At 67.8% G+C, this 65014-nt stretch overlaps 5 protein-coding genes and 1 non-coding gene across 12 annotated transcripts in view; 3 read left to right on the forward strand and 3 right to left on the reverse strand.

The window, feature by feature from the left end:
* Positions 1-2967: 2967 nt before the first annotated feature.
* TRNAR-ACG lies at positions 2968-3040 on the reverse strand. Its single transcript has one exon. It is a non-coding gene; the product is annotated as a tRNA-Arg (tRNA).
* A 443-nt stretch (positions 3041-3483) lies between these two features.
* LOC123348510 (protein arginine N-methyltransferase 5-like) lies at positions 3484-12170 on the forward strand. The gene is made up of 17 exons (XM_044986006.1): positions 3484-3624; positions 4404-4522; positions 4815-4900; positions 5098-5232; positions 5304-5416; positions 5622-5671; positions 5767-5930; positions 6260-6421; positions 7186-7263; positions 7492-7550; positions 7755-7877; positions 10289-10464; positions 10597-10706; positions 10818-10911; positions 11110-11226; positions 11542-11606; positions 11883-12170. The coding sequence occupies exons 1-17, from the start codon at positions 3497-3499 to the stop codon at positions 12033-12035; spliced, it is 1932 nt and encodes a 643-aa protein (XP_044841941.1). The 5' UTR covers positions 3484-3496; the 3' UTR covers positions 12036-12170.
* Positions 12171-12600: 430 nt separating this feature from the next.
* Positions 12601-20679, forward strand: RBM23 (RNA binding motif protein 23). 6 transcript variants are annotated; one of them, XM_044985992.1, is made up of 16 exons: positions 12601-12756; positions 13511-13616; positions 13709-13789; positions 13936-13983; positions 14062-14111; positions 15489-15530; positions 15797-15952; positions 16658-16711; positions 16945-17062; positions 17426-17578; positions 18464-18601; positions 18696-18761; positions 19500-19692; positions 19863-19961; positions 20214-20298; positions 20411-20679. In XM_044985992.1, the coding sequence occupies exons 2-16, from the start codon at positions 13581-13583 to the stop codon at positions 20412-20414; spliced, it is 1323 nt and encodes a 440-aa protein (XP_044841927.1). In that variant the 5' UTR covers positions 12601-12756; positions 13511-13580; the 3' UTR covers positions 20415-20679. The 6 variants fall into 6 exon arrangements, with proteins under 6 accessions (XP_044841927.1, XP_044841925.1, XP_044841922.1 ...); XM_044985990.1 differs by having other exon boundaries at positions 15486-15530; positions 20411-20678; XM_044985987.1 differs by having other exon boundaries at positions 13936-14111; positions 15486-15530.
* Positions 20680-23541: 2862 nt separating this feature from the next.
* LOC123347574 (GTP-binding protein REM 2-like) lies at positions 23542-32387 on the reverse strand. The gene is made up of 5 exons (XM_044984908.1): positions 32375-32387; positions 25302-25511; positions 25074-25147; positions 24347-24554; positions 23542-23905 (listed from the first exon to the last, which is right to left on the reverse strand). The coding sequence occupies exons 1-5, from the start codon at positions 32385-32387 to the stop codon at positions 23643-23645; spliced, it is 768 nt and encodes a 255-aa protein (XP_044840843.1). The 3' UTR covers positions 23542-23642.
* LRP10 (LDL receptor related protein 10) lies at positions 31028-44412 on the reverse strand. Of its 2 annotated transcripts, none has more exons than XM_044985984.1 (7): positions 44011-44412; positions 40286-40315; positions 39635-39779; positions 38826-39010; positions 34368-35205; positions 33662-33791; positions 31028-33442 (listed from the first exon to the last, which is right to left on the reverse strand). In XM_044985984.1, exons 1-7 carry the CDS (start codon positions 44057-44059, stop codon positions 32960-32962), a joined length of 1860 nt encoding a protein of 619 aa, XP_044841919.1. In that variant the 5' UTR covers positions 44060-44412; the 3' UTR covers positions 31028-32959. The 2 variants fall into 2 exon arrangements, with proteins under 2 accessions (XP_044841919.1, XP_044841918.1); XM_044985983.1 differs by having other exon boundaries at positions 34368-35208.
* Positions 44413-51095: 6683 nt separating this feature from the next.
* The window catches only part of MMP14 (matrix metallopeptidase 14), a 19060-nt gene continuing 5141 nt past the window's right edge, over positions 51096-65014 (forward strand). Inside the window, exons 1-5 of the mRNA XM_044985985.1 lie at positions 51096-51231; positions 58257-58405; positions 59668-59790; positions 60504-60811; positions 64928-65014. The exon at positions 64928-65014 is cut by the window's right edge and continues 75 nt beyond it. Of these exons, the coding sequence (XP_044841920.1) occupies positions 51130-51231; positions 58257-58405; positions 59668-59790; positions 60504-60811; positions 64928-65014 (769 nt within the window). The 5' untranslated portion in view covers positions 51096-51129. The remainder of the gene's footprint in view (positions 51232-58256; positions 58406-59667; positions 59791-60503; positions 60812-64927) is intronic.

Raw genomic sequence — 65014 nt, forward strand, 5'->3', positions numbered from 1 at the left:
GCCACACGCACTCCCATGAGGGGATCAGCCCCACGGCCAGGCCCAATGACAGCTTAGCTCTGACCCAGCTACACCCTCAGAGCCAGTTCCTATGAACTCGCCGGTAACGTGGGACACAGGAACGCGAGGGAGGTTGGTCACAAATCAGCCTCCAGCCAGACGTGAATTCGGTTCCTGGCTCAGACACAGCAGAGAGGAGCTGGTAGCTGCCAAAAGTCCTTCAGGAACAGTCCAGAGGTTCTAGTCCCATGTCCATCTTCAGGTGGCTCCAGTCAGCGACGGGAGCTCGATCCCTGGGGCTCAGGGTTCCCCTCTTGAAACCCAAAGCGGATCTGAGCTGAAGCAGAATCGTGTCCGGGGTTTTCATACGTTTCCAGCCGCCTTTGGGCCTGAGAAAACAATGGGCTGAACTCTCCTGCCCCCAGCCAGCCCGGCCATTAGCCCAGGCTCAATCGTCCATGAAACGCGCCAATGACGCTGCTTCCCTCCCGTGTCCCCAGGAATGGCAGGATTCCTGCTCTGATCTTTGAAGCAAAGCTCTAGCGATGGCCAAGCCTTGTTTGCTGCCATCCCAAGCCCTGAGCAGACGCCCACCCTAGGATCCCTCACGCGCCGGCTCGGCTCGGCTCAGCCCGGATCGCTGCATTTCCAGCTCTTCCTAACCAGCCCTCACAGTCCCCCGGGGCAGGGCAGGCTGGGAGGTAATTAACTCTTTCTGCCCCGTCACCTTTCAAGGAGATATTAGATCAGACTCATAACGTCACAACTCCCCCCGCCCCGAGCGCTGGGCACAGAACCCAGGAGTCCGGGCTCCCTGCCCCAACCCCCTCGCCAACCTCTGAGGTGGGCACAGAACCCAGGAGTCCGGGCTCCCTGCCCCCGCTCTGAGGCGGGCACTGAACTGGGTTTCCCACTGCTGCTCCAAGGTGGGCACAGAACCCAGGAGTCCTGGCTCCCCACCCCCTGCTCTGAGGCGGGCACCGAACCCAGGAGTCCGGGCTCCCCACCCCCGTGCTCTGAGGCGGACACTGAACCGGGCTCCCCTCCCCCGCTCTGAGGTGGGCACAGAACCCAGGCGTCCGGGCTCACCTCCCCCGCTCTGAGGTGGGCACAGAACCCAGGCGTCCGGGCTCCCCTCCCCCGCTCTGAGGTGGGCACAGAACCCAGGCGTCCGGGCTCCCCTCTCCCGCTCTGAGGTGGGCACAGAACCCAGGCGTCCGGGCTCCCCTCCCATGCTCTGAGGTGGGCACAGAACCCAGGCGTCCGGGCTCCCCTCCCCCACTCTGAGGTGGGCACAGAACCCAGGCGTCCGGGCTCCCCTCCCCCACTCTGAGGTGGGCACAGAACCCAGGCGTCCGGGCTCCCCTCCCCCGCTCTGAGGTGGGCACAGAACCCAGGCGTCCGGGCTCCCCTCCCCCGCTCTGAGGTGGGCACAGAACCCAGGCGTCCGGGCTCCCCTCCCCTGCTCTGAGGTGGGCACAGAACCCAGGCGTCCGGGCTCCCCTCCCCAGAGGCGGCAGGTTTGTATAATTTTTGGCGGTGCCTAGAACGGGTCCAAGTCCCGCCCCGCCCCCCGCCTTGTAAGCCGCTCTGTATTTTTTAAAAGAATGTAAAACTGAGCTGGAAACAATCAGCTTTGCCAGCTTCCCTCTCGTGCGAATATCACTATTGTGAGACTATCACCGTTCGCACGAGGCTTGTGAGTACGGACACAGCCCAGCACTCGGCTCCAGAACGTTCCAGCAGTCAGACCGGCGCAGCCCCGTCGCTTGCCATGTTCTTCGGGGGCAGCCGCCCCTCGTCGCTCGGTGGGGCAGCCTGGGGCCGGAGCGGTGACTGCGGGGGGCAGGGTGTCGCGACTCACCCAGGCCCCCGCTGCTCAGGTGCGGAAGCCCCCCCATCTCCCGTCCGGCAGGGCCGGCTCCAGGCACCAGCGCAGCGAGCAGGTGTCCGGCGTTCGGCGCCACTGGGCGGAGGCTCCCGCGGAATTGCCGCAGTTCGCGATCGCGGCTTCCGGGTGGGTTTTTTGGGCTGTTTGGGGCGGCCAAGCCCCTGGCGCCGGCCCTGCCATCACGTGAGCCCCTCCCTGGAGCCTGGCTGGGGCTGGGGGACGGGGCTGCCCCTTGCCAAGCGTGGGGCAGGAATGGTGACTGCGGGGGGGGGGGCGCAGGGTGTCATGAGTCCCACACTCAGCCAAGCCCCCGCTGCTCAGGTCCAGACTCCGGGAAGCCCCCCCGAGTCGGAGCTGTCCCCGGTGGGGGGAGGGGGGCCCCTCCTCCCTCGGCAGCCGCACCGCGCAGCCTGCCACGGGCACCGGGCCGGAGGCGGCGGCCAGGCTGCGCGCGGGGCCGGGCCAGGGGGAGAGACCTGAGCCCGAACACTGGTGCAGGGGGGGCCCTGGGCCCTGACTATGGCAGGAGCCAGGGCCGGCGCCAGGGGTTCGGCCGCCCCAAGCGGCCACAAAACGAACAAAAAGCCGCGATCACGAACTGCAGCAATTCAGGGCCCATGTAACTCACTGCCCCGCCTCTCCCCTGCTCTCAGCCCCTCGGCCCGCCCCGAGGCGGGCCCTGAACCCAGGAGTCCGGGCCCCCCGCCCCGAGCGGGACACCGAACCCAGGAGTCCGGCCCCCCCCGCCCCGAGGGGGACACCGAACCCAGGAGTCCGGCCCCCCCCGCCCCGAGGGGGACACCGAACCCAGGAGTCCGGCCCCCCCCGCCCCGAGGGGGACACCGAACCCAGGAGTCCGGGTCCCCCGCCCCCAGGTGGGCGCTGCACCGAACCCAGGAGTCCGGGCCCCCTGCCCCGAGGCGGGCCCCGAACCCAGGAGTCCGGGCTCCCCGCCCTGCTCTGGGGCGGGCGCGGAACCCAGGAGTCCGGGCTCCCCCCTCTGTCTTGGTTGTCAGTGAAAAGCGAGGCGCCAGGGGGCGGGGCCGGCGGCCGCTGACGCGGAGCCAAAACTGAGCCGAGCCAGCCAGGAGTCGAACCTAGAATCTTCTGATCCGTAGTCAGACGCGTTATCCATTGCGCCACTGGCCCCACGCGCAGAGCCGCGCGCAGCCGCGCCTATAGCCCAGCCGGGGCGGGGCCGGGCACACCCGGTGCATGCTGGGAGGTCGCGCTGCCTCCATGGGCCGCGGGGCATGGTGGGAAATGTAGTCCATAAGCAATGGGCGGGCGCTAGGGGGACCCTGGTGGGCAATGAATCCTGCCAGCCCATAGACCGCAGGGGCGCAATGCATGGTGGGTAATGTGGTCCTGGCAGGGAAGCTGGGCCTGGCGCTGGGCATGCAGGGAAATGTAGTCCTTGCCCCGCGAACCGCATGACGGGAAATGGGACCTTCCTGGTGCCGCGAGCACGATTGGTTCTCGCCTATTGGGCCCGACCCTCTGCTCTGCGATTGGCCGTCTGGACCGGAAGCGCGCTGCGGTTGGCCGGCGGGGCCCGGCGCGGCGCTGTGATTGGCCGGCCGGGCGGGGGCGCGTCTTGCAGTGATGGCGGCAGCAGCGGCGGCGGTGGCTCCGGGGCCGTGCGGGGCGGGGGGCCCCCGCGTGTCTAGCGGCCGGGACCTGAGCTGCGTCCCGGAGGTGGCGGAAACGCTGGGGGCCGTGGCCCGGCAGGGGTGAGACCACGTGACCCGCCCCACGTGGCCATGGCCCCGCCCCCTCCGAGCCCCGCTCATGTGCCGGGGAATTGCCCGCCCCCCCCCCGCGGCCTGGGCCCCCCCCCGCCAGGGGCCGGTCCCCCCTCCCCCCCCGCGGCCTGGGCCCCCCCCCCGCCAGGGGCCGGGCCCCCTCCGCGCCCTGGGGACCCCCCCGCCAGGGGCCGTCCCCCCCCACCCCCCCCCGCGGCCTGGGGACTCCCCCCCCCCAGGGGCCGGGCCCCCCTCCCCCCCCGCGGCCTGGGGACTCCCCCCCCCGCGGCCTGGGGACTCCCCCCCAGGGGCCGGGCCCCCCTCCCCCCCCGCGGCCTGGGGACTCCCCCCCAGGGGCCGGGCCCCCCTCCCCCCCCGCGGCCTGGGGACTCCCCCCCAGGGGCCGGGCCCCCCTCCCCCCCCGCGGCCTGGGGACCCCCCCGGCAGGGGCCGTCCCCCCCCGTCCCCCCCCGCGGCCTGGGGACCCCCCCGGCAGGGGCCGTCCCCCCCGTCCCCCCCCACGGCCTGGGGACCCCCCCGGCAGGGGCCGGCCCGCCCCCTCCCCCCCCGCGGCCTGGGGACCCCCCCCGCCAGGGGCCGTCCCCCCCCGCGGCCTGGGGAACCCCCCGCCACTGCGGCCCCTCTCCCCTCCCGGGTCAGCGTGGGGCTTGGCGGGATCGCACCCAGGGGGGGTCTGGGCTCTGCTGGCCTGGGGAACCCCCCGCCACTGGACCTTGCCCTCCACCCCAAGCCCCGTCTCTCCGCAGGTTCGATTTCCTGTGCATGCCGGTCTTCCACCCGCGCTACCGCCGGGAATTCAGCCACCAGCCGGCCCGCGGCCGCCCCGGCCCCCACACCCGCTCCGACCTGCTGCTCTCGGGGAGAGGTGAGCCCCCAGCGCCGTCTGCTCCCCCCTAACCGCCGGCTGTGCCTCCCTCTGCCCCCGGGACAGCGCCCCCTGCTGGGATCCCCCTGTGGTCCTGGCCTTGGAGCCCCCCCCCGCCTTCTCCGTGTCTCCTGCTCAGCTGCCAAGCACCATCTGGGCCCCCCAACCCAGGGAGAGTGCCCCCCCCCGCCACTAGGCTGCCTGGCGCCATGTCCGTCTCCCCCACCCTGCCAGGCCCCTGTGCACTCTGTGCCCCCTGCACTGTGGATCTCACCCGCTCTCACCCCCCCAGACTGGAACACGCTGATCGTGGGGAAGCTCTCCCCCTGGATCCGCCCTGACGCCAAGGTGGAGGCGGTCCGCAGGAACTCGGAGGCGGTGAGCCTGGGGTGGGGGGCAGCCCCGGTGGGGTGGGTGTAACAGCCCGGGGGGGGGGGGGGTTGGTGGAGGGGTGGGGAGCAGATGACATGGTGGGGGGAGGGTGACATCTGGTGGTGAGTTGGGGGGGTGGGATAGACCATGTGGGGTTACTCGGGGGTACTGGGCGGGGGGTACACAGTCTCCTGTCTCCCCAGGCAATGCTGCAGGAGCTGAACTTTGGGGCGTACCTGGGGCTCCCTGCATTCCTGTTGCCCCTGACACAGGGCGAGAACCCCAACTTGGCCCGGGTGCTGAGCACCCACATCCACACCGGGCACCACAGCACCATGGTGAGTGCAGGGCTGGGCGGAGTGGGGGGGCCGGGGGTGCATCCACCACTAACCCCCAGTTTCCCCCCCAGTTCTGGATGCGGGTCCCTCTGCTGGCCCCTGAGGATCTGCGGGACGACCTGATCGAGAACGAGCCGGTGCCAGTGCCCGAGGACGGCTCGGGGGACGAGAAGACGTGGATATGGTGAGGGGCTGGGGGGCACTGCTGGGGGGAAGTACGCAGCCCCAAGCCTGCTCCCGGCTGGGGCAAGCACACGGGATGCGGGGAGGGAGCCTGCTGGGGCTGAGGTTAGGGATCTGGGGGGGGGGGGGAGGAATGCTCAGAGGGGAACCGGGGGAGGGCAGGATCTTGTCCCCCATTCACTGCCCCCCCACCCCTTTGTCTGCAGGTGGCATAATTTCCGGACCCTCTGTGACTACAACAAGCGCATCGCAGTGGGTGAGTTCGGGGTGGGGGCACTGCCGCGGAGAAGCTCGCAGCACTGGGGCAGGGGGCTGGCGGGTTTCTTGACCCCTGTTTTCTGCCCCCACCAGCTCTGGAGGTGGGGCCAGACCTGCCCTCCAATCATGTCATCGACCGCTGGCTGGGGGAGCCAATCAAAGCGGCCATCCTGCCCACTAGTATTTTCCTGACCAATAAGAAGGGGTTTCCCGTCCTCTCCAAGATGCACCAGCGCCTGGTCTTCCGCTTGCTCAAGGTAGAGCCCCGCCCCTGCCCCCGCTTGGCCCACCCAGATCTGGCCACGCCCACTGAGACCCCTGGCCAAGCCCCGCCCTCCATGACCCTGGCTGTCACTGAGCCCCACTCCCTCCTGCCCTACCACACCCACCGAGCCCGCCAGGCCCCCTCCTAGCGGGGGGCACTGCTGTGAGAAAGCTCCCAGCACTGGGGTGGAGGGGGCTGTGACCCCTGTTCTCCATCCCCCCCTCAGTGTGGGGGTTCTGCGCTCTGGGGGGGTTTCCCCGTGCTGGGGCTCAGGCTGTGGGCGGAGGGTTGTCCCTGTCTAACCCCTTCCCTGCCCGCCAGCTGGAGGTGCAGTTCATCGTGTGGGGCGCTCACCACCACCCCGAGAAGGAGTTCTGCTCCTACCTGCAGTACCTGGAGTACCTGAGCCAGAACCGGCCCCCCCCTTCCGCCTACGAGCTCTTCGCCAAGGGCTACGAGGACTATCTGCAGTCCCCCCTGCAGGTGAGCGACCCCGGCTGTCATCAGGGTTAACAGCCCGGCATGTTAGCGGCGTGGCTCAGGGTGAACGCTGGCATAGGACTGGGGCTCAGACCCATCGGTCACAAAACAGCTTCTTCAACGTTCGGGGCTAACATCGCCGACTGGCATTGTTACAGCTTGGACCAGTATCCTGTCCTACCATCATTAGGGTTCAGGGTTAACGGCTTGGTCCAGGATTAGTGCCAGCTGGGCTAGCATCATATCCACCCTCCTAGGCTCCAGGCTTGGCCAGTATTCTATCCTGCCATCGGTAGGGTTCAGGATTAATGCTGCCTCCTGCTGGGGTTGGGACTCACAGGTATCAAAGCGGCATAACTAGGGCGCACAGGACCGACGTTCTCGTGCGTCATTGTTAGGGTTCAGAGTTAACACCGGGACTTGTCAGGATTTGGGAGCAGCATCAGACCACAATGTCATTAGGCCTCAGGCTGAATTCTGCTAGAGCATCGTCATCGGGCCTTCATTCATGGAGTATCACCTATTGTTGTCGTTACGCCTGTGGGTTATTGGGTGCCCGTTGTTGGGGTTCTGAGGGAACGCCCCAGAACTATACAATGTTGATGCATCCGTCATCAGGTTCATCATTAGGGCCCAGAGTGAACACTTTCCTTGGTGAGCTTTGCATCCATTATTAGGGTTCAACATGAATGTCACCCGCTTCGCAGTGCAATGGGGGGGTGTCTTCCTCCCCCCCTCCTCATGCTGCTCTTCCCCCCCTCCCCCAGCCCCTGATGGACAACCTGGAGTCCCAGACCTACGAGGTCTTTGAGAAGGACCCTATCAAATACTCCCAGTACCAGCAGGTGAGGGGGAGCCGGGCTGTGACTGGGGGAGGGGCTTGGTGGGTGGGGCCAGAGGGAAGGGGGAGTGGCTGTGGGAAGGGGTGGGGCCTGTGGCGAGGGGCAGTGGGTGAAGGTTCAGGGATGGTGGGGCAATGGGGGTGGGGTGTGGCTGGAGGGGGGAGTGTGGTGTGGGGGCAGGGTCCGAGGGGGGCTGCAGAGCTCCCCAGTGACCTCCCCCTCCCCCCCCAGGCGATCTACAGGTGCCTGCTGGACCGGGTGCCTGAAGAGGAGAAGGAGACGAATGTGCAGTGAGTGAGGCCCCGCCCCTCCATGGCGATGCCCCGCCCCTCAGTTGTACCCCTCCCACCTGGGTCATGGGACCCCTGACACCCCCCCCCCCCCCCGGTGATGCCCCCTGAAGGTGGCTCTGACCCTTCCCCCCCCTATGGGGGGTCCCATCCTCCGTGGCACCCCCTGTGTGCTGCCCTCTGACCTCCCTCTCTGCCCTCCAGGGTGGTGATGGTGCTGGGGGCTGGCCGGGGCCCCCTGGTCAATGCCACGCTGCGGGCGTCCCGCCAGGCCAGCCGGCGGGTCAAGATCTATGCCGTGGAGAAGAACCCCAATGCTGTGGTGACGTGAGTGCCCCCACGCCGGCCCTGCGCCCCTGCCTGTCGGCCCTGCCCTATAAACACCCCGCCCCACCCCTGCTGAGTCCCAGGCCGTGTGTGTGTGTGTGTGTGTGTGTGTGTCTCCGTCCCTCCTCCCCTGAGAACTCGCGGTAGGCGGGGGGGGGGGGGGGAATACAGTGGTGGGCAGGTCCCTGGATGAACCCTATTGTACTTAAAGTGCTGCACAGGATCTTTTCAGGGGGATAAGGCAAAGCGCCAGGTTTATCGGTAATACAGGGATTAATCAGCACTGTAGCACTCGCATACGCTATGTTACACTCCTGCACACGCACCCCCCTCCGTCTGTGCTCCCCTTAGCTCCACTGGCCAGGTGAGTTAGAGGGGGGTGGGGCGAGCCGGACCCCTCCCATTTCTAGCAGCTTCCCTCTCCTGCAAATCTGTGTGTGTCTGTTGGGCCTTCGTGCTGCTTCCCTGCGGGGGGGGTCCCAGTGCTGCACAGGGGCTGCTCCTGGCTTCTAACCCCCGAGGCCGTCGGTACGTCTGCTCTTCACTGAGCCCGCCGGCCACCTGGCTTGGTCCTGGCTCTGGCTGCCAGCTCCTCGCCAAGGCTTGCAGCTGCCTGGAGGCGCCCGCCTCGCCCCTCGCGCTCCAGCAGGGCAGCTGATTGCCGGGGGGGGGGGGGGCCGAGAGCTCATTCTGCTCCCGGCAAAGAGCCATTTTCTTCTGGCTTAGAGGTTATAACATTATACCAAGGCACAATACAAAGTTTCTACATAAGGATTTGATACAAAGTTCCCATATCAAAGGACTTGACACAAAGTTGCCTGGAAACAGAGATCACACATGGATAGACCCAATACAAGGTCATATGAAAATGATGCTACACTGTTATGTGAAAGTGCTTAATGCAGAGATTTATCTGCAACCCCGCACTCCCCGCAGACTGGAGCGCGGGCAGTATGAAGGGGGGTGGAGCCAGTGGCGGGCAGTTCCCCGGGCTAACCCCGCACTCCCCGCAGACTGGAGCGCGGGCAGTATGAAGGGGGGGGGAGCCAGTGGCGGGCAGTTCCCCGGGCTAACCCCGCACTCCCCGCAGACTGGAGCGCGGGCAGTATGAACGGGGGGAATCCAGTGGCGGGCAGTTCCCCGGGCTAACCCCGCACTCCCCGCAGACTGGAGCGCGGGCAGTATGAAGGGGGGGGGAGCCAGTGGCGGGCAGTTCCCCGGGCTAACCCCGCACTCCCCGCAGACTGGAGCGCGGGCAGTATGAACGGGGGGAATCCAGTGGCGGGCAGTTCCCCGGGCTAACCCCGCACTCCCCGCAGACTGGAGCGCGGGCAGTATGAAGGGGGGGGAGAGCCAGTGGCGGGCAGTTCCCCGGGCTAACCCCGCACTCCCCGCAGACTGGAGCGCGGGCAGTATGAAGGGGGGGGAATCCAGTGGCGGGCAGTTCCCCGGGCTAACCCTGCACTCCCCACAGACTGGAGCACGGGCAGTATGAAGGGGGGGGAGCCAGTGGCGGGCAGTTCCCCGGGCTAACCCTGAACTCCCCACAGACTGGAGCACGGGCAGTATGAACGGGGGTAATCCAGTGGCGGGCAGTTCCCCGGGCTAACCCTGAACTCCCCACAGACTGGAGGGCGGGCAGTATGAAGGGGGGGGAGCCAGTGGCGGGCAGTTCCCCGGGCTAACCCTGCACTCCCCGCAGACTGGAGCGCGGGCAGTATGAAGGGGGGGGAATCCAGTGGCGGGCAGTTCCCCGGGCTAACCCTGCACTCCCCACAGACTGGAGCACGGGCAGTATGAACGGGGGTAATCCAGTGGCGGGCAGTTCCCCGGGCTAACCCTGAACTCCCCACAGACTGGAGGGCGGGCAGTATGAAGGGGGGGGAGCCAGTGGCGGGCAGTTCCCCGGGCTAACCCTGCACTCTCCGCAGACTGGAGCGCGGGCAGTATGAAGGGGGGGGAATCCAGTGGCGGGCAGTTCCCCGGGCTAACCCTGAACTCCCCGCAGACTGGAGCACGGGCAGTATGAAGGGGGGGAGCCAGTGGCGGGCAGTTCCCCAGGCTAACCCTGCACTCCCCGCAGACTGGAGCACGGGCAGTATGAAAGGGGCGGAGCCAGTGGCGGGCAGTTCCCTGGGCTAACACTGCACTCCTCCCCAGAGCTGGCAGTATGAAGGGGGGAATCCCAGTGGGGGGGAGCCAGTGGCGGGCAGTTCCCCGGGCTAACCCTGCACTCCTCCCCAGAGCTGGCAGTATGAAGGGGGGAATCCCAGTGGGGGGGAGCCAGTGGCGGGCAGTTCCCCGGGCTAACCCTGCACTCCTCCCCAGAGCTGGCAGTATGAAGGGGGGAATCCCAGTGGGGGGGAGCCAGTGGCGGGCAGTTCCCCGGGCTAACACTGAACTCCCCGCAGACTGGAGAGCTGGCAGTACGAGGAGTGGGGATCGCAGGTGACCGTGGTCTCGTCCGACATGCGGGAGTGGTCAGCACCTGAGCAGGCCGATCTCCTGGTGTCGGAGCTGCTGGGCTCCTTTGCCGACAACGAGCTGTCCCCCGAGTGCCTGGACGGGGCACAGCACTGCCTGCGGGGTGAGCGGGCGCCGGGGGTAGGGGGAGCTGTGGGTTGGGCAGGGGAAGGAGCTTGGGGGGAGTTGGGGGGGAGGCAGTTTTCATGGGGGTGCTTGTTGCCCTGATGTCTGACCCCCCTCCCCCATCCTCCAGCGGGCGGCGTGAGCATCCCCAGCACCTACACGTCCTTCTTGGCTCCCATATCATCCTCCAAGCTGTACAACGAGGTGCGGGCCTGTCGCGAGAAGGACCGGCACCCCGAGGTGAGCCCCCCCCCAGCCCCCCCCAGCCTGTCTGAAACCCCCAGCTCTGTGCCTGTTGGGGGTTGTGCTCTGACCAGGTCTCTCTCCCCCCCCCCCCCCCGGCCTCCCCAGGCGCAGTTTGAGATGCCCTACGTCGTGCGGCTCCACAACTTTCACCAGCTGGCACCACCCCAGCCCTGCTTCACCTTCCACCACCCACACCCAGGTAGGGCGCTGGGGCGGGGCCTGAGCTGGCCACGGCCCAGCATGGTGGGCTGGAGAGGGGTGGGGCCTGAGCAGACCACACCCCTCGGGGTGGGGGTGGGGCCTGAGGAGACCACACCCCTCGGGGTGGGGGTGGGGCCTGAGCAGACCACACCCCTCGGGGAGCACGTTCTCCCCTAACCTCCCCCCTGTTGGGCAGACCCGGCGCGGGACAAGAGCCAGTACCGGCAGCTGGAGTTCGCAGTGGAGGTGAACACGGTGCTGCACGGCTTCGCCGGCTACTTCGAGACCACGCTCTACGGCGACATCACGCTCAGTGAGGGCGGGGGCAGAGGTTCCTGGGGGGCGGGGCCCGGCCCATTGGAAGGGGGTGGAGGTTCCCGGGGGGGCAGGGCCCGGCCCAGGGGCAGGCGAGGAAGGGGGGGGAGGTTCCCGGGGGGGCGGGGCCCGGCCCATTGGAAGGGGGTGGAGGTTCCGGGGGGGGCGGGGGCCGGCCCAGGGGCAGGGGAGGAAGGGGGCGGAGGATCCTGGGGGGGGCGGGGTCCGGCCCATGGGCAGGGGAGGAAGGGGGTTCCCCAGAGCGGGCGGGGGGGGGTCACCAGGCCCGTCTCACCCCCCCTCCTCCCCCCAGGTATCCGGCCCGAGACGCACTCCCCCGGCATGTTCTCCTGGTTCCCCATCTTCTTCCCCATCAAGGTGAGCGCCGCCCGGGGGGCTGGGGAGCAGCGGGGGGGCGGGGCTTGGCTGGGGGCGGGGCTCCTCGGGAGGGGCGGGGCTGGGGGCGGGGCGGGGCTGGGGGCGGGTCTCCGCGGGAGGGGCGGGGCTTGGCTGGGGGCGGGTCTCCGCGGGAGGGGCGGGGCTGGGGGCGAGTCTCCGCGGGAGGGGCGGGGCTTGGCGGAGGCGGGGCTCCGGGGCGGGGCTTGGCGCAGGGGGCGGGGCTCCGCGGCGCTGACGCTCCCTCTCTTCCCACAGCAGCCGCTGGCGGTGCGCGCGGGCGAGCGCGTGCGCGTGGCCTTCTGGCGCTGCGCGGGCCCGCGCAAGGTGTGGTACGAGTGGGCGGTGACGGCGCCCGGCTGCTCTGCCCTGCACAACCCGAGCGGCCGCTCCTCCACCATCGGCCTGTGAGCGGGCGCCACGTCACTGAGAGCCCGCCCCCGCGCCTCCCTCTAGGCCTATGAGCGGCCGAGACCCCGCCCACGCGGCGCTCCCGCTCCCCTTTGTCCCGGTCCCTGCGTTTCAATAAAGTTTTCTGTCCCGGCCCGTGTGTGCGTCTGTCTGGGGGGGGGCGGGGGGAGTGGGGCGCCCTCGCGTTGTCATGGCAACTGGCTCCCTGCGTGCTGCCGTGCGAGCTGTCTGCAGCCCCTCTTCGTTCCGGGCCAATCAGCGTTGCTGCTGGGAGCCAAGTCACAGCCTTGCCTTCATATTCAACCAATCAGCGTGGTCGCTGTCGGCAAAGTCCCGCCTCCACTTGCCAATCACCCTGCGGCCGTGGGGACAATGGCGCGCCCCTCCCGCTTCGGGCTTCTCCATCTCGGCCAATCATCGCTGGAGCCGAGGAAAAACATTCCGCCCGTACACTCTCTCTGCCAATCAGAGCCACCCCTCTGGGAAATTGACCAATCAGCGACGGCGCTCTGCAAAGCCGCGTCCTCTAGGCCGGCCGCGGCCAATCAGCGTCGCCCCCCTCACCCAACGAGCGTCGCGCTGCCGCCCCGCCTGCGCCTGCGCACGGAGTTTCGGGGGGAGGGGAAGGTTCTGGAGGCAGCCGCGGCCTCCGCCATCTTAGCGCCGCGGAGACCCGGAGTCCCAGGAGCCGGCGCCGCCGCCGCCGCCGCCGCGGGGGAGGGTGAGAGCGGGGCGGGGTGACGTCACGGCATCGGGGGTACCTCACGGGGGATGAGGGGGATGACGTCAGTGGCCCGTGGGGAGGGTGAGCGCGAGCGCGGGGTTCTAGAACGTTGGTGAGCGGTGGGGGAGGGGTTCGTGGGAGGCTTAGAACGCTGGGGACGCTGCTGGGCGGGGCTTGCAAGCGGCTTAGAACGCCGGGGGCGGGGAGCCAGGGGGTCTAGAACGCGGGGGCGGGGCCTAGAGGGGTTCTAGAGCTGAGGTCCCGCAAAGGGGGCGGGGCCTGGGGCTGTGCTAGACGCGTGGCCAGGTGATGGGCGCCCTGGGTTCTAGAGCCGGGCTGGAAGTGGGCAGGGTCCAGAGCAGAGCTGTTCCGGGCAGGCCTGGGCCCCTGGCCCAGGATTTCGAGCCGGGATTGCTCCAGAGCAGGCCTGGCTGCGCCTCCCAAGGGGTTCCCCAGACCACGGGGTGGTGTCCCCCAGCGGGGGGCCGGGAAGGAGGTGGCTCGTGGGCTAGTTCTCCTCCGTGGTTCTGGAGCCCCCGGCCTGCTCTGGAACGGGAGTTTTTCTAGAACAGGCTCAATACACGGTGCTTGTAAAGTGCTCCAGACTAGCAGTGGGTCAGCAGCGTCTGGGGCCCGGCCTGGCATTGGGGGGATGGCTCGGGAGCGTGCAGGCGAGAACGCTTGGGGGCGCGGCTAGCAGTGTGCAGGCTGGTCATGGCCCCCCGGCTCACCACGCCCCATCTTTCCGCAGGACACGTCTGAGCCGCTCGAGCCCTGAGCCTGCCCTGCCCTTCGGGGGTGGGGCCCCCCCGGCGCGCTCCATGGAGCCGGGGGTTTCGAATCCGCTGCAGGAGCCTGTGAGTACCCCACTCCCCTTGGCTGTGGTGCCCTGGGTGGGGCCCCCAGGGGCCTGCCTGGGGCTAACCCCCCCTCCTCTTCTCTCCCACAGAGCCCGGCCGACGCCATGACGCCCGACGACTTTGACATCGTCATCGAAGCCATGTTGGAGGCGCCCTACAAGAAGGAGGAGGTGAGGCGTGGGGGCCCTTGTGAGGGGGGCGTGCCTCAGTTTCCCCAGCACTGGAGGGGTGGAGGCTGGAGGGGGGCCCTTGGTGGAAGGGGGGGCTGATGGGGGCTGCCCCCTACGTGGCTGAGGCTTGGCTTTGTTCTCTCCAGGCTCAGGCAGGACCCTCAAAGGCACCGGCTGAAGCCCCTGCAGCCCAGGTAACGTACAGGGGTCCTGGGGGGGAATGGGGAAGGGGGGCGCGTCCCATACTCACCTCTCCGTGCTCCCCCCCGCAGCCCCCAGAGGAGCAGAGCAAGGAGGTGAAGAAGGAGAGTGCCAGCGGCAGGTGAGAGGGGCGAGCGTCCCCCTCGGTAACGGTGTCTCCCCTGGCACTGGGAGGGGGGTGTCCCCCACGGTAACGGTGTCTCCCCTGGCACTGGGAGGGGGGTGTCCCCCTCGGTAACGGTGTCTCCCCTGGCACTGGGAGGGGGGTGTCCCCCTCGGTAACGGTGTCTCCCCTGGCACTGGGACGGGGGTGTCCCCCTCGGTAACGGTGTCTCCCCTGGCACTGGGACGGGGGTGTCCCCCTCGGTAACGGTGTCTCCCCTGGCACTGGGACGGGGGTGTCCCCCTCGGTAACGGTGTCTCCCCTGGCACTGGGACGGGGGTGTCCCCCTCGGTAACGGTGTCTCCCCTGGCACTGGGACGGGGGTGTCCCCCTCGGTAACGGTGTCTCTCCTGGCACTGGGACGGGGGTGTCCCCCACGGTAACGGTGTCTCCTCTGGCACTGGGAGGGGGGTGTCCCCCTCGGTAACGGTGTCTCCCCGGCACTGGGACGGGGGTGTCCCCCTCGGTAACGGTGTCTCCCCTGGCACTGGGAGGGGGGTGTCCCCCTCGGTAACGGTGTCTGGCACTGGGAGGGGGGTGTCCCCCACGGTAACGGTGTCTCCTCCGGCAGTGGGGGGGGCTGCCCCACGGTAACGGTGTCTCCTCCGGCAGTGGGGGGGGCTGCCCCACGGTAACGGTGTCTCCTCTGGCACTGGGAGGGGGGTGTCCCCCACAGTAACGGTGTCTCCTCCGGCAGTGGGGGGGGGCTGCCCCACGGTAACGGTGTCTCCCCTGGTGGGGGGGGGCTGCCCCACGGTAACGGTGTCTCCTCCGGCAGTGGGGGGGGGCTGCCCCATGGTAATGGTGTCTTCTCTGGCAGTGGGGGGGGGGGCTGCCCCACGGTAACGGTGCTTCCCCCCCCCCACACACACACAAACACTGTGGGGACGGGGAGCTGCCACATGCTAAACGTGTCTCCCCTGGCAGTGGGGGGCTGCCCCACGGTAACGGTGTCTGGCACTGGGAGGGGGGTGTCCCCCACGGTAACGGTGTCTCCTCTGGCAGTGGGGGGGGCTGCCCCACGGTAACGGTGTCTCCTCCGGCAGTGGGGGGGGCTGCCCCACGGTAACGGTGTCTGGCACTGGGAGGGGGGTGTCCCCCACGGTAACGGTGTCTCCTCCGGCAGTCGGGGGGGGCTGCCCCACGGTAACGGTGTCTCCTCCGGCAGTGGGAGGGGGGGGCTGCCCCACGGTAACGGTGCTTCCCCCCCCCACACACACACACAAACACTGTGGGGACGGGGAGCTGCCACATGCTAAACGTGTCTCCCCTGGCAGTGGGGGGCTGCCCCACGGTAACGGTGTCTTTCCATCTCCTCCCTCCCCCTCCCAGTAGCAGCAGGAAAAAGAGGAGTCGGAGCCGGGAGCACAGACACAGGTAGGGGCGGGGGGGGGGGCCTTGTGTGATTGCCCAGGGGTATGGGGGGGGGCGGGGAGCTGTGATTGGCTGGAGGTGGCCCTGGGATGCTGTGTATGGCTGGGACGGTACAGAGTGGGGGAGTGGGGTGTGATTGGCCGAGGGAGGGTGAGGGGAGCTGTGATTGGTACGGGAGGCCAAGGGTGAGTGAGGGTGGCTGTGATTGGCTGGGGGAGGCCAAGAGAGGGTGTGATTGGCCAGCGGGGTCTCTGATGTGCTCTCTCTAGCCGGGATCAGGAGCGGCGGCGGCGTAGCAGCCGGAGCCGGGAGCGCCGGAGCCGCCACAGGAGCCGGAGTCGGGAGCGCCGGCGGGGAAGCCGTTCCCGGAGCAGGGAGCGGCGGCGTGAGGAGAGAGCACGGTACCGCAGTCCTCCGCCCCCTGGGTGAGTGAGACCCTGCCCCCGGCCAGGCCCCGCCCCCTGGGGGAGTGAGACCCCGCCCCCGGCCAGGCCCCGCCCCCTGGGGGAGTGAGACCCTGGCCCCCGGCCAGGCCCCGCCCCCTGGGAGGGTGAGACCCCGGCCAGGCCCTGCCCCCTGGGAGAGTGAGACCCTGCCCCTGGCCAGGCCCCGCCCCCTGGGGGAGTGTGACCCCGCCCCCGGCCAGGCCCCGCCCCCTGGGGGAGTGAGACCCCGCCCCTGGCCAGGCCCCGCCCCCTGGGGGAGTGTGACTCCAGCCTCTGGAAGAGAGACCCCGCTCCTGGGCATGCCCCCCCAGCCTCCCACCCCAGGTGAGTGGCACCCTGCTCCCAGCCAAGCCCCGCCTGTGGGAGAATGAGGTTCCACCCCCCAGGGGAGTGAGACCCCGCCCCCTGGCTAAATTCTCCCCCTGAGGGGAGTGAGGCTCCACCCCCAGGGGAGTGAGGACCTCCCCAGCCAATCTCCGTCCCCTGGCCAAGCCCCACCCCTGGGAGAGTGAGGCTCCGCCCCCAGGTAAGGAAGGCCCTGGCCAGGCCTATCCCCGGGTGTGGGAACCAGCTAGGCCCCACCCTCACAACCCCTGCTCTCCCCTACTCCAAGGGACCCTTCCCACTGCAGCCCCCGGGGTCCCAGCCGCTGCCCCTGCCCCTGACCTGGTGTCTGCCCCCCAGGCGCCGCTTTGGACACAGTAAGAGCCCCCTGTACCGGGAGAAAAGCCCCGTGCGGTGAGTGGGGGGCTGGGCATGGAGCCGGGGAGCCGAGATGGGGGCTGGGGGAGTGGTGTTGACGGGAGTCTGTCCTGGGGCCTGATGCGGGGGGTGGAGCTGATGGATCTGGGCAGGGGGGTCTGGCCTGAAGGGCCCTGGGGGGGAGTGGAGCTGGGGGGGGTTCTGGCTGGGGGGTGCAGCGGGGGAAGTGTCGGGGGCCCCAGCCACCCGCCTGACACCCCGTCCTGCAGGGAGGCGCTGGGCAGCCTGAGCCCCGAGGAGCGGGACGCTCGCACCGTGTTCTGCATGCAGCTGGCCGCCCGCATCCGCCCCCGCGACCTGGAGGACTTCTTCTCCGCCGTCGGCAAGGTACCGCCCCTGCCCCGCCCCCAGGACATCCAGGGTTGGCCCTGAGTCTCAAGGAGTTAAATCGTCATCGTTAATTAGCAGAGTCCGTGACGAAACCTCCGGCCGGGAATACGTCCAGCCAGAATTAGCGAGCTGAGGGCTGTCTTGCCAGAGGAATCTGGTTCTGCCCCCTGCTCCTTCCTGAAGCCCCGCCCACTGAGCATAGGCCCCACCCTCCTGCTGGGCCCCGCCCCTCCCCCTCCCCCTGGCCCCACTCTTCCTGCCATCTGGAATCCAGGGCCCTGCCCTCCTCTCTGGCCGTGCCCTCTGCCCTCTCTAACCCTGCCCTGTGCCCGGCCCCGCCCCTCGGCCGTCTCCCCCCAGGTGCGGGACGTGCGGATCATCTCGGACCGGAACTCGCGGCGCTCCAAGGGCATCGCCTACGTGGAGTTCTGTGAGATCCAGTCGGTGCCGCTGGCCATCGGGCTGACGGGGCAGCGCCTGCTGGGCGTGCCCATCATCGTCCAGGCCTCCCAGGTGCGCCGGCCGTGGGGCACAAGGGGCTGGCCGGGGGCCGGCTGTGGGGTGGGGGAATGATCAGGGGCTGGCTGGGGGGCAGGGGACGAGGGGGAGGCAACCAGGGGCTGGCTGTGGGCGAGGGATGACAGGATGACTGAGGAGGCAGGGCACAGCCGGTGGGCAGCGTTGGGGGAGGGTGCTGGCCGGGGGGGGGGGCTGGTGGCGGGAGCTGGGGGGGGTGTCTGGGGGCTGCAGTCAGATAGGGGAGGGGTGGCGGCTGGGGGGGCGGGTGTTGGGGGGCTGGAGCCAGATGGGGGAGGGGGCGGCTGGGGGGCCGGGAAGGGGGGTGGGTGTCGGAGGCCTGGAGCCAGACGGGGGAGGGGTGGCGGCTGGGGGGGCTGGGGAAGGGGGGCGGGTGTCGGGGGGCTGGAGCCAGACGGGGGAGGGGCGGCTGGGGGGCCAGGAAGGGGGGCGGGTGTCGGGGGGCTGGAGCCAGACGGGGGAGGGGTGGCGGTCGGGGGGTCCGGGGAAGGGGGGCGGGTGTCGGGGGGCTGGAGCCAGACGGGGGAGGGGGCGGGCGGCGGGAGCGGGGAGGGGGGCGGCGGGCTGCTGGAGCCAGACGGGGGAGGGGGCGGCTGGGGGGCGGTTGTTGGGGGGCTGGAGCCAGACGGGGGAGGGGGCGGCTGGGGGGGCGAGTGTCGGGGGGCTGGAGCCAGACGGGGGAGGGGGGCGGCCGGGAAGGGGGCGGGCGGCGGGAGCTGGGAGGGGGGCGGCGGGGGGCTGGAGCCAGACGGGGGAGGGGGCGGCTGGGGGGCCGGGAAGGGGGGCGGGTGTCGGGGGGCCGGAGCCCGACAGGGAAGGGGGCGGGCGGCGCCCCCCATCTCACCCCCCCCTCGCCCGCAGGCGGAGAAGAACCGGCTGGCGGCCATGGCCAGCGCCCTGCAGAAGGGCAGCGGGGGCCCCATGCGGCTCTACGTGGGCTCCCTGCACTGCAACATCACCAAGGAGATGCTGCGCGGGATCTTCGAGCCCTTCGGCAAGGTGGGGGCGGGGAGCCCCTGGCGGGGGGGGGCTTGTGGGCGGGGCCCTGGGTAGCCCACCCCGGCTCTGACCCCTTTGCCCCGCCCCCATGCAGATTGACAGCATCGTGCTGATGAGGGACCCGGACACCGGCCAGTCCAAGGGCTACGGGTTCCTGACGGTGAGTGGGACCCGCCCCCCCCGGCCCGGCCCTGGCACTCCCTCCCCCCCCCGCGCCTCCCCCCGGCCCAGCCCTGGCGCCCCCTCCCCCTGCTGGGCCGGCCCCGCCCCCGGCCCGGCCCTGGCGCCCCCTCCCCCTGCTGGGCCGGCCCCGCCCCCGGCCCGGCCCTGGCACTCCCTCCCCCCCCCGCGCCTCCCCCCGGCCCGGCCCTGGCGCCCCCTCCCCCTGCTGGGCCGGCCCCGCCCCCGGCCCGGCCCTGGCGCCCCCTCCCCCTGCTGGGCCGGCCCCGCCCCCCCCGGCCCTGGCGCCCCCTCCCCCTGCTGGGCCGGCCCCACCCCCGGCCCGGCCCTGGCGCCCCCACCCCCAGCTGGGCCGGCCCCGCCCCCGGCCCGGCCCTGGCGCCCCCTCCCCCTGCTGGGCCGGCCCCGCCCCCGGCCCGGCCCTGGCGCCCCCTCCCCCTGCTGGGCCGGCCCCGCCCCCGGCCCGGCCCTGGCGCCCCCTCCCCCTGCTGGGCCGGCCCCGCCCCCAGCCCGGCCCTGGCGCCCCTGAAGCACCCGGCCCCCACTTCTCCATTCTGATGGCTCCTCCGCAGCACACCCCAATAGACCCCCTGCTGGGCCGGCCCTGGTGCCCCCCTCCCCCTGCTGGGCCGGCCCTGCCCCCCCCGCCCCTCCCCTGGCTGTAACCCTCTGCCCTGCAGTCCGGCCGGTTTCACCCCCCTTGGCCTTGCCCCCGCAGTTCGCGGAGGCAGAGTGTGCCCGCCGGGCGCTGGAGCAGCTGAACGGCTTCGAGCTGGCCGGGCGCCCCATGCGCCTGGGCCACGTCACCGAGCGGCTGGACGGCACCACGGACATCTCCTTCCCCGAGGGGCCCGAGGAGCCCGAGCCGGGCGCCGGCGGGGGGCTGCAGCTGCTGGCCAAGCTGGCCGAAGGTGGGGGCTGCAGCTGGGGGGGGTCCTGGCGCTGGGGGGGCTCGTGGTCAAAGACGGGGAGTGGCCCCGTGTGCCCTGAACCCAGCTGTGACCCAGGCCGGCAGAGGGAGGGGGAGGGGCTTGGGGTGCGCATCTGTGTCCCCCCTGACGACCCCCCCTTTGCCCCCCAGGCTCCGGGATCCAGCTGCCGGCCGCTGCTGCGGCTCAGGCCGCCCTGCAACTGAATGGCGCCATCCCGCTGAGCGCCCTGAACCCTGCCGCCCTGACAGGTAATGGGGAGCTGGGGGGGGATGCCCCACAGCCAGGGGAACAGCCCCCATTGGCCCCCTCAGCAGGTCCGGCTCCCCACCTGCCACCGAGGGGGTCCCGGCCTGGCCCAGCCCCCAGGATTCGGCTGCTCGGCGCCGGGGGGTTCGGGGGTGGCCCCGGTCACATGGAGTCTCCTGCAGGCCACCTCGCCGGGAACGGGGCCGGGGGGCCTGGGCTCCGGTGGGCCCCTCTGACCGATTCTCCCCCCGCAGCCCTGAGCCCGGCGCTGAACCTGGCCTCGCAGACGCTGGCGTCCCAGTGCCTCCAGCTCTCAGGGCTCTTCTCCTCTCCGGGCATGTGAGTCTGGGGGGCTGGCGGGGGGTGGGGGGTGGGGCTTGAGGGGGCGGGGCTCAGGACTGGGGCGGGGCTTAGTCCTTCCCCCTCTAACATTCCCCTCCTTGGTCTGCAGGTAGTGACCCCGCCTCCCCACGGACCCTGGGGCTGGAGCGGGGGCTGGGCTGGGCTGCCAGGGCCCCCATGGAGTCGGAGCTCCAGGGGCAGAAATGGGGCTGGGGGGGCACGAGCAACAACCCCCCCCCACGCAACCTTGCCCTGACCTCACAGAGGCCCATCTCGGGGAGGGGGGCTCTACGGGGGGCACCTGGCCCTGCCCAGCCCCCCCCCCCCAAATTGTTGGGTTTTTCTTTTCCTTTTTCTTTTTTTTTTCTTTATGGAAACAAATTAAAAAAAATTATCACAAAAAAATGCTTCAGGGGTTTGTGATGGGCTGCGGGTCGGGAGTGAGGGGCACCGGTAGGGCGGGGGGGAGACCAGGGCTGGGCTGGCAGGGGGCTGTGGGTCGGGAGTGAGGGGCACCAGCAGGGTGGGGGGGCAGGGGCTGTGGGTCGGCAGTGAGGGGCACCAGCAGGGCTGGGGGCTGCGGGTCGGGAGTGAGGGGCACCGGCAGGGTGGGGGGGGCAGGGGCTGCGGGTCGGGAGTGAGGAGCACTTGCAGGGCTGGGCGGACAGAGCTGGGCTAGCAGGGGCTGCGGGTTGGGAGTGAGGGGCACCAGCGGGGGGGGGGCAGGGGCTGCGGGTCGGGAGTGAGGGGCACCGGCAGGGCTGGGCGGACAGGGCTGGGCTAGCAGGGGCTGTGGGTCGGGAGTGAGGGGCACCGGTAGGGCTGTGGGGGGGGCACGGCTGGGCTAGCAGGGGGCTGTGGGGCAGGAGGGAGGGGCACTGGTAGGACTGCAGGGAGCTGGGCTGTGCGGGGCAGAGGTGGGCGAGGGGGCTGCGGGTTGGGAGTGAGGGGCACCGGTAGGGCTGGGGGGGGGGGGCAGGGCTGGGCTAGAAGGGGGCTGCGGGTCGGGAGTGAGGGGCACCGGTAGAGCGGGGGTGGGGAGGCTGATGTCTCTCCTCCCTCCTGACCTGCAGCCCCTGGGCTGCCCAGTCCTCCCCCCCGCCCCCCCCCGGGGCCCGGGCGGCTCCAGATTTAGTTCTGCCTGTTTCTGGCCCGTGCCCACGTTAGCCTGAGTCACCTGCTGCCCCCACAGGCCAGTGCCTGGGGGGGCTATAAATACCATTCGCCCCCGGCTGGGAGAGGCCATGCCCCCCCCACGCCCCCAGCCAGCACTCTGTTGCTTTGGTAACATTACCCATCTCCATGGCAACCTCCGCTGCACCACCATGCAGTTTCCATGGCAATGGGATTCAGTTTCCATGGCAACGGGATGCAGCTCTCTTTCTCTTTGTTGCTGTCTCTCTCTCCCATCTTGGGGGGGGGGGGGGCTGAGATTTTTGGCCCCCATCTCCCCATGTGATGGTGGGGGAGGAGCTGGGATGGTGCTAGGAGGAGGGGAGTGAGGGGGGGTTGGGGACCTGGCGTAGGGGAAGAGGCCAGGGCTGCGAATTGGTGGGTGGGGGTGAGGGCTGGGATAGAAGGGGGGCTGGGGAGGGCTGTTGGGGAAGGGGGGGTATTTGGGACACCTGGAATTGGGCAGGAGCCCATGGCAGCCGGGGGACAGGGAGTTTGGGGGGGAAGGATCCCCCCCCCCCCTTCAGCCTGTTCGCCCCCAGAGCTACTGCAAGGTGCGTAGCCAGGGCTCCGGGATCCTCGACCCTCCCCTCCCCCCATTGACGAGGCAGCTCCCAGCTGTGGTAGAAAAGGGCTTTAATTGAGAGCAGGAGGCCGCGCCCCCAAAATGGCCTCCATTCCCCAGAGGCTCAGCAGGGGGGGAGCCCATCCGAGGTGGGGGGGTCCCTGGGAAATTAAAGCAGAGACCCAGAGGGGAGAATCCGCCTGTGCCTTTAAGTCTCTCTCTCTTAAAGGGGTGGTTTGCTAGGGCAGGTTGTCCAGTTGGTGCCTTTTTAGCTGTTCTTAAAGGGGAGGTGCACATGGACAAATCACAATGGCCTGTGGGGGAGGGTGTCCCAACTTGATGCCTTTACGAGCCTCTTAAATGGGAGGTTTACAAAGTAACCCACTCAACGGGCCCCGGCTCTGTCTCTTTAAGAGCTTTTTAACGCTGCGTATCATAGCGTGGGAGGGCAAATACTCATTTTTCCAGGAAAAAAGCTAGCCAAAGACAATGTGACCGGAGTCGTGCCTTTAACATGCTCTTAAAGGGGAGGTGCCCACATGTGGCAGGCCACGTCCTGCCTCGGCCGCCGGCTCCCACGGAGCGTCGTAAAGGTGAGGGGCACAAATATGGAGGAGGGGAAGCCCAGTACCTTTGAGAGCTCGTGCAAGGAAAAGTGCACAAATCTGGAGGACAGTAAATAAAGAAATAAAGCTTCCAGGTCGAAGCGCTGAAGTAGCTGATTAACTCGTTCCCCAGCTGGTGACTTTAAGAGTCTCTTAAAGGTGAGGTGCAGAGGTGTGGAGGGTAAATACTGAGTCCAGGACAAAGCCAGACAGTGTCTCAGTATAACATTCTCAGGTCGGTGTATTCAAGAAATGTGGAGGACAAATAATAAGGCTCGATCGAAGTCCATGCCTTTAAAATCCTCTTAAAGGTGCAGCACACAATTGCAGCGGTCAAGTATTAAATCCAGTTTAAAGCCATCCATCAGCCGCCTGTTCAAAGAGTTCCAAGCTGGCACCTTTAAGCCCCTCTTAAAGGTGAGGGGCAGAAGTGTGGCAGGCAAATAAAACAGGCTTTGGCTTGGAGGAGGCCTTTAATACCCCCTTAAAGGTGAAGTGTGCAAACATGGAGGGCAACTAACAAATTCTCCTTGGAGGTGGTACCTTAAAAACTCTTGCTGAGATTCAAGACCCTCTTAAAGGGGAGAGACACACAGAAGAAGCCCAGCCCAAAGGCGGCCAGGCCTCTCCAACGATGTGGCGCTGTTAAGTCCCTCTTAAAGGCGACGCGCACAACTACGGCAAACAAAATCCAGCGCAAAGGCTGCCTGGCACGTCCCATTGCCACAGCTTCTTCACCACCTTCTTAAAGGGGAAAAGTGCGTGGCTACGGCAGACAAAAAAAACTCCGGTGCGCTACGTCCCCGATTGTCCAACGAAACACAGCGCCTTTAAGGTCATCTTAAAGGTGATGCCTCAACTACAGAGGACAAAAATTAAGTCTCATCCAGCCGGCAACGTGGAGGCCGGGGAAGTGCGAAGCCAAGGGGATTGTGGGAGTCTCCGCCCGGGAGCAGATCCGCTGACGGGTGGGGGAGGCTGCCTCTTAAAGGGCCGGTTCACAGCACGGAGAGGTCGTTGCAGGACTTGGAGCGTTGCTTGAAGAAGCGGCCGTTGCGTGGAACCAGGCTGGAGAGGAAGCGCTTGGCTTTCTTGGTGAGGCTCTCGCGGCGCCCGCCCGGGCCCCCGGCCCCAGCCGGCCGGTGCCGGCGCAGGCGGATCTGGCGCACGGCCCCCTCGAACAGCTCCCGTGTGTTGTGGTGCAGCGCGGCCGACGTCTCAATGTGTTTGCAGCTCAGCATCACGGCCAGACTGCGGCCCTCTGGGGGCGGGGCCAAGAGGCCACATTAGTGATCTGGCCCCAGCCACCCCCATCCCTGCCCTGGGGCTGAGGGGGCTCGGGGGGGGGCAGGGAGGTTCTATGGACTGGGGGTACATTGGGGGATCCCTAGAGATTGGGGCAGTGGGGGTTCAGGGTCTTTGGAGGGAGCATAGGAGGTTTGGGGTATCAGGTAGTGGGGGGCAGGTTGGGGGCTCAGGAGATGGGGTGGGTGGGGACATGTGTGATGGCAGTTTGGAGGGGCCTGGGGGGATCAGACAGGTGTTTGGGGCCTCTGGGTGATGGGCTTAGGGCAATTTAGGGGACCCCTGGGGGATTGGGTTTCAGGGCAGTTTAGGGGGCCCCCTGGGGGATGGGGGTCAGGGCAGGTCTCTGGGAGGTTGGGGGGCCCCCAGGCGATGGGGGTCCCCTGGGGTCACTCACCCTCCAGCGAGACCTCGCGGGAGCGCGCCAGGTCGCTCTTGTTGGCCACCAGGATGACGGGGGGGTCGGGGTGGGGGCTCCCCTCCCGCAGGCGCAGCAGGGTCTGGGGGATGCGGCTGAAGCTGCGCCGGTCGGTCACCGAGAAGACGAGCAGGAAGGCGTCGCCCGTCTGCAGACACGACTCCTGCAGCCAACCGCCCGCCTCGCCCTGGGGAAGGTACCCCCAGAACCCCCTGTCACCCCTGGAGAGCCGCATAGATCTGCATACATTAAGTGAGGCCCCACCTTCCCCCAGCCAGCATGTTATTGGCTAGTTCATGTCAGGCACCCTCCAGCCTCATGCATTAATTTGTATAAGTCTGCATAAATTTACATGCTATCAATTCCCTCCAATGAGCCGCATGTATTGGCCTGCATAGGCCCAACCTGGGCCACTTGCATTAATTTACATATATTTGCATGTACTTGCGAGCCTTCCACGCACCCCACTTCTCTCCCTCATTTGCATAAATGTACATGCAGAGCCCCCACTCCAACGCCATGCATCACGTGCACAGCGCTGCATATCTTTGCATATAATTAACAAAGCAGCCACTGGCTCGGAGGCTCAAGTTGGATGTATCAGCCCCCCCCGGCCTCCAAAGCCAGGCCATGCTGCAGGCAAGTCACTCATTTGCATACATTTGCATTCACCCCCGCCCCCTTGGGCGGGGCCCCGAGGTCTCACCTGGTCCCAGATGTCGTAGAGGATCAAGGTTGTGAGCTCCTCGTCCACCGACAGGCGGCGCTCGTACGTGTCCGCTGGGGGGAACCACAATTGGGCGGGGGGGCGCCAGTTCCCCGGAGCCGGCCCCCCCCCCACAGCCAGGGGCCCCCACAGACCCAGGGGGACCCCAGTTCCCGCCTGTGCCCCCCCCCAGGCCCCCACCCGCCCCCGCCCGCCCCAGGCACTCACCGGCGGGCTCGTCCTCGCGGGGGGCTCCGTCCGGCAGCCCCCCGAAGATGCCGGCCAGCGCCGTCTTCCCCACGCCGCTCTCGCCGGCCAGCACCACCCGGTAGGGCCCCCCCGGCGACCCCCCCGGCGACTCGGGGGGCGAGTCCGGCTCCTCCACCGCTGCCTCCCGCCGCAGCTGGTTCCTGGGGGGCAGGGGCAGGCTGCCCCGGCGGGGCCCCCGGAGCCCCCCCAGGGGGGGCAGCGCCATGGGGGAGCTGGGGGCACAGCTGGGGGGGCAGAGGGGGCGGGGGACACAGGCGAGAGGGGAGGTGACATAGGTACAATAACCCCCCTCCCCCAGCACCTCCCCTCCCCCAGCACCCCAACCCCCCCCCAGCACCTCCTTCCCCAGCACCTTCCCTCCCCCTCCCCCAGCACCCCAACCCCCCCCAGCACCTCCGTCCCCCAACCCCCCTTCCCCAGCACCTCCCCTCCTCCAGCACCCCAACCCCCCCAGCACCTCCTTCCCCAGCACCTTCCCTCCCCCTCCCCCAGCACCCCAAACCCCCCCCAGCACCTCCTCCCCCAGCACCCCAACCCCTCCCAGCACCTCCGTCACCCAAACCCCCCCCCGCACCTCCTCCCCCAGCACCCCCCCCCCTCCCCCAGCACCTCCCCTCCCCCCGCCCCCCAATCCCCCCACCCCCCAGCACCTTCCCTCCCCAGCACCCCCTCCCCCAGCACCTTCCCTCCCCAGCACCCCCCTCCCCCAGCCCCCCAATCCCCCCCACCCCACGGCACCTCCGTCCCCCAACCCCCTCCCCCAGCACCTCCTCTCCCCCGCACCTCCCCGTCCCCCGCACCCCAACCCCCCCACCGCACCGCCGGCCCCCCCCCCAGCACTCCAAGCCCCATCGGTCCCCTCCCCCCTCTCTCGATCCAGCCCCCCCCAGTCTCCTTCCCTCCCCCACCTGCTGCCCGGTCCCGGGGTCCCGGGGCTCGTTCCTGCCGCTGCCTCCGTCCCCCGCGCTCGCGTCTCTCCGGAGCCGGCCGGGAAGCTGCTCCCTTTAAACCCCCCCCCCGCCGGGGGAACGCCCCGCCCCCGTGAGGTCACGCGTGAGGGGGGGCAGGGGACCCCCCCATCACCCCCCGCGACAACCCTGGAGCCCTTGGGGGCCCCCGGCCTCGGAGGGCGGAGAGCTGGGAAGGGGCCATGGCCGGCTGATGCGGGCTGGGGGGACCCATGGGGCTGGGGGGCGCGGGCTGGCGGGGGGGGGCTGGGGACTGGCTATGGGGGTGGGGGAGTTGCTGGCGGGGGGGGGGCTGGGGACTGGCTATGGGGGTGGGGGAGTCACTGGCTGCCGGAGGGGCTGGGGACTGGCTATGGGGGTGGGGGAGTTGCTGGCGGGGGGGGGGGGAGGGGACTGGCAATGGGGGGTGGGCAGTCGCTGGCTGGCGGGGGGGGCTGGGGACTGGCTATGGGGGTGGGGGATATGCACGCGGGGGGGGCTGGGGACTGGCTATGGGGGGGGAGTCGCTGGCTGGGGGGGGGGCTGGGGACTGGCTATGGGGATGGGGGAATCGCTGGCTGGCGGGGGGGGCTGGGGACTGGCTATGGGGTGGGGGAGTCACTGGCTGCCGGGGGGGGCTGGGGACTGGCTATGGGGGTGGGGGAGTCGCTGGCTGGCGGGGGGGGCTGGGGACTGGCTATGGGGGTGGGGGAGACGCTGGCTGGCGGGGGGGGCTGGGGACTGGCTATGGGGGTGGGGGAGTGGCTGGCTGGCGGGGGGGGCTGGGGACTGGTTATGGGGGTGGGGGAGTCGCTGGCTGGCGGGGGGGGCTGGGGACTGGCTATGGGGTGGGGGAGTCGCTGGCTGGCGGGGGGGGCTGGGGACTGGCTATGGGGTGGGGGAGTCGCTGGCTGGCGGGGGGGGCTGGGGACTGGCTATTGGGTGGGGGAGTCGCTGGCAGGCCGGGGGGGGGCGGGGGACTGGCTATGGGGTGGGGGAGTCGCTGGCTGGCGGGGGGGCTGGGGACTGGCTATGGGGTGGGGGAGTCGCTGGCTGGAGGTGGGGGGGGGGGACTGGCTATTTGGTGGGGGATTCGCAGGCAGGCGGGGGGGGCACGACACTTGCTATGGGGTGGGGGAGTCGCTGGCTGGCGGGGGGGGCTGGTGACTGGCTATGGGGGTGGGGGAGTCGCTGGCTGGCGGGGGGGGCTGGGGACTGGCTATGGGGGTGGGGGAGTCGCTGGCTGCCGGGGGGGGGGCTGGGGACTGGCTATGGGGGTGGGGGAGTCGCTGGCTGCCGGGGGGGGGGCTGGAGACTGGCTATGGGGGTGGGGGAGTCGCTGGCTGCCGGGGGGGGCTGGGGACTGGCTATGGAGGGGGGGGATTCGCGGGCTGCCAGGGGGGGGGCGGGGGACGGGCTATGGGGGGGGGGAGTAGCGGGCTGGCCGGGGGGGCTGGGGACTGGCTATGGGGTGGGGGAGTCGCTGGCTGGCAGGGGGGGCTGGGGACTGGCTATGGGGCTGGGGGAGTCGCTGGCTGGCGGGGGGGGGAGCCTGGGGACTGGCTATGGGGTGGGGGAGTCGCTGGCTGGCGGGGGGGGGCTGGGGACTGGCTATGGGGTGGGGGAGTCGCTGGCTGGCAGGGGGGGCTGGGGACTGGCTATGGGGCTGGGGGAGTCGCTGGCTGGCGGGGGGGGGGAGCGAGGGGAATGGCTATGGGGGGGGGCAGTCGCTGGCTGGCGGGGGGGGGCAGGGGACGGGCTATGGGGTGGGGGAGTCGCTGGCTGCCGGGGGGGGCTGGGGACTGGCTATGGGGTGGGGGAGTCGCTGGCTGGCGGGGGGGGGCTGGGGACTGGCTATGGGGGTGGGGGAGTCGCTGGCTGGCGGGGGGGGCTGGGGACTGGCTATGGGGTGGGGGAGTCGCTGGCTGGCGGGGGGGGGAGCATAGGGACTGGCTGGTGTGAGTAGGTCCTTGAAGGGCAGAACTCGGCCCGTTGGTGGAATTTTGGGCCCCCCCCACCAGTCTGCAGCCCCCCCCATCCAGCTGGGGGTGTGGGGGGTGCTCAGGCACCAGCCTCGCTGGGAGATTCGCTCCTCCCCCCCGCCAGGCGGTAATTGAACCACCCTGGCATTTTCCCGCCGTGACTAATTGAATAATTTCCAACTAGCAACTAATGAGAGTGAGCCGCTAATTACAGAGAGAGAGAGAATCCAGCCTCCCCCACTCACTCCTCTCTGTACCCGTCCCCCCACCCCCTCCACCCATCTATCCCCGTCCCCCCAACCTCTAGCTATCCCCGTCCACTCCTCTCTATCCGTCCGTCCATCCATCCACCCACCCCCTCTATCCACCCCCCCATCCATCCATCCGTCCATCCCTATCCACCCCCCCGCTATCCATCCATCCATCCCCCCACCCCCTCCACCCATCTATCCCCATCCCCCCAACCTCTAGCTATCCCCGTCCACCCCCCTCTCTCTATCCATCCATCCACCCCCCCCATCCATCCATTCGTCCGTCCATCCATCCACCCACCCCCTCTATCCATCCATCCATCCCTATCCACCCCCCTCTCTCTATCCATCCATCCGTCCATCCATCCATCCCTATCCACCCCCCCCTCTATCCACCCATCCACCCCCTCTATCCGTCCATCCATCCCAGGGTTTCTCAAACTGGGGTGGCCGCTTGTGCAGGGAAAGCCCCAGGCGGGCCGGGCTGGTGTGTTTACCTGCCCCGTCCGCAGGGCCGGCCGCTCGCGGTTCCCACTGGCCGTGGGTCGCTGCTCCGGGCCAATGGGGGCTGCGGGACGCTGCGCGGGCCGAGGGACTTACTGGCTGCCACGTCCAGCAGCTCCCATCGGCCCGGAGCAGCGACCCGCGGCCAGTGGGAACCGCGATCGGCCGGCCCTGCGGACGGGGCAGGTAAACACACCGGCCCGGCCCGCCAGGGGCTTTCCCTGCACAAGCAGCCATGCCTGTTTGAGAAACCCTGGGATGGATAGATAGATAGATAGAGGGGGTGGACGGGGATGGATGGATAGATGGGGGGGTGGACGGGGATGGATGGATGGATAGAGGGGGTGTACGGGGATAGATAGATAGAGGGGGGGTGGACGGGGATGGATGGATAGATGGAGGGGGTGGATGGGGATGGATAGATAGATAGAGGGGGTGTACGGGGATAGATAGATAGAGGGGGGGTGGACGGGGATGGATGGATAGATAGAGGGGGTGGACGGGGATGGATAGATAGATAGAGGGGGTGGACGGGGATGGATGGATAGATAGATAGAGGGGGTGGACGGGGATGGATGGATGGATAGATAGAGGGGGTGGACGGGGATGGATGGATAGATAGATGGGGGGTGGACGGGGATGGATGGATAGATAGAGGGGGTGGACGGGGATGGATGGATAGATAGATAGAGGGGGTGGACGGGGATGGATGGATGGATAGAGGGGGTGGACGGGGATGGATGGATAGATAGATAGAGGGGGTGGACGGGGATGGATGGATAGATAGATAGAGGGGGTGGACGGGGATGGATGGATGGATAGAGGGGGTGGACGGGGATGGATGGATAGAGGGGGTGGACGGGGATGGATGGATGGATAGAGGGGGTGGACGGGGATGGATGGATAGAGGAGGGGGTGGATGGGGATGGATGGATAGATAGAGGGAGTGTACGGGGATGGATGGATAGATAGAGGGGGTGGACGGGGACGGATAGATAGATAGAGGGGGTGGACGGGGATGGATGGATGGATGGGGGGGGGTGGACGGGGATAGACAGATAGAGGGGGTGGACGGGGATGGATGGATGGATAGAGGGGGTGGATGGGGATGGATGGATGGATAGAGGGGGTGGACGGGGATAGACAGATAGAGGGGGTGGACGGGGATGGATGGATGGATAGAGGAGGTGGATGGGGATGGATGGATAGAGGGGGGGTGGATGGGGATGGATGGATAGAGGGGGGGTGGATGGGGATGGATGGATAGAGGGGGTGGACGGGGATGGATGGATAGACAGAGGGGGTGGACGGGGATAGATAGAGGGGTGGACGGGGATAGATAGAGGGGGTGGACGGGGATGGATGGATAGACAGAGGGGGTGGACGGGGCTAGATAGACAGAGGGGGTGGATGGGGCTAGATAGACAGACAGCAGCTGTAATGGGATAGACGGGTGCAGGCAGCAGCAGAGCCGCACGCGGGGCCCCCACAGCTGCAGTGGCCTCCGTTTCTCTACAGGGGGTGCTCTCCTAGTTAGCAGCAGTAGAAGGCTCTTACACGGTCACTCCCCCTGGCGGGTTGTTGCTCATTAAATGCCTGTTAGTCTGCTCAGAGGGGGAGGGAAACGCATCACAATGTTTTCTTGTTAAATGTATTTTTTCTTGAATTCTTACCAATAATGTGAACAGAGAAGAACAGGCAAAATTCTAACAAGAAATCTGATTGGCCTGGAGCCCCCAGGGCAAATATAGCAAAAGAATCACGACCCTCGACCTGCCGTCAAACCGCCAGCCTGGAAAACCCGCCGGTTCCGACACACCGAGAGAAATCGCTACACCAGAGATGGCTCCAATTTTCCACCTGGCCATTGCCTTTAAGAACCTTGTATTTTTTGACTGTCACAATATTGTGCAGTGTGAATTGTCATATTATTTTTACATAGGCAGATGATGACATTTATTGTCTCTCTCTTTTTGCAAAATTATGGACGAACAAGCCAGTAACAATTTGGCCATTGCCTTTAATATTTGATTTTTTGTCTGCCTCGTAAATGTTTTACAGCCAGGATTCTAATTTTGCAGCTATGTAGATTTTTAATCTCATTTTCCAGCTATTTCTCATTTTTAAATAAAACAAGTTCTTCAGAAAAACCTGGTTAAATTTTCGCCACCTGGCCATTACCCTTAAGAGTATTTTTTTTGTCTGCCACACAGATTTTTGCACTGCGTCTCTTCTGTTGCATACACTGATGCACCAACTTATCGTCTGTTTTCTCTTTTACCAAGTTCTCTACCAAAGCTGGTTAAACGTTTCCGTCTCAGCGCTGTATTTCGCAGGCTGAGCCGTACAGGGAGTCAGGGCTGAGGTTTACTGATTTGGGGCACAGATAAACCCGCTTGTTTCTTGTATTTATTTTATTTGTTAATGGCCAGGCAAATACTTTACACTGACACGCCGCACCTCGATTTTCTGGGGCACCGATTTGCACCTTGATTTTCTGCCTGGTTCCTCCCCTGCAAACACAATTGTGCAGAACGAACAAGCGAACCGAGTAAAACTTCACTCCAAAAAGTTGGTGTCTGTTTTTCTGATCCAAACTTTGCCTTTAAGAAGCTTTTTAAAACAACAGCAAACCCAGCAACACAAAGAGTCTGGGTTGAGAATCAAGTCCAGCTTTTCTGGCTGTGGAACTTGTGAAAACTCGGCTTCCGATATTGCGTTTAAAAACATAACTACAAAAAAACCAAAAACCTCTCGCGGTAGCTGGTTAAATGCTTTTGCCATTGCCTTTAAAAATCAGTTTAAATACAAATATTTGGTGCCAAGACTCACATGTTAATTTCCCCCATCCATAGAGACACACGTTTCTTTTAATCGTATTTCTCACCTTCTTTACAAAAATGACACATATATATTAAAAAACTATCAAAAATGGCTGACAATCTTTCAGATTTAGTCATTGCCTTTAAGAATATATATCTATATTTGTATATATTTAACTGCCACGTATCTCTTTTGTCACTCAGAATCACTGTTCGATTTGTCAGCCGAATACAGACGCACATTGTCTCTTCTAAGTCATATTTTTAAAAAACAATCATTTAAAACAATCTCCTGAGGAGGTAAAATGGGCATTACCTTTAAGAGTTTTCTTTTTTGACAGCCATGCAAATATTTTGCATGGAGAATCCCAGCCACAAACTCACGTATTCATTTTCTCTCAATTTCTCATTTTTTTGTTTCAATCAGAACCACGTTTTAGCAAACAGGGATTAAATGTTGCTGATTTTGCCCATTGCCTTTAAAAGACCTTTTTTTTAACCTCCACACACAAAAGCTTTGCTTACCGTAAAGATTCATTTATCAGGCACTGCAAAAAGAAATGTGCAAAGGTTCAATTTTTCTAACCCAGGTATGAAAACATAATTGATCATAGAAAATTTAAACTCAGAGAAGAGAAAAATGATTGCCAGCTGAGCCATCGCCTTTAAGAGTCTTTTTTAACTGCCATTTCTTCCCTCCTCTCATAGGGCTCCAGCACCTTTAAGATGTTCTTTAGAACAGCCACACAAGGACTTCTAAAGGGCACACCCCTTTTAAGAGCCTTTTCTGACTGCCACAGACATATTTTTCCTTCTGGGCCGAGGCAGCCAGACCCGGCCGCGGGGGGATGGGGGGCCACCCCGCCCCGCTCTCCCATTAGCCGCAATGTCTTAAAGGCAATGTCTGACAAAGCTCTTCCCTTGAAGAGCTTTTTTAACTGGCAGGCAATTTTTTTCTCTCGCCTCAGTTAGCGCTAAGTCCTTAAAGGCAATGTGCAATGGCAGTTTTTGACTGCCTCACAACTATGGCCACCCCAGCTGGCCCCGGCTTAACCACTCTCCCCGTTGGCTGCTGGGTTCTTAAAGGCAATGGGGCCTGGCGGGGGGCGCTCAGGGCAGGAGGGGGTCGTCGTCCAGGGCCTCGGCAGGGGGGGAGGGCCGGGACTCAGCGAGGGGCAGTAGCAGCACGTCGTCCTCCCCCTCGGGGGAGGGGGGGAGGCTTGGGGGCTCCCCACGGCCCTCGGGAGAGGAGAAGAGGCACCCGCGGAGGGCCCCCATTACCCCCCTGGGCAGCCGCTGGGGGCCCGTGGGGGGCTCTGGCCCAGGGGGCGGGACTTTCTGCGGCAGGGGCGGGGCCTCATCGGGCCCACTGGCTGCCCCCCCTTCCTCCTGGTTGGTAGCGTCCGGCAGGGGCTGGGCTGGGGGGGCAGCAGGGGGGCGGGCGGCAGGGGCGGAGCGGGGCAGCAGCCCCCAGCGGCGTAGGCGGCGCAGTAGGCGGCGCAGGGGGCGGGGGGGGCGGCGGGCCCGGCGCCCCCCCACCGGCTCGTGCTGGAGCAGATGGAGCAGAGAGCGTAGATTCCCCAACAGCGACGTCTGCAACGAGAGGGGGAGGGTCAGCATGAGAGGGAGGGAGTCCCCCACGCGCGGGGATCCAGGGTGCGGCTCAGGGGCTGCCATGCGCCCCAGGCTCTCTGTGGGGAGGGGGCCACCGCTCCTCGGCTCAGGGCGGGTGGGTCGCTCGGTGGGGCTCAGGGTGTGGGGCCAGGCTTGTGGTGGCTGCGCTCAGTGGGGTGCAGGGGGGATGCGGCTCACCTGCCCGGGGCTCTCGGTGGGGAAGTCCTCGAGGGGCGGGACCAGCCCCTGTGCGATGAGCTGCCCGTAGGACGGTGGCGCCTCCTGCCGGACCAGCTGGGCATCGCTGCGGGACAGGGGGGCGAAGAGGCTGCGGGGGGAGGGGGAGCATGAGATGGCGACCGCTGGGCTTCCAACCCCCCCAGCCCTGGGTTCATCTGCCCCTGATCCCACCTCTCCCCATAGCCCCACCCCATCCCATAGCCCCACGCTCTGCCCCTACAGCCCTGTCTGTTGTCCAGAGCCCCACCCACACCTGACTGCACACAGCATAGAGCTGGCAGGTGAGGCCCCGCCCCAGAGCCCCGCCCCCACCCCAGAGCCCCACCCACACCTGACTGCACACAGCATAGAGCTGGCAGGTGAGGCCCGCCCCATAGCCCCGCCCCCACCCCAGAGCCCCACCCACACCTGACTGCACACAGCATAGAGCTGGCAGGTGAGGCCCCGCCCCATAGCCCCGCCCCCACCCCAGAGCCCCACCCACACCTGACTGCACACAGCATAGAGCTGGCAGGTGAGGCCCCGCCCCAGAGCCCCACCCCCACCCCAGAGCCCCACCCACACCTGACTGCACACAGCATAGAGCTGGCAGGTGAGGCCCCGCCCCAGAGCCCCGCCCCCACCCCAGAGCCCCACCCATCTCCGAGCCCCGGCCCCACCCCACCTGTACTCCCGGCTGCGCACGGCGTAGAGGCGGCAGGTGCAGCCCAGCGCGATGACCAGCAGGAGGCCGCAGACCAGGCTGCCGATGGCCGCGGCGGCCACCACCTTGCGGGGCAGGGTGTAGGGGCAGGAGACCTCGTCGGAGGCGTCGGCGCAGTCGGGCTGCCCGTCGCAGCGCCAGGCCTCGTAGACGCAGCGCCCGTCCCCGCAGCGGAAGTTGCCGGGCTGGCAGCGCCAGCAGCCCCGCTCGTCCGCCCCGTCCGGGCACAGCGTCTGGTAATTGCACCGGTCAGCGGGTGCGTAGCAGGGGCCCCCGGCGCCATCGTGGCAGGGGTAGCTCCCTTCCGGGCAGCCTGGGCAGTGCTCCTCGTCCGCCCCGTCTGGGCAGTGCCAGATGCCGTCGCAGCGCTCCGCCTCCCCATAGCACCGGGCCTCGTCCCCCCGGCCGCAGGGCCGCTGCCAGGGCACGCAGAACCCACGCACGTGGTAGGTGGCGTTGAAGCCGCGGCCCTGCAGGCCCTGCCAGGCCACCCACGCCCGGCTGGAGGGTGACTCCACTGCCACTGGCTGCCCGTTGCTGGCTGCATCCACGCGCCGCAGCAGCCGCGGCTCGGCCGACAGGTCTGGGTGATCCTCGTAGACCTCTAGGGAGTCGGTCGGAGCCAGGTCCAGCGTGGTGAAGAGCACAGTGAGGGGGCGGCTGTCGTGGGGGTCCAGGGCCCAGCGGCACCGGATGAGGGCTCCAGCGGGAACCCCAGGCCAGGCAGGCGGGGAGAAGACCCCATAGAAATCATCCAGCGTCAGGTTACAAGATGGAGGTGAGGCAGAGAGGAGGGGACCTGCTGGGATGAGAGAGAGAGAGAGTGAGACAGGGACGGGCCTTTTATATTCTCCCTCTTGTGGGGAAAAAATCCCTTTGTTCTTCTGTGCAAAATCACAGCAACAAGATGGAGTTTGTAGCCATCTGGGCAAGTCCCATGTCCATGAATGATTCAGCTTTTTGCAGGTCGACACCATTGTTTACATGTTAGTTTGAATGTTCCCAGGAAAGCTCAGATGTGGATTGGCGTCTCCCAAAGTCCATTGCCGGTTAAGTGTTTCTTGACTGAGCACTTACTGAGAATAGTCCTTTCTCAAGAGACTGACCAGATGCTTCACTGGGGCTACTTAGAATCAAAACACATTGAGATACAAGTACAGAGCCAACATTCATAACTTCAAATGCAAAAATGACACACACTTACAGACAGCACAATCATAACTAGCAAATTACAACCTTCCCATAGACCTCCTTTGTACAAGATTTGGTGCAACCCTAGGATCCCGATTGCAACAATGATCTATATGGTCACAGTTCATGTCAATAACGTCACAGGATGGTTGGGTCATATGGGGATGGATAGATGGTTGGGTTGGGTTCTGTGGGGATGGATGGTTGGGTTGTGTGGGGGATGGACAGATAGTTGCGTTGTGTGGGGCTGGATGGACGGACGGATGGTTGTGTGGGGATGGATGGATGGTTGGGTTGTGTGGGGATGGATGGATGGTTGGGTCACGTCGGGTGGGGATGGATGGATGATTGGGTTCGATTGTGCGGATGGATGGTTGGGTCGGGCAGGTGGAGACAGCTGGATGGTTGGGTCAGGTTGTGTGGGGATGGATGGATGATTGGGTTGGTTTGTGTGGGGATGGATGGTTGGGTCGGGCAGGTGGAGATGGATGGATGGTTGGGTTGGGTCATGTCAGGTGGGGATGGATGGTTGGGTTGGGTCATGTCAGGTGGGGATGGATGGTTGGGTCGGGCAGGTGAGGATGGATGGATGGATGGTTGGGTCGGGCAGGTGAGGATGGATGGATGGATGGTTGGGTCGGGCAGGTGGGGATGGATGGATGGATGGTTGGGCCGGGTTGTGTGGGGATGGATGGATGGTTGGGTCATGTCGGGTGGGGATGGATGGATGGATGGTTGGGTTGGGTTGTGCGGATAGATGGTTGGGTTGGGCAGGTGGGGATGGATGGATGATTGGTTGGGTCGGGCAGGTGGGGATGGATGGATGGTTGGGCCATGTCCGGTGGGGATGGATGGTTGGGTCGGGCAGGTGGGGATGGATGGTTGGGTCGGGCCATGTCCGGTGAGGATGGACGGATGGTAGGGTTGGGCAGGTGGGGATGGATGGATGGTTGGGTCACGTCTGGTGCGGATGGATGGATGGTTGGGTTGGGCAGGTGCGGATGGATGGTTGGGTCGGGCAGGTGGGGATGGATGGATGGTTGGGTCACGTCCGGTGCGGATGGATGGATGGTTGGGTTGGGCAGGTGGGGATGGATGGATGATTGGGTCACGTCCGGTGGAGATGGATGGATGGTTGGGTTGGGCAGGTGGGGATGGATGGATGGATGGTTGGGTTGGGTTGTGCAGATAGATGGTTGGGTTGGGCAGGTGGGGATGGATGGATGATTGGTTGGGTCGAGCAGGTGGGGATGGATGGATGGTTGGGCCATGTCCGGTGGGGATGGATGGTTGGGTCGGGCAGGTGGGGATGGATGGTTGGGTCGGGCCATATCCGGTGGAGATGGATGGATGGTTGGGTCGGGCCATGTCCGGTGAGGATGGATGGATGGTTGGGTTGGGCAGGTGGGGATGGATGGATGGTTGGGTCACGTCTGGTGCGGATGGATGGATGGTTGGGTTGGGCAGGTGGGGATGGATGGATGGTTGGGTCACGTCCGGTGCGGATGGATGGATGGTTGGGTTGGGCAGGTGGGGATGGATGGATGGATGGTTGGGTCGGGCAGGTGGGGATGGATGGATGGATGGTTGGGTCGGGCAGGTGGGGATGGATGGATGGTTGGCTCACGTCCGGTGGGGATGGATGGATGGTTGGGTCGGGCAGGTGGGGATGGATGAATGGTTGGGTCATGTCTGGTGAGATGGATGGATGGTTGGGTCGGGGAGGTGGGGATGGATGGATGGTTGGGTCGGGGAGGTGGAGATGGATGGATGGTTGGGTTGGGCAGGTGGGGATGGATGAATGGTTGGGTCATGTCTGGTGAGATGGATGGATGGTTGGGTCGGGGAGGTGGGGATGGATGGATGGTTGGGTCGGGGAGGTGGAGATGGATGGATGGTTGGGTTGGGCAGGTGGGGATGGATGGTTGGGTCGGGCAGGTGGGGATGGATGGTTGGGTTGGGCAGGTGGGGATGGATGGTTGGGTTGGGCAGGTGGGGATGGATGGATGGATGGTTGGGTCGGGCAGGTGAGGTGGATGGATGGATGGTTGGGTCGGGCAGGTGAGGTGGATGGATGGTTGGGCAGGTGAGGTGGATGGATGGCTGGGTTGGGTTGGGCAGGTGAGGATGGATGGATGGCTGGGTTGGGTTGGGCAGGTGGGGATGGATGGATGGATGGTTGGGTCGGGCAGGTGAGGTGGATGGATGGTTGGGTTGGGCAGGTGAGGTGGATGGATGGTTGGGTCGGGCAGGTGGGGATGGATGGATGGATGGATGGTTGGGTTGGGCAGGTGAGGATGGATGGATGGATGGTTGGGTCGAGCAGGTGAGGATGGATGGACGGATGGTTGGGTTGGGCAGGTGAGGATGGATGGACGGTTGGCTCACGTCCGGTGGAGATGGATGGATGGTTGGGTCGGGCAGGTGAGGATGGATGGATGGTTGGGTCACGTCCGGTGGAGATGGATGGATGGTTGGGTTGGGCAGGTGGGGATGGATGGATGGATGGTTGGGTCGGGCAGGTGGGGATGGATGGATGGATGGCTGGGTTGGGTTGGGCAGGTGGGGATGGATGGATGGATGGTTGGGTCGGGCAGGTGGGGATGGATGGATGGATGGTTGGGTCGGGCAGGTGGGGATGGATGGATGGATGGTTGGGTCGGGCAGGTGGGGATGGATGGATGGATGGTTGGGTCGGGCAGGTGGGGATGGATGGATGGATGGTTGGGTCGGGCAGGTGAGGATGGATGGATGGATGGATGGTTGGGTCGGGCAGGTGGGGATGGATGGATGGATGGTTGGGTCGGGCAGGTGGGGATGGATGGATGGATGGTTGGGTCGGGCAGGTGAGGATGGATGGATGGATGGTTGGGTCGGGCAGGTGGGGATGGATGGATGGATGGTTGGGTCACGTCCGGTGGAGATGGATGGATGGTTGGGTCGGGCAGGTGGGGATGGATGGATGGATGGTTGGGTCGGGCAGGTGGGGATGGATGGATGGATGGTTGGGTCGGGCAGGTGGGGATGGATGGATGGATGGTTGGGTTGGGCAGGTGAGGATGGATGGATGGATGGATGGTTGGGTCGGGCAGGTGGGGATGGATGGCTGGCTGGGTTGGGTCGCATATGGATGAGCAGAAGGGGCACACTGGGGTGGAGAGACAGACTGACCACTTGTGTTCCCCCTCCCAGATGCAACCCCCGCCCCGTTCTCCAGCCAGGCCCCACCTCTCTTGTAGCGAAGCTGGAATCCTTCTGCCACCGTCCAGCTGTGCCCGTAGCTCAGGGTGACGTTGGTGCCCCGGTATTGCAGGGGGGCGGGGAGCCGGGAGCCACACAGGGCCTGCTCGGGGTAGGAGTGAGCCCACACGTAGAGTCTGGCCTCCCCGCACGCCAGCTGGAACCGCTCGAACCTGCAGAAAGGAGACAGGGGATGGGCAGGGGCCTCTCCCCTCTGGGGTGTCGGCTCCTATCAGGGCTCAGGGGGGCAGGGACGGGGCATTTCGCCTCCAAGGGCTGCCGGCTCCCTTCCAGACACAAGGCGGGGGAGGGGAGGGAGCTTAATTGGGATAATTACTGGTTTGGCTCTTCTCTGGGGTGGAGCAGGATGTGGACAGGACGGGGCAGAATGTGGTGGCCGGTGAGTGAGGAGAGGACTGAGGGGGTGGGGCAGGAGGCGGGGGGCAGAGGGGGTGGTCGGGGGGAGCAGAGGGGGCGGGGCAAGAGGCGGGGGCAGAGGGGGCGGGGCAGGAGGCGGGGGCAGAGGGGGCGGGGCAGGAGGCGGGGGCCGAGGGGGTGGGCCAGGGGGCGGGGCAGAGGGGGTGGTAGGGGGAGCAGAGGGGGTGGGGCAGGGGGCGGGGCAGAGGGGGTGGTCGGGAGGAGCAGAGGGGGTGGGGCAGGAGGCGGGGGGCAGAGGGGGTGGGGCAGGAGGCGGGGGGCAGAGGGGGTGGTCGGGGGGAGCAGAGGGGGTGGGGGAGGAGGCAGGGGCTGAGGGGGCGGGGCAGGGGGCGGGGCACAGGGTACGTGGGGTCTCTCACCTGATGGTCACCACGTCCTGCGGGCCCCCCAGGATGAGCCAGGTGCAGGTGCCGTTGCCGGGCCGGACGCGGCCGCGCCGGGGGGGGAAGCTGCGAATCACCCCCTGGCTCTCCCCCCGCACCTCCAGGGGTGCCCGGCAGGTGGCTGGGGAGGGGCAGGGAGGATGCAGAGGTCAGCGCTGGACCCCCCCGTGTCTCCCTCCCCTGCACCCAGCCCCCCAAGCACAGAGCTCCCCCACCCAGAGAGCCCCAATCCCCACCCTGCCCTCCCCCCTCTCCCAGCACCCCCTGCCCCCAACCCTTCCCCCTCTCCCACCAGCCCCCTGCCCCCAATCCCAGCCCTCCCCCCTTTCCCCCCAGCCCCCTGCCCCCCAATCCCACCCTTCCCCCTCTCCCCCCAGCCCCCTGCCCCCCAATCCCAGCCCTTCCCCCTCTCCCCCCAGCCCCCTGCCCCCCAATCCCAGCCCTTCCCCCTCTCCCACCAGCCCCCTGCACCCCAACCCCAGCCCCCCCCTCTCCCACCAGCCCCCTGCACCCCAAATCCCCACTCCCCTCCCTGCACCAGCCCCCCAACTGTTGTCCTTCCCCCCCCCAGGCTCTGCACCCCAGAGAACCCTCCTCTCACACTCGGCCTCACCCCCCTCCACTCACCCGAGTCTCTCTCAGTGTAGGAAGCAGCTTCTAGGAGGGGGAAATAAACTGGCATAAGAAGAAAAAGTGGGGAGCCCAGGGCAGGGTTGGCAGGGGCTGCAGGCGGGAGTGAGGGGAACCGGCAGGGTGGGGGGGCAGGGGCTGCGGGTCGGGAGTGAGGGGCACCGGCAGGGCTGGGGGGGCAGGGGGCTGCGGGTCAGGAGTGGGGGGCACCGGCAGGGCTGGGGGCGCAGGGGGCTGCGGGTCGGGAGTGAGGGGCACCGGCAGGGCTGGGGGGGCGGGGGCAGCGGGTCGGGAGTGAGGGGCACCGGCAGGGCTGGGGGGGAGGGGCTGCAGGTCGGGAGTGAGGGGCACCGGCAGGGCTGGGGGGGCAGGGGGCTGCGGGTCGGGAGTGAGGGGCACCGGCAGGGCTGGGGGGGGCAGGGGGCTGCGGGTCGGGAGTGAGGGGCACCGGCAGGGCTGGGGGCAGCGGGGGCTGCGGGTCGGGAGTGGGGGGCACCGGCAGGGCTGGGGGGGCGGGGGGTGCGGGTCGGGAGTGGGGGGCACCGGCAGGGCTGGGGGCGCAGGGGGCTGCGGGTCGGGAGTGGGGGGCACCGGCAGGGCTGGGGGCGCGGGGGCTGCGGGTCGGGAGTGAGGGGCACCGGCAGGGCTGGGGGGGCAGGGGGCTGCAGGTCGGGAGTGAGGGGCACCGGCAGGGCTGGGGGGGGCAGGGGGCTGCGGGTCGGGAGTGAGGGGCACCGGCAGGGCTGGGGGGGGCGGGGGCTGCGGGTCGGGAGTGGGGGGCACCGGCAGGCCAGGGGGACAGGGGGCTGCGGGTCGGGAGTGAGGGGCACCGGCAGGGCTGGGGGGGGCAGGGGCTGCGGGTTGGGAGTGCGGGGCACCGGCAGGGCTGGGGGCGCAGGGGGCTGCGGGTCGGGAGTGAGGGGCACCGGCAGAGCTGGGGGGGGCGGGGGCTGCGGGTCGGGAGTGAGGGGCACCGGCAGGGCTGGGGGGGGGCGGGGGCTGCGGGTCGGGAGTGAGGGGGCACCGGCAGGGCTGGGGGGGGCGGGGGCTGCGGGTCGGGGAGTGAGGGGCACCGGCAGGGCTGGGGGGGCGGGGGCTGCGGGTCGGGAGTGAGGGGCACCGGCAGGGCTGGGGGGGGGGGGCAGGGGGCTGCGGGTCGGGAGTGAGGGGCACCGGCAGGGCTGGGGGGGGCGGGGGCTGCGGGTCGGGAGTGAGGGGCACCGGCAGGGCTGGGGGGACAGGGGCTGCGGGTCGGGAGTGAGGGGCACCGGCAGAGCTGGGGGGGGCAGGGGGCTGCGGGTCGGGAGTGAGGGGCACCGGCAGGGCTGGGGGGGCAGGGGGCTGCGGGTCGGGAGTGAGGGGCACCGGCAGGGCTGGGGGGCAGGGGGCTGCGGGTCGGGAGTGAGGGGCACCGGCAGGGCTGGGGTGGGGGGGCCGGGGCTGCGGGTCGGGAGTGAGGGGCACCGGCAGGGCTGGGGGGGGGGCAGGGGCTGCGGGTCGGGAGTGAGGGGCACCGGCAGGGCTGGGGGGACAGGGGCTGCGGGTCGGGAGTGAGGGGCACCGGCAGAGCTGGGGGGGGCGGGGGCTGCGGGTCGGGAGTGAGGGGCACCGGCAGGGCTGGGCCAGCGGGGGCTGCGGGTCGGGAGTGAGGGGCACCGGCAGGGCTGGGGGGGGCGGGGGCTGCGGGTCGGGAGTGAGGGGCACCGGCAGGGCTGGGGGGGGGCTGCAGGTCGGGAGTGAGGGGCACCGGCAGGGGTGGGGGGGGGGGCAGGGGGCTGTGGGTCGGGAGTGAGGGGCACCGGCAGGGCTGGGGGGACAGGGGCTGCGGGTCGGGAGTGAGGGGCACCGGCAGAGCTGGGGGGGGCAGGGGGCTGCAGGTCGGGAGTGAGGGGCACCGGCAGGGCTGGGGGGGCAGGGGCTGCGGGTCGGGAGTGAGGGGCACCGGCAGGGCTGGGGGGGGGGGGGCTGCGGGTCGGGAGTGAGGGGCACCGGCAGGGCTGGGGGGGGCGGGGGCTGTGGGTGGGAGTGAGGGGCACCCGCATGGCTGGGGGGGCGGGGCCTGGGGGTCGGGAGGGGGGGGCACCGGCAGGGCTGGGGGGGGGGGCCGGGGGCTGCGGGTCGGGGGTGAGGGGCACCGGCAGGGCTGGGGGGGGGCAGGGGCTGCGGGTCGGGAGTGAGGGGCACCGGCAGGACTGGGGGGGCTGCGGGTCGGGAGTGAGGGGCACCGGCAGGGCTGGGGGGGGCAGGGGGCTGCGGGTCGGGAGTGAGGGGCACCGGCAGGGCTGGGGGGGGGGCAGGGGGCTGCAGGTCGGGAGTGAGGGGCACCGGCAGGGCTGGGGGGGCAGGGGGCTGCGGGTCGGGAGTGGGGGGCACCGGCAGGGCTGGGGGGGCAGGGGCTGCGGGTCGGGAGTGAGGGGCACCGGCAGGGATGGGGGGCAGGGGCTGAGGGTGGGAGTGAGGGACACCGGCAGGGCTGGGCGGGCAGGGGCTGTGGGTGGGAGTGAGGGGCACCGGCAGGGCTGGGGGGGGGGGCAGGGGGCTGTGGGTCGGGAGTGAGGGGCACCGGCAGGGCTGGGGGGACAGGGGCTGCGGGTCGGGAGTGAGGGGCACCGGCAGAGCTGGGGGGGGCAGGGGGCTGCGGGTCGGGAGTGAGGGGCACCGGCAGGGCTGGGGGGGCAGGGGCTGCGGGTCGGGAGTGAGGGGCACCGGCAGGGCTGGGGGGGGCGGGGGCTGCGGGTCGGGAGTGAGGGGCACCGGCAGGGCTGGGGGGGGGCGGGCGGCGGGTCGGGAGTGAGGGGCACCGGCAGGGCTGGGGGGGCGGGGGCTGCGGGTCGGGAGTGAGGGGCACCGGCAGGGCGGGGGGGGGGCAGGGGGCTGCGGGTCGGGAGTGAGGGGCACCGGCAGGGCTGGGGGGGGGCGGGGGCTGCGGGTCGGGAGTGAGGGGCACCGGCAGGGCTGGGGGAACAGGGGCTGCGGGTCGGGAGTGAGGGGCACCGGCAGGGCGGGGGGGGGGACCAGGGGCTGCGGGTCGGGAGTGAGGGGCACCGGCAGGGCTGGGGGGGGGGGCAGGGCAAACGGGCTGCGGGTCGGGAGTGAGGGGCACCGGCAGGGCTGGGGGGGCAGGGGCTGTGGGTGGGAGTGAGGGGCACCGGCAGGGCTGGGGGGGCGGGGGCTGCGGGTCGGGAGTGAGGGGCACCGGCAGGGCTGGGGGGGCGGGGGGCTGCGGGTCGGGAGGGTGGGGCACCGGCAGGGCTGGGGGGGGAGGGGCGGGGGGTCGGGAGGGGGGGGCACCGGCAGGGCGGGGGCGGCGGGTCGGAGTGAGGGGCACCGGCAGAGCTGGGGGGGCGGGGGCTGCGGGTCGGGGAGTGAGGGGCACCGGCAGGGCTGGGGGGGCGGGGGCCTGCGGGTCGGGAGTGAGGGGCACCGGCAGGGCTGGGGGGGGCGGGGGCTGCGGGTCGGGAGTGAGGGGCACCGGCAGGGCTGGGGGGGGCGGGGGCTGCGGGTCGGGAGTGAGGGGCACCGGCAGGGCTGGGGGGGCGGGGGCTGCGGGTCGGGAGTGAGGAGCACCGGCAGGGCTGGGGGGGCGGGGGCTGCGGGTCGGGAGTGAGGAGCACCGGCAGGGCTGGGGGGGGCGGGGGCTGCGGGTCGGGAGTGAGGGGCACCGGCAGGGCTGGGGGGGCGGGGGCTGCGGGTCGGGAGTGAGGCGCACCAGCATCTCTTACCGCCGAGGAGTCCAAGCAGCAGGATCCAGGCGGCCCCGGGGGGTGACATTTCCTGGTTTTGTTTTGCCCCCGGAGGTCTCGCGGTGGGGGAGGGTCGCTGGGCGGATTCCCCTCCCCCCTTAGCACCCGCACATCTCCCGCGCCCCCGAGTTCCCCGCGCCCGGCTCTGGGGGGCCCCGAGCCCCCGACTTCCGCCCGGGGGGGCGGGGTTTCGCGCGGGGGGGTCGGTCCTTCACCCCCTCCCACAGCCGGGCTGGTTCCTTCCCTCCTTCCGCCCCCCCCGGTCCGTGTCGCTGCCGAGCCTAGAACCCCCCGGTCCGTGTCGCTCCCGAGCCTAGAACCCCCCGCCCCTCGCGCGTCTCCTTCGCTGGTAACTTTGTTTCCTTCTTTCGCTTCCTGGCTTGCAACTTTCCGGGTCACGTGAGCCCCTGGGCTCCCCCCCCCCCCTTCGGGCGCCTCCCCTGCCCCCTGCCCTGCCCCCACCCAGGGGCCCTCGTTGGGGGGGGCGCGTCTGTGTCGGTCGCTAGGAGACTCTATCGCAGCCGGGGGGGGCTGCCCCCCCCAGCCAATGCCGCCCCTGGCCCTGTAACTCGCCCCTCCCCCTCGCGGCGCTGGGTCTTGGGGTTCAGGCGGGAGGTGGCCCCCCCCGGCAAAGGTCTCTGTGCCCCGCCCCCCCCCCCCCCCGGCAGGGCGCTGCTGCGCCTTTAAGAGACTTATGTGGGGCGGGTCTCAGAACTGCGGCGCTACCACTTCGCTCAATTTCCTGTTTACACGGACTCCCGGCTCCCGGCTCTGCGCCCCCTAGTGGCCACCTGAACAGCGGCTGGAAATGTTCATAACTCACATTGCGGGGGGCTGCGGGGGGGGGGGGTGCAGGGATTGCAGCACATTTCGAAGCCCTCCCGTTTTGCAACCAGTGGCAGTTTCTGCCGCACAACGTGACCCTCTGGGCTCCTGCTCAGGACTTGCTGCCGCCTGGTCCATGGGGCTGCAAATCAGGAGGGATGGGCTTTGCGGTCAAAAACACTCACATTCTGCTTCCTCCTGGCTAATGTGCCACATTGACCTATTGCAGGGGTCCGGGGGGTTCTGCATTTTAATTTAATTTTAAATGAAGCGTTTTAAGCATGTTAAAAAACGTATATACTTTATATACAACAATAGTTTACTTCTATATTATAGCCATAAAAAGAGACCTTCTAAAAATATTAAAATGTATTACTGGCACGCGAAACCTTGAATCAGAGAGACAAAATGAAGACTCGGCCCAGCTCTTCTGAAAGGTTGCTGAACCCTGATCTTTTGGATGCTTGAGGCGCGCGCTTTCACTTTTTTATGTGTGAATATATGAAAAGGGAGGTAAGGTTTGTGGGTACAGAGCACTCCCCTGACCCCAAGGTGGTAACCAGAGTGGCCCCATTCATTTTCTCCACTGGCTTCCTCCTTGATTATTTCCAATGACTTGGCTCCCTATGCCCCTGTCACTGTTCCGGGGATGGTTGTGCCCCTGTCACTGGTCCGGGGATGGTTGCAAATCTGGAGGGATGGGCTTTGCGGTCAAAAACACTCACAATCTGCTTCCTCCTGGCTAATGTGCCAAATTGACCTATTGGATGAGTGAGGCGCGCTCTTTCACTCTTTTGTGTGTGAGTACGTGAAAAGGGAGGTAAGGTTCCTCCCAGACAGCAATTTAAGAACCAAAAAGTCTGACATGTCCGGGAAAATATGGCTGTATGTTAACACTACCTACAGTTCTTTTTTAAAAAGATGGGCCTGAACTAGAAATGAACTCCGCTTCACATGTGTGGGTCCCCGCCACTCCCTGGGAGTGTGCTAGGGTGACCACATGTCCCCATTTTATAGAGACAGTCCCAATCTTGGGGTCTTTTTCTTATATAGGATCCTATTAACCTCCACCCCATCCTGATTTTTCACACTTGATGTCTGGTCACCCTAGGGTGTGCACATGTGTGTGGGTACCAGCTGCTCTCTTCTCCCATCATTGAAGCAGGTGTGCAGGGTTACTGCCCAGGGAATTGCAGGGCACCAGTGGACATGGGGCTGGCTGCAGGCAGGGCAAGGGGTGCAGCAATGGCTGGAGACAGGGGTGTGTGGGGTGGGGTGGCTGGCTTCAAGCAGGGCCATAGGGGGGTGTGGCATAGATTGGCAGTGCTGAAGACAGAGGAGTGCAGGAATGGCTGGCTTCAGGCAGGGGGGGTGCGGCAGGGGTTGGCTGGAGACAGGGCAGGGGGTGCAGGTACAGGGGGTACAGATCACCCGGTATGGTAAGTGCTCCCTCCTCCTCCTCCCTCCCCCACCAGAGGAGCAGCAGCCACCTGGGGCTCCCCTGCTTCCACAGCCCTGGCCATGTACACAGCTGCCGGAGCCCTGGGGAAGCGGCGGGGCTCCAGTGGCTATTTAAAGGGCTGGGGCGATAGAAGCAACGGGAGCCACAGACTTTTTAAGTAGCCCACAGATCCCAACAGCCCGACCCCAGGGCTCCAGCAGTGTGGCAGTGGTGGCAATTTAAAGGGCCCCCAGGTGTAGTTTTCATCTTGGGTTGCCTGGTCCTAATTATAGTAAAGCATGTACTAGCATGTCTCTGGGTGGTGTGGCACTGGGCGAAGGGAGTCAGAGGGGTACAGGGCAGGGGGTTTGTGGGGGTCTCTGGGTGGTGTGGCACTGGGCGAAGGGAGTCAGAGGGGTACAGGGCAGGGGGTTTGTGGGGGTCTCTGGGTGGTGTGGCACTGGGCATAGGGAGTCGGAGGGGTGCTGGGCAGGGGGTTTGTGGGGGTCTCTGGGTGGTGTGGCACTGGGCGTAGGGAGTCGGAGGGGTGCTGGGCAGGGGGTTTGTGGGGGTCTCTGGGTGGTGCGGCACTGGGCGAAGGGAGTCAGAGGGGTACAGGGCAGGGGGTTTGTGGGGGTCTCTGGGTGGTGTGGCACTGGGCGTAGGGAGTCAGAGGGGTGCCGGGCAGGGGGTTTGTGGGGGTCTCTGGATGGTGCGGCACTGGGTGAAGGGAGTCAGAGGGGTGCCGGGCAGGGGGTTTGTGGGGGTCTCTGGGTGGTGTGGCACTGGGCGTAGGGAGACAGAGTGTTGCAGGGCAGGGGATTTGTGGGGGTCTCTGGGTGGTGTGGCACTGGGCATAGGGAGTCGGAGGGGTGCTGGGCAGGGGGTTTGTGGGGGTCTCTGGGTGGTGTGGCACTGGGCGTAGGGAGTCGGAGGGGTGCTGGGCAGGGGGTTTGTGGGGGTCTCTGGATGGTGCTGCACTGGGCGAAGGGAGTCAGAGGGGTACAGGGCAGGGGGTTTGTGGGGGTCTCTGGGTGGTGTGGCACTGTGCGTAGGGAGTCGGAGGGGTGCAGGGCAGGGGGTGTGTGGGGGTCTCTGGATGGTGCGGCACTGGGCGAAGGGAGTCAGAGGGGTGCAGGGCAGGGGGTTTGTGGGGGTCTCTGGGTGGTGTGGCACTGGGCATAGGGAGTCGGAGGGGTGCTGGGCAGGGGGTTTGTGGGGGTCTCTGGGTGGTGTGGCCCTGGGTGGAGGGAGTCGGAGGGGTGCTGGGCAGGGTGTTTGGGGGGGTCTCTGGGTGGTGTGGCGCTGGGTGTAGGGAGTCTGAGGGGTGCTGGGCAGGGTGTTTGTGGGGGTCTCTGGGTGGTGTGGCACTGGGCGTAGGGAGTCTGAGGGGTGCTGGGCAGGGTGTTTGTGGGGGTCTCTGGGTGGTGTGGCGCTGGGCGTAGGGAGTCGGAGGGGTGCTGGGCAGGGGGTTTGTGGGGGTCTCTGGGGGGTGTGGCACTGGGCGTAGGGAGTCAGAGGGGTGCTGGGCAGGGGGTTTGTGGGGGTCTCTGGGTGGTGTGGCACTGGGCATAGGGAGTCGGAGGGGTGCCAGGCAGGGGGTTTGTGGGGGTCTCTGGGTGGTGTGGCACTGCGTGTAGGGAGCCAGAGGGGTGCTGGGCAGGGGGTAGCATGGTGTAGCATGGGCCCACCCCCAAGGGGAAGAAGCACAATGGCAGTGCAGGGCTGGGCTGGACAGCGTGGGTCTGGCAGCTCCTGGTTTGTAAACAGGGCCCTTGTACTGGGCTGGGTGGAGTGGGGCTGTCCCTGCCGTGCCATGACTCATATCCCATTGCCCGCAGTCAGCCCCTCGCTCTGAGGACTCTGCCCCCCTGCCCCATGTCCCCATTTCCCCCATGGGGACCCACAAATATGTTTAGCACCGGGCCCACAACAGGTTAATCCGGCCCTGTTTGGGGTCCAGGCTCTGGGATGGAGTTGGGGGTGCAGGAGGGTTGCAGGCTATGGGGAGTTTGAGTGAGGGGTGCAGGCTCTGACCTGGGGCAGGGGGTTGGGGTACAGGAGGGGGTGCAGACATGTGGGCTCTGGGAGGGAGTTAGCAGCTCAGCACGTTGTAGAAGAGAAAGGAGCTGCAGGGATTTCATAGAGACATAGAAAATGACAGCAGACACTTTTCCATAGTCACAATGTGAGAGGCAGAGTGGGAGGGAGGGAGGGGGCGTCTGTACGGTATTTCCCCGCATTCAGGCTCCCGGCTGGAGCAGTAACAGCCCCGCAGCACTTGTACAGGATCGAGAGGAGCCGCGGTGTCTGGGCTTTGACAGTCTGGGAATTGGGCTGCCGGTGCCTTTAAGCCCCAGCCCCAGGAACCCGCCCCCTGCTCCGGGGCTGACACGCGGCAGAACTGAAAACAGCCTCTGCCCCCCCCAGCCCCGACCCCCCCCCCAGATCTGCGAGCCCAGCAGGTGGCTCATCCCGAGGGGCCACTGTCCCCCCCCACCCCCTCCCTAAACGGGGGTTTTGTCCCCGCACAGGGTCTGGCAGCGTCTCCCCCCCCGGGCTTAACCCCGGCTCCCGCCCCCCACCCCCGATTTTTCCCCTTCAGCCTCTCTCCTGCCGCTGCCTGCAGCAGCTTGACCCCCTCTGGCCAGTAAATTTCTGCCCCCCGCTCAGCCCCTGGCAGCCCCCCCGCTGCGATTTGCCCCCTTGAGCATTTTAAACGCCCCCAAAGAGCAGGCAGCAAATCGTGAGTAGCAGTGAGGGCAGAGAGAGGGCAGTGGCGACAGCGGAGGTTACTGGGCATGCTCAGTTCGGGCGCGCATGCTCAGTGCAGCCAAAGTAGCGAATCGGGAGCGGTTGTGTTTCTGTCGGTACACCTGCCCTTTAAGAGCCTGGTATTGTGGGGTCCCAGAATTGCGGCACCGGCCCTTTAAGAACCAACTTCCCCCCCATCTCCATCCTATAGCCTCTGGCGCCACCTAGTGGCAGGAGGGGGAGATGGGGGCACCAGGATGGGTTGCCCCCCTCCCTCCACGCGCTCCCCATCCCCCCCCCCACACACTGTCTGTCCTTTCATGCTGCTAAATAAAACAGCCAAGGTCCGTGACCTGATTGGGGTGGGGGGTGCTGGGAGCCAGCCAGGACTGGGAGGGGAGTGAGGGCTAGTGGTTAGAGCGGCGGCTGGGAGCCAGGACTCCTGGGTTCTATCGCTGGCTCTGGTAGTGGAGCTGGGTCTAGTGGTTTGGGGCCGGGGCTGGGAGCCAGGACTCCTGAGTTCGCTGTCTGACCCCAGCTGGGGTCGAGGCCTCGCTTAGCGAAATCAGAGGTGGCTGATTCAGCAGCCACAGGATCAAAGAACCAGAGGAACAAACCGATGGTGGGAAATGTGCTGATGAGAGAGACCCACATCCTGCCCCACAGCCCCCACTCCTGCCTGCACTAGCCCCCTCAGTCTGCCTGTCTTCAGCCACCACCCATATCTGCCTGGCTCCTCTGTAAAATCACCCCCCCAGACACCCCCTAATCTATCCCCCAGATACCCCGGGATCCAACCCGACACCCCTGATCTATTCCCCAAACACCCCGGATCCACACACCCTGATCTATCCCCCGAAACACCCCAGATCCACCCAGACACCCCCCGATCTATCCCCCGAGACATCCTGGATCCACCCCCCAGACACCCCCTAATCTATCCCCCAGACACCCCGGAATCCACTCCCAGACCCATACACTGACACCCCGGATCCACCCACCAGACACCCCCTAATCTATCCCTCGAGACACCCCGGGATCCACCCCAGACACCCCCTAATCTATCCCCCAGACACCCCAGATCCACCCCCAGACACTCCTCGATCTATCCCCCGAGACATCTGCGATCCACCCCCCAGACACCCCCTAATCTATCCCCCACACACTCCTAGATCCACCCCTAGACACCCCCTAATCTATCCCCCAGACACCCCAGACATCCATTAATCTATCCCCCAGACACGCCGGAATCCACCCCACAGACACCCCCTAATCTATCCCCCAGACACCCTGGATCCACCTCCCAGACACCCCCTAATCTATTCCCCAGACACCCCGGGATCCACCCCAGACACCCCCTAATCTATGCCCCCAAACACCCCGGGATCCACCCCGAAGACACCCCCTAATCTATCCCCAGACAACCGGGATCCAACCCCAGACACCCCCTAATCTATCCCCCGGAGCCCTAGGGATCCACCCCCCGGATCGCCCCCAGACACCCCGGGATCCCCCCAGACACCCCCTAATCTATCCCCCAGACACCCCGGAATCCACCCCAAGACCCACACACTGACACCCCGGGATCCACCCCTCGGACCCCTGGGATCCACCCCCAGATCTATCCCCCAGATACCCCGGGATCCCCCTGGACACCCCCTAATCTATCCCCCAGACACCCCGGGATCCCCCTCAGACACCCCCTAATCTATCCCCCCAGACACCCCCTAATCTATCTCCCAGACACCCCGGATCCACCCCCAGACCCCCCAATCTATCCCCCAGACACCCCGGATCCACCCCCCAGTCACCCCGAGATCCATCCATCGACACCCCGGGTCCACTCCCAGACCCCCCAATCTATCCCCCGGAGCCCCAGGGACCCCCCGCGACAGCCCCGGGCCGAGCTCTCCGACTCTCCCGTCCCTTCCCCTCTCTCCTCTAGGTGGCTCCAGCGCCCCGGCCCAGCCCCGCGCCCCGCGGCCGGCCCGGCCCGGCCCAGCCCAGCGCCCGCCCCCCGCGCTAAGTGGCGCCCGGCGCTGCCCACGTCCGCAGTCCCGCGGAGCCCGGGCAGGAGGATGAGCCGCTCGCCGAGCCCCGCGCCCGCGCTGCTGGCCGCCAGCCTGGTGCTGAGCGCGCTGCTGCCGGGCGCCCCCGCGGAGCCCCGCTTCAGCCCCGAGGTGAGCGCGGCCCGGCCCGCCCCGGCCCGGCCCGGCGGGGGGCTCCGGCTGCTGCCGCCCGAAACACGGGGCCGCGTCCCGCACTGGCCGTGCGCCGCCCCCCGACTCCCCCCGATCCCCCCCCCGACACCCCGGGGGCCGCGCCCCCCCCGACTGCCCGGGGTCCGCGTCCCCCCCGATCCCCCCCGACAGCCCGGGGTCCGCGCCCCCCCGATCCCCCCCCGACAGCCCGGGGTCCGCGCCCCCCCGATCCCCCCCCGACAGCCCGGGGGCCGCGTCTGGCACTGGCCGTGCGCGCCGCCCCCCCCCGCCAGCCCGGGAGCCGCGTCCCGCACTGGCCGTGCGCCCCCCATCCCCCCCCCCGACAGCCCGGGGGCCGCGTCCTGCACTGGCCGTGCGCCCCCCCCCCATCCCCACCCCGACAGCCCGGGGGCCGCGCCCTCCCCGATCCCCCCCCCGACAGCCCGGGGGCCGCGTCCCGCACTGGCCGTGCGCCCCCCCCCGAACCCCCCCCGACAGCCCGGGGTCCGCGCCCCCCCGATCCCCCCCCGACAGCCCGGGGGCCGCGTCTGGCACTGGCCGTGCGCCCCCCCCCCCCCGCCAGCCCGGGAGCCGCGTCCCGCACTGGCCGTGCGCCCCCCACCCCCCCCCCCCCGACAGCCCGGGGGCCGCGTCCTGCACTGGCCGTGCGCCCCCCAGCCCCCCCCCCCCCCCGCCCGGGCGCCGCTCCCCCCACTGGCCGTGCGCCCCCCATCCCCCCCCCCCCGACAGCCCGGGGGCCGCGTCCTGCACTGGCCGTGCGCCCCCCCCCATCCCCACCCCGACAGCCCGGGGGCCGCGCCCTCCCCGATCCCCCCCCGACAGCCCGGGGGCCGCGTCCCGCACTGGCCGTGCGCCCCCCCCCGAACCCCCCCCGACAGCCCGGGGTCCGCGCCCCCCCGATCCCCCCCCCGACAGCCCGGGGTCCGCGCCCCCCCGATCCCCCCCCGACCGCCCGGGGGCCGCGTCGGGCACTGGCCGTGCGCCCCCCCCCCCCGCCAGCCCGGGAGCCGCGTCCCGCACTGGCCGTGCGCCCCCCAGCCCCCCCCCGACAGCCCGGGGGCCGCGCCCTCCCCGATCCCCCCCCGACAGCCCGGGGTCCGCGCCCCCCCGATCCCTCCCCCCGACAGCCCGGGGTCCGCGGCCCCCCGATCCCCCCCCCCCCGATAGGCCGGGGTCCGCGCCCCCATCCCCCCCCCCGACACCCCGGGGGCCGCGTCTCGCACTGGCCGTGCGGCCCCCCCCGACCCGGCCCCTCTTTCCTGGGGGCCCCAAGCCCCCCACCTCCCTCTGCCCAGGTCCCTGTCCCTGGAGCGCTTCCGGCCCGCTTCGTGCCCGGCTTTTCCCTGGGCGCTCCCGCCCCCCCTCCGGCCCGGAGCCAAACTTTGGCTGCCAAAACCTGGCACATTCCATCGCGGGACTCCGGTTCCTCGGCCCTGCCCCGGGCTGCGGGCTCGGGCCCCCCTCCCTTCGGCGGCTTCCGCTGCTCCCTTCTCGCCTGACCCCTCCTGGAGCCAGGCCCCCCCCACTCCCCCTCCGCCCGCCCCCCCCGACCCCCCCCAGCCAGACACCCCCCCGCCCCCCTCAGCCAGACACCCCCGGCCCCCCCCCTCCCCCTCAGCCAGACACCCCCCCGCCCCCCCGGCCCCCCTCAGCCAGACACCCCCCGGCCCCCTCAGCCAGACACCCCCCGGCCCCCCCGGCCCCCCCCCGCACCCCCTCAGCCAGACACCCCCCGGCCCCCTCAGCCAGACACCCCCCGGCCCCCCCGGCCCCCCCCCGCACCCCCTCAGCCAGACACCCCCGGCCCCCCCGGCCCCCCCCTGCCAGACACCCCCGCGCCCCCCCCGCCCCCTCAGCCAGACACCCCACGGCCCCCCTCAGCCAGACACCCCACGGCTCCCAACCCCCGGCCTTTCCTCCGGCCTGGCGCCTGAAGCAAACCCCTCGCGGGTCTCCGAGCCTGGTGTTTGGTTCCATTCCTCCGCTGGGCAGAGTGTCCCATTCCCTCCTTTCCCCCCCCCCGTCCCTTCCTCCTCCGCTGGGCAGAGTGTCCCATTCCCCCCTTCCTCCCCTCCCCCGTCCCTTCCTCCTCCGCTGGGCAGAGTGTCCCATTCCCTCCTTTCCCCCCCCCCGTCCCTTCCTCCTCCGCTGGGCAGAGTGTCCCATTCCCCCCTTCCTCCCCTCCCCCGTCCCTTCCTCCTCCGCTGGGCAGAGTGTCCCATTCCCTCCTTCCCCCCCTCCCCCGTCCCTTCCTCCTCCGCTGGGCAGAGTGTCCCATTCCCTCCTTTCCCCCCCCCCGTCCCTTCCTCCTCCGCTGGGCAGAGTGTCCCATTCCCTCCTTCCCCCCCTCCCCCGTCCCTTCCTCCTCCGCTGGGCAGAGTGTCCCATTCCCTCCTTCCCCCCCTCCCCCGTCCCTTCCTCCTCTGCTGGGCAGAGTGTCCCATTCCCTCCTTCCCGCCCCCGTCCCTTCCTCCTCCGCTGGGCAGAGTGTCCCATTCCCTCCTTCCCCCCCTCCCCCGTCCCTTCCTCCTCCGCTGGGCAGAGTGTCCCATTCCCTCCTTCCCCCCCCCCCCCGTCCCTTCCTCCTCGGGCTGGCAGTTTGTCCCATTCCCTCCCTCCCCCCCCCGTCCCTTCCTCCTCCGCTGGGCAGAGTGTCCCATTCCCTCCTTCCCCCTCCCCCGTCCCTTCCTCCTCCGCTGGGCAGAGTGTCCCATTCCCTCCTTCCTCCCCTCCCCCGTCCCTTCCTCCTCCGCTGGGCAGAGTGTCCCATTCCCTCCTTCCCCCCCTCCCCCGTCCCTTCCTCCTCCGCTGGGCAGAGTGTCCCATTCCCTCCTTCCCCCCCCGTCCCTCCCTCCTCCGCTGGGCAGAGTGTCCCATTCCCCCTTCCTCCCCACCCCCGTCCCTTCCTCCTCCGCTGGGCAGAGTGTCCCATTCCCTCCTTCCCCCCCTCCCCCGTCCCTTCCTCCTCTGCTGGGCAGAGTGTCCCATTCCCTCCTTCCTCCCCTCCCCCGTCCCTTCCTCCTCCGCTGGGCAGAGTGTCCCATTCCCTCCTTCCCCCCCTCCCCCGTCCCTTCCTCCTCCGCTGGGCAGAGTGTCCCATTCCCTCCTTCCTCCCCTCCCCCGTCCCTTCCTCCTCCGCTGGGCAGAGTGTCCCATTCCCTCCTTCCCCCCCCGCGTCCCCTCCTCCTCCGCTGGGCAGAGTGTCCCATTCCCTCCTTCCCCTCCCCCGTCCCTTCCTCCTCCGCTGGGCAGAGTGTCCCATTCCCTCCTTCCTCCCCCCCCGTCCCTTCCTCCTCCGCTGGGCAGAGTGTCCCATTCCCTCCTTCCCCCCCCCGTCCCTTCCTCCTCCGCTGGGCAGAGTGTCCCATTCCCTCCTTCCTCCCCCCCCGTCCCTTCCTCCTCCGCTGGGCAGAGTGTCCCATTCCCTCCTTCCTCCCCTCCCCCGTCCCTTCCTCCTCCGCTGGGCAGTGTCCCATTCCCTCCTTCCCCCCCCCCCCCCTCCCTCCTCCGCTGGGCAGTGTGTCCCAGTCCCGCCGTCCTCCCCTCCCCTGTCCCTTCCTCCGCCGCTGGGCAGAGTGTCCCATTCCCTCCTTCCCCCCCCCCGTCCCTCCCTCCTCCGCTGGGCAGAGTGTCCCATTCCCTCCTTCCCCCCCTCCCCCGTCCCTTCCTCCTCCGCTGGGCAGAGTGTCCCATTCCCTCCTTCCCCCCCCCCCGTCCCTTCCTCCTCCGCTGGGCAGAGTGTCCCATTCCCTCCGACCCCCCCTCCCCCGGCCCTCCCTCCTCCGCTGGGCAGAGTGTCCCATTCCCTCCTTCCTCCCCTCCCCCGTCCCTTCCTCCTCCGCTGGGCAGTGTGTCCCATTCCCTCGTTCCCCCCCCCGTCCCTTCCTCCTCCGCTGGGCAGTGTGTCCCATTCTCTCCTTCCTCCCCCCCCGTCCCTTCCTCCTCCGCTGGGCAGAGTGTCCCATTCCCTCCTTCCCCCCCCCGTCCCTTCCTCCTCCGCTGGGCAGAGTGTCCCATTCCCTCCTTCCTCCCCCCCCCGTCCCTGCCTCCTCCGCTGGGCAGAGTGTCCCATTCCCTCCTTCCTCCCCGCCCCTGTCCCTTCCTCCGCCGCTGGGCAGAGTGTCCCATTCCCTCCTTCCCCCCCCCCGTCCCTCCCTCCTCCGCTGGGCAGAGTGTCCCATTCCCTCCTTCCCCCCCTCCCCCGTCCCTTCCTCCTCCGCTGGGCAGAGTGTCCCATTCCCTCCTTCCCCCCCTCCCCCGTCCCTTCCTCCTCCGCTGGGCAGAGTGTCCCATTCCCTCTGTCCTGCCCTCCCCCGTCCCTCCCTCCTCCGCTGGGCAGAGTGTCCCATTCCCTCCTTCCTCCCCTCCCCCGTCCCTTCCTCCTCCGCTGGGCAGAGTGTCCCATTCCCTCCTTCCCCCCCCCCGTCCCTTCCTCCTCCGCTGGGCAGAGTGTCCCATTCTCCTCCTTCCTCCCCCCCGTCCTTCCTCCTCCGCTGGGCAGAGTGTCCCATTCCCTCCTTCCCCCCCCCCGTCCCTTCCTCCTCCGCTGGGCAGAGTGTCCCATTCCCTCCTTCCTCCCCCCCCCATCCCTTCCTCCTCCGCTGGGCAGAGTGTCCCATTCCCTCCTTCCCCCCCCCCCCCTCCTTTCTCCTCCGCTGGGCAGTGTGTCCCATTCCCTCCTTCCTCCCCCCCGTCCCTTCCTCCTCCGCTGGGCAGAGTGTCCCATTCCCTCCGTCCTCCCCTCCCCCGTCCCTTCCTCCCCCGCTGGGCCGAGTGTCCAATTCCCTCCTTCCTCACCCCCCCTTCCCTTCCTCCTCCGCTGGGCAGAGTGTCCCATTCCCTCCTTCCCCCCCCTCCCCGTCCCTTCCTCCTCCGCTGGGCAGAGTGTCCCATTCCCTCCTTTCCTTTGTCCCCCCCCCCCCGCTTCCATTAGTTTATTTACACTCTTTTCCTAGCCTTCCTCCCCTCCCCCTCCCCGGGACAACAGGGGGACCCCAACCAATCTTCCTTCAGGCCTCTCTCCCCTTCCGTCCTTCTCCTTCTCTCCTTCATCTGGGCTTTGCCACCCTCCGGGGCCAGCCCTGAAATGTCCCGTCCCACCCACTCACCCCCCCTCCCTTCCCCCCACTCCCTCTTCTTCCCTTTGGGCTTCTTTACTGAGCCATTTTCTCCTTCTCTCAGTTCACTGGCCCTCCCCTCCCACAGCTCCGGGGTCCCCCACTTCCCCCCCTCACTCCACTCGCTGGGCTGCCGCCTGAGTCACATCTGGACCCGCTCCCAAGTAGCTGGATGGCACCCAAGGAACTGGCATGTTCCTCCTTCGCCTGCCACTTTGGTTCTTTCTTTCGTTCCTTCCCCAGGCCCGGTATCTACCCACCCCCACACAATCGATCTCTCCATCACTCTCGGTCCGGAGGCTGTTCCAGTTACACAATCATTCCTTGAAGGACTCACCAAAGCCCTGGCCTCCCACCCCGTTTCTGTGGCCAGCGTTTTCCTGGCTTCCACCGAACCCTCTGCTCGTTCTGCTCCGAGCCAAGTCCGTCTCCTTCCTTCTCTTCCATGCTCCAGGGGCTGGGGGGAGCTGGCTGGGATTCCCCGGGGGGGGGGGGGGACTCGCCACCCAATCCCCCAGCCACAAAGGCCTGTTTGTGTGGCGAAGGGGGAAGGGGGGACCGGCCAGCGCCGCCTTTCCTGCCCCAGGCTGGGGAGAGCTCGCGAGGAGCTGGCGAGCTCAGGATGGGGCCCAGCGCAGGCCTGCAGGCGGGTGGAGGACCCAGCTGCCCAAGGGAGGGCTGCAGGGAAAGGCAGGAAGCAGCCGCAGTGGACCCGGGGGGGGGGGGGAGCCTTTTCCCTTCCACCTTTCGGTGGGAAGAACGAACGAACCAGGCCCGGAATAGACGAGTGCAGGCCGAGCTCCCAGCCCCGGGACCCCCAGTGGAACCGAGCTGAACGGAGACACGGGCAGGGTGAAAATCCCGCCTGGGGAACTCCAGCGCTGGGGGGGGGAGTCCATGAACCAGGCTAGTGAGAACCGCGGGTGGAGCAGGTGGGATCTGCGCCGGCGAGGGGGAGACGCTTGTTTGTGTCTCGCTTGGAAGAGAAAATTTAGCCCCTGGGGGTGGGGGAGCGGAAGGGGGGCGGCGGATGGGCTGTATTTAGAGCTGCGGCGGGGGAGGTAAGAAAGGAAGCCAGAGGATAAATCAGCTGGAGGGCTCCGGAGGTGAACCGGAGCGAGGGGGTGCGGCCACCGGCAGCATGGCTGAGGAATTGAGCCAGTGGGGACAACCCAGAACACACGGGGTTAAGGGTCCCCCCACTTCCTGCCTCTCACTAACAGCCCTTATTCAACAAGACACGCCCCCCCTGCCGGTGCCCCTCACTCCCGACCCGCAGCCCCCTGCTAGCCCAGCCCTGCCGGTGCCCCTCACTCCCGACCCGCAGCCCCCTGCTACCCAGCCCTGCCAGTGCCCCTCACTCCCGACCCGCAGCCCCCTGCTAGCCCAGCCCAGGGTCTCTCACTCCAGACCCGCAGCCCCCTGCTAGCCCATCCCTGCCCCCCCATCCTGCCGGTGCCCCTCACTCCTGACCCGCAGCCCCTGCTAGCCCAGCCCAGGGTCACAGAGTACAGGATGCCGGGGATGGGTTCAGGGCTGTGGTAGGGTGGCCTATAGGAGGACAATGTCTGGGCTCTGGGTGCGTATTGTGGGGCATGTGTGGGGGATGGGTTTAGGGGTCACTGTAGGGGTGGGGGTGAGGGGATGGAGTGATCGATGAGGGCTATGTGTGGGAGTTGGTGTGGGGCAGATGGGGTCAGTGTGGGGGTTGGGGGCGTGAGGGGTAAGGAGGGCACGTGGGGGTGTTTATGGGGGATGGAGGGCAGGTGTGTGTGAGCTGGGCACAGGGGACTGCCCTGGAGGAGGGGCATGGGTGGTCGGTGTTGTGGGGGTTTGTGGGCCCCCCTTGACTCTCTCCCTCCCCAGGCCTGGCTGCAGCAGTATGGGTACCTCCCCCCCGGCGACTTGCGGACCCACACCCAGCGCTCACCCCAGTCGCTCTCGGCCGCCATCAGCGCCATGCAGAGCTTCTACGGTCTGCGGGTCACTGGGACCGCTGACGCCAACACCATGAAGTGAGTCACCCCACGGCCAAGCCCCAGGAGAACCACCCCCATTGAGCCTACCGGGCTTTGAGTTCTAGTGCTACGAGATGGGTTCTAGCCTCATTAGGGGTCAATGGGGGTTGGGTGCCAATGGACATTGGGTTCTAGCCCCATTAGGGGTCAATGGGGGTTGGGTGCCAATGGACATTGGGTTCTACCCCCATTAGGGGTCAATGGGGGTTGGGGGGCCAATGGACATTGGGTTCTATCCCCATTAAGGGTCAATGGGGATTAGGTGCCAATGGACATTGGGTACAATCCCCATTAAGGGTCAATGGGGGTTGGGCGCCAATGGACGTTGGGTTCTATCCCCATTAAGGGTCAATGGGGGTTGGGCGCCAATGGACGTTGGGTTCTATCCCCATTAAGGGTCAATGGGGGTTGGGCGCCAATGGACGTTGGGTTCTATCCCCATTAAGGGTCAATGGGGATTAGGTGCCAATGGACATTGGGTACAATCCCCATTAAGGGTCAATGGGGGTTGGGCGCCAATGGACGTTGGGTTCTATCCCCATTAAGGGTCAATGGGGGTTGGGCGCCAATGGACATTGGGTACAATCCCCATTAAGGGTCAATGGGGGTTGGGCGCCAATGGACGTTGGGTTCTATCCCCATTAAGGGTCAATGGGGGTTGGGCGCCAATGGACGTTGGGTTCTATCCCCGTTAGGGGTCAATGGGGGTTGGGCGCCAATGGACGTTGGGTTCTAACCCCATTAGTGGTCAATGGGGTTTGGGAGCCAATGGGAACTGCCCCTTTGGAAATTCTCACCACAGTGAGATGGGATTTTCCCAAACTGATGCCCCCAATCCGAGCCCCAGGGCAGGTATGAAGGCAGGAAGTGTGGAGGGATTTGGGAAGGGATGAAATGGCCCAGGAGTCGGACCTTTGCTCCATTCTGGGTGTAGTGACAGGGCTACAAAGCTGTGATATCACGGAGGGAAGGGGCAGGACGCCCTGGTTCTATTCCCAGCTCTAGTAGTGACGTGGGCTCTGTGCAGCACCCAGCACCGGGAGGGCCCTGATCTCGGTCGGGGTCTGTGCAATGGTCCCTTTGAAAGGGAAATGGGTGTGATGAGCCCATGGAACTCCGGGCCACATGGCGCTGAGGAGAAGGGATCTCAACCCTCATGCACACGAAAACCTGCGCCAAGCGCTGGGAGAGACTGCCCCCAGGAGACAAGTTCTAACGAAGTTGCCCCTCCAGGCTCACCTTTCCTCTCCCCCCCCCAGGGCCATGCAGCGGCCCCGCTGCGGCGTCCCAGATAAGTTCGGGGCCGAGATCAAGGCCAATGTGCGGCGCCGGCGCTACGCCATCCAGGGCCTGAAATGGCAGCACAACGAGATTACGTTCTGGTGAGAGGCCAGGGAGTGCGTGTGAGGCCGGCTGTGAGGGGCTGGGGGTGGATGTGAAGGTGCAGAGAGCTGGGGGGCCATGGGGAACTGGGTGGGCTCTGGGGGGCTGCGAAGTGGGGGGGAGTCTGTGGGGTAGTGATGGGGGGCATGGGTCTGTGAGGGGGCTGTGGGGAGCCGTGGGCTGTGGTGGGGCAGTGGGGAAGCCATGGGTCTCTGGGGCAGTGACAGGGCAGTGGGGTGGCTGGGGGGCAGTGACAGGAGGTTGTGGGGCAGTGATGGGAGGCTGGGGGCCATGGAGCCATGTGGGGTTTGTAGGACTGGGGGGGGCAGACAGTCAGGGTCGCAAGGCTGTGCCAGGCCATGGGGCTGGGGGAGGTCTGTGGAGCTGTGGGACAGCGATGGGGGCTGTGTGTGTGGGGGCAGTTGGGTGGCCATGAGACCATGGCGGGGGACACTCTGGAGCAGTGATGGGGGCAGGGGCAGTGGGGGGCGTGGGACAGTGACGGGGGCTGTGGGGGGGAGACTCTGAGCTGTGATGGGGGCTGAGGGTGGGGGGACAGTGGGGTGGCCATGAGACCGTGGCGGGGGACACTCTGAGCAGTGATGGGGGCAGGGGCAGTGGGGGGCGTGGGGGGCCATGCAGTGACCATGGGGCAGCAATGGGGGGCAGCCAGACAGGTCTGACCCGGTCTGTATTCCCCCTCCCCTGCCAGCATCCAGAACTATACACCCAAGGTGGGCGAAGCGGCCACGCTGGAGGCCATCCGCCGGGCCTTTGGGGTGTGGGGGGCGGCCACGCCGCTGCGCTTCCGTGAGGTGCCCTACGCCCACGTGCGCCAGGGCCGGGCGCCCCAGGCCGACATCATGATCTTCTTCGCCGAGGGCTTCCACGGCGACAGCACCCCCTTCGACGGGGAGGGGGGCTTCCTGGCCCACGCCTACTTCCCCGGCCCCCACATCGGCGGCGACACCCACTTCGACTTGGCCGAGCCCTGGACCGTCCGCAACGATGACCTGAATGGTGAGTGGGGGGCTGGGAGCGGGTGGAGGGCGCGGGGGAAGGGAGAGGGCACAGGGGGCTCGGGGTAGGCAGGGGGACAGACGGGGTGGAGGGGGAGGTTGTGGGGGGCTGGGAGCGGGTGGAGGGTGCGGGGGAAGGGAGAGGGCACAGGGGGCTAGGGGAACGCAGGGGGACAGACGGGGTGGAGGGGGAGGTTGTGGGGGGCTGGGAGCGGGTGGAGGGCGCGGGGAAGGGAGGGGGCACAGGGGGCTCGGGGCAGGCAGGGGGACAGACGGGGTGGAGGGGGAGGTTGTGGGGGGCTGGGAGCGGGTGGAGGGTGCGGGGGAAAAGAGGGGGCACAGGGGGCTCGGGGTAGGCAGGGGGAGAGACGGGGTGGAGGGGGAGGTTGTGGGGGGCTGGGAGCGGGTGGAGGGTGCGGGGGAAGGGAGAGGGCACAGGGGGCTCGGGTTAGGCAGGGGGGGACAGACGGGGTGGAGGGGGAGGGTGTGGGGGGCTGGGAGCAGGTGGAGGGCGCGGGGGAAGGGAGAGGGCACAGGGGGCTCGGGGCAGGCAGGGGGACAGACGGGGTGGAGGGGGAGGTTGTGGGGGGCTGGGAGCGGGTGGAGGGCGCGGGGGAAGGGAGAGGGCACAGGGGGCTCGGTTAGGCCGGGGGACAGACGGTGGAGGGGGAGGTTGTGGGGGGCTGGGAGCGGGTGGAGGGTGCGGGGGAAGGGAGGGGGCACAGGGGGCTCGGGGTAGGCAGGGGGACAGACTGGGGGGAGGGGGAGGTGGTGGGGGGCTGGAAGCGGGTGGAGGGCGCGGGGGAAGGGAGAGGGCCTGGGGGCTCGGGTAGGCAGGGGGACAGACGGTGGAGGGGGAGGTTGTGGGGGGCTGGGAGCGGCTGGAGGGCGCGCGGGAAAGGAGGGGGCACAGGGGGCTCGGGGTAGGCAGGGGGACAGACGGGGTGGAGGGGGAGGTTGTGGGGGGCTGGGCGCGGGTGGAGGGCGCGGGGGAAGGGAGGGGGCACAGGGGGCTCGGGGCAGGCAGGGGGACAGACGGGGTGGAGGGGGAGGTTGTGGGGGGCTGGGAGCGGGTGGAGGGAGCGGGGGAAGGGAGGGGGCACAGGGGGCTCGGGGCAGGCAGGGGGACAGACGGGGTGGAGGGGGAGGTGGTGGGGGGCTGGGAGCGGGTGGAGGGAGCGGGGGAAGGAGGGGGCACAGGGGGCTCGGGGTAGGCAGGGGGACAGACGGGGTGGAGGGGGAGGTTGTGGGGGGCGGGGAGCGGGTGGAGGGCGCGGGGGAAGGGAGAGGGCATAGGGTAGGCAGGGGGGGACAGACGGGGTGGAGGGGGAGGTTGTGGGGGGCTGGGAGCAGGTGGAGGGCGCGGGGGAAGGGAGAGGGCACAGGGGGCTCGGGGTAGGCAGGGGACCGACGGGGTGGAGGGGGAGGTTGGGGGGGGCTGGGAGCGGGTGGAGGGCGCGGGGGAAGGGAGAGGGCACACGGGGCTCGGGGTAGGCAGGGGGACAGACGGGGTGGAGGGGGAGGTTGTGGGGGGCTGGGAGCGGTGGAGGGCGCGGGGGAAGGGAGAGGGCACAGGGGGCTCGGGGTAGGAGGGGGACAGACGGGGTGGAGGGGGAGGTTGTGGGGGGCTGGGAGCGGGTGGAGGGTGCGGGGGAAGGGAGAGGGCACACGGGGCTCGGGGTAGGCTGGGGCCCAGACGGGGGGGAGGGGGAGGTTGGGCGGGGATGGAAGCGGTGAAGGGCGCGGGGGAAGGGAGAGGGCACAGGGGGCTCGGGGTAGGCGGGGGACAGACGGGGTGGAGGGGGAGGTTGTGGGGGGCTGGGAGCGGTGGAGGGCGCGGGGGAAGGGAGACCCCCTAGGGGCTACGGGTAGGCAGGGGGACAGACGGGGTGGAGGGGGAGGTTGTGGGGGGCTGGGAGCGGGTGGAGGGTGCGGGGGAAGGGAGAGGGCACAGGGGGCGCGGGGTAGGCAGGGGGGGACAGACGGGGTGGAGGGGAGGTTGGGGGGGGCTGGGAGCAGGTGGAGGGCGCGGGGGAAGGGAGAGGGCACAGGGGGCTCGGGGTAGGCAGGGGGACAGACGGGGTGGAGGGGGAGGTTGTGGGGGGCTGGGAGCGGGTGGAGGGCGCGGGGGAAGGGAGAGGGCACAGGGGCTCGGGGTAGGCAGGGGGAGAGACGGGGTGGAGGGGGAGGTTGTGGGGGGCTGGGAGCGGGGAGGGCGCGGGGAAGGGAGAGGGCACAGGGGGCTCGGGGTAGGCGGGGGACAGACGGGGTGGAGGGGGAGGTTGTGGGGGGCTGGGAGCGGGTGGAGGGCGCGGGGGAAGGGAGAGGGCACAGGGGGCTCGGGGAAGGCAGGGGGAGAGACGGGGTGGAGGGGGAGGTTGTGGGGGGCTGGGAGCGGGTGGAGGGCGCGGGGGAAGGGAGAGGGCACAGGGGGCTCGGGGTAGGCGGGGGACAGACGGGGTGGAGGGGGAGGGTGTGGGGGGCAGGGAGCGGTGGAGGGTGCGGGGGAAGGGAGAGGGCACAGGGGGCTCGGGGTAGGCAGGGGGACAGACGGGGTGGAGGGGGAGGTTGTGGGGGGCTGGGAGCGGGTGGAGGGTGCGGGGGAAGGGAGAGGGCACAGGGGGCTCGGGGTAGGCAGGGGGACAGACGGGGTGGAGGGGGAGGTTGTGTGGGGCTGGGAGCGGGTGGAGGGTGCGGGGGAAGGGAGAGGGCACAGGGGGCTCGGGGTAGGCAGGGGGGGGACAGACGGGGTGGAGGGGGAGGTTGTGGGGGGCTGGGAGCGGGTGGAGGGCGCGGGGGAAGGGAGAGGGCACAGGGGACAGACGGGGTGGAGGGGGAGGTTGTGGGGGGCTGGGAGCGGGTGGAGGGTGCGGGGGAAGGGAGAGGGCACAGGGGGCTCGGGGTAGGCAGGGGGGGGACAGACGGGGTGGAGGGGGAGGTTGTGGGGGGCTGGGAGCATGGTGAGAAGGGGGGAATCACTGGTGGGGAGGGTCCAGGACTTTCTCTTGCAGGGATGCAGGGAGGCGAGGCGGGTGGGGGGCAGGGCAGGGCAGGAGATGCTGGGAAAGTCCCCTCCCCCAACTCATTGACTACGGGCTGACTATGGCGTCACTTCCCCTTTCCACACCCGTGGGAACCCCCCGAATCCTCCCCTCTGGGGCTGCACAGGAGCCGGCGTCCCCTGGAAGGGCCAGGCCCCGTGTCCCATCCCCCGCCCTCCTGAGCCCGCCAGTCCCCCCGGGGCTGGATCAGAGTCGGCGCCTCCTGGCGAGGAAAGGCCCCTGTCGCATTCCCTGCCCCGAGTCAGCCAGGCCCCTGCTCTGGGGCTGGATTAGGCCCGTCCCTCCCATGTCCCATTTCCAAGGGGTTTGTGGGAACTGAACATGCAGGGCGGCGGGGGAGGGGGGGAGGGATGCTCTCACCCGTGCAGACGTGGTGGCGTCCCTGACACAGAGGTGTCCCTGTTCCTGCGGTGTCCCCATTCTCAGTCGGCCATGGTGACATCCCTGGTACCGGGCAGACGTGGTGGTGTCCCCGTTCCTGGTGACATCCCCATTCCTGGCTGGATGCAGTGACATCCCGTTCTGGGCGAATGTGGTGACGTCCCCGTTCCCAGGTGGATACGGTGATGTCCCCGTTCCCGGGTGGCCGTGGTGACATCCCCATTCCTGGCTGGATGCAGTGACATCCCGTTCTGGGCGAATGTGGTGACGTCCCCGTTCCCAGGTGGATACGGTGATGTCCCCGTTCCCGGGTGGCCATGGTGACATCCCCATTCCTGGCTGGATGCAGTGACATCCCGTTCTGGGCGAATGTGGTGACGTCCCCGTTCCCAGGTGGATACAGTGACGTCCCCGTTCCCGGGTGGCCGTGGTGACATCCCCATTCCTGGGTGGATGCAGTGACATCCCATTCTGGGCGAATATGGTGACGTCCCCGTTCCCGGGTGGCCGTGGTGACAGCCCCGTTCCCAGGTGGATGCGGTGACGTCCCCGTTCCCGGGTGGCCGTGGTGACGTCCCCGTTCCCAGGTGGATGCGGTGACATCCCCGTTCCCGGGTGGCCGTGGTGACGTCCCCATCAGGCCATGCCACACGCTGATGCTCCTGCTCCTGCAGGGAACGACATCTTCCTGGTGGCCGTGCACGAGCTGGGCCACGCGCTGGGGCTGGAGCATTCGAACGACCCCTCGGCCATCATGGCGC

The sequence above is a fragment of the Mauremys mutica genome, chromosome 13 (genome assembly GCF_020497125.1).
Source record: "Mauremys mutica isolate MM-2020 ecotype Southern chromosome 13, ASM2049712v1, whole genome shotgun sequence".
NCBI classification, from domain to species: Eukaryota; Metazoa; Chordata; order Testudines; family Geoemydidae; genus Mauremys; species Mauremys mutica.

Coding starts and splice junctions, on each gene's coding strand:
- LRP10 (XM_044985983.1), bottom strand. CDS start 44,059: ATGTCACCCCCCGGGGCCGCCTGGATCCTGCTGCTTGGACTCCTCGGC. Junction 39,011..39,634: donor CAGGACGTGGTGACCATCAG/GTGAGAGACCCC, acceptor TCCTTTCTGCAG/GTTCGAGCGGTTCCAGCTGG. Junction 33,443..33,661: donor CCACCGAGAGCCCCGGGCAG/GTGAGCCGCATC, acceptor CTCTCGTTGCAG/ACGTCGCTGTTGGGGAATCT.
- LOC123348510 (XM_044986006.1), top strand. CDS start 3,497: ATGGCGGCAGCAGCGGCGGCGGTGGCTCCGGGGCCGTGCGGGGCGGGG. Junction 7,878..10,288: donor AACCCCAATGCTGTGGTGAC/GTGAGTGCCCCC, acceptor AACTCCCCGCAG/ACTGGAGAGCTGGCAGTACG. Junction 10,465..10,596: donor GGCACAGCACTGCCTGCGGG/GTGAGCGGGCGC, acceptor CCCATCCTCCAG/CGGGCGGCGTGAGCATCCCC.
- RBM23 (XM_044985987.1), top strand. CDS start 13,581: ATGGAGCCGGGGGTTTCGAATCCGCTGCAGGAGCCT. Junction 13,617..13,708: donor CGAATCCGCTGCAGGAGCCT/GTGAGTACCCCA, acceptor TCTCTCCCACAG/AGCCCGGCCGACGCCATGAC. Junction 18,762..19,499: donor AGGGCTACGGGTTCCTGACG/GTGAGTGGGACC, acceptor TTGCCCCCGCAG/TTCGCGGAGGCAGAGTGTGC.
- LOC123347574 (XM_044984908.1), bottom strand. Junction 25,148..25,301: donor CCGCGAGGACGAGCCCGCCG/GTGAGTGCCTGG, acceptor GGTTCCCCCCAG/CGGACACGTACGAGCGCCGC. Junction 24,555..25,073: donor TCTACGACATCTGGGACCAG/GTGAGACCTCGG, acceptor TACCTTCCCCAG/GGCGAGGCGGGCGGTTGGCT.